The sequence below is a fragment of the Ambystoma mexicanum genome, chromosome 2p (genome assembly GCF_040938575.1).
Source record: "Ambystoma mexicanum isolate Mex_15411 chromosome 2p, UKY_AmexF1_1, whole genome shotgun sequence".
NCBI classification, from domain to species: domain Eukaryota; kingdom Metazoa; phylum Chordata; class Amphibia; order Caudata; family Ambystomatidae; genus Ambystoma; species Ambystoma mexicanum.
Window position 1 is genome coordinate 298,278,601 of NC_090923.1, and position 72,089 is coordinate 298,350,689.

Consider the following 72,089-nt stretch of genomic DNA (forward strand, 5'->3'; position numbering starts at 1 on the left):
CATAGAATCACAACACCAACTCACTCCAAAGGTCGAACGCTAGACTGGGTGTCGGATCTCAATTGTTCCATCACCATTCTCCAAAATGACCCAGTGGCCTAGTCAGATCACCACCTCATCCTATTCTCCTTCCTGGGAGCCTCCTCCTCCAAAGCTGCCATAGCCCCCCCCATCTTTTCCAGAAATTGCTGCAACATCACCATAGACAGCCCCACATTAGTAACATCCTCAATGATTCCAAGTCTAACAGCCTTGACCCTACCAAACTGGTCGACCTGTATAACGACACTCTTAAATCAGCACTAGATACCACGGCTCCTCTTAAACCAAGGAAAGCTAAACCCCTAGCACACCATAATAAGTGGTACACCCTCGAACTAAAAAAGCTTAGAAACACCAAAAGAACAGCAGAATCCACTTGGCGCAAATTACCCACCAATACCAATAAAACCGCATTTACGTCAGCCTCTACTGTCTACAAAGCAGCTATCCTCTCTTTTAAAAAAGAAGCCTACAACTCCAGAATACACAATGCCAAATCTAGTTCTAAGGAGCTCTTCAGCATTCTAAAAGAGCTTGAATCCCCAGGTCCCCCAGCACAAGACTGCATCAAAGACGCTGAATGGTGTAAAAAAATTCAGCAAGCCCTCGCAGACAAAATTACTCTACTCCAAAACAAAATTGAAGCCAAAAAGGCGAGCCTCACCAAGGGTTCCACACCAGACCCAGTGAAAATTCCACAATCCTGCACCCCCTTCACTTTCTCACAAGTAACTCCAAAGGAAGTAGAAGACATAAAAAGCCTTAAACCATCTCACTGTCAGGAGGACATTTGCACAGCCTCCATCATCAAGGATGGAGCCAAAAACCTTGCCCCTTTCATCACCACGCTGATAAATTCTTCCTTCTCGTCCAACCGGGTACCAAACAACAACCTAAAGAAAGCCTGGGTTATGACCCTTTAAAAGCTAAAACAACCTTGATCCAAACATCCCCACAAACTACCGGCCCATCACCACTGTCCCATTCCTCTTATAAATCCTGGATCGGGTGGCCTATCTGCAAATTCAAAAGCACCTAGAGGATAATGAACTCCTAAGCCTTAGACAATCGGGATTCTGTCAAGATTCCTACCCCTGACCCCCTCAGTTGCAACAGCCCCCTGGCAGCAGTCAGGTTACAGCCCCCCACAGTGACTCCAAGGGTCCAAAAGACCCATCAACAGCAGACATGGAGACATTCCTGGCGCCTTTGGCGCCAGTCTCACTAACCAGCATAAGGCAAGCCCATTCTGGGCCTAAATCCAACATGGAGGCACTTCCTGTAGCTCAGTTCCATGAACTGAAGCATGCAGACTAGTCTTTTGGGTCTGGTCGAATCTTCAGGTGTGGCTGGCTATAAAAGCCATGCCGAACTGGAATTCATGCTTCGCGTCATTCTGCACTCCTGCAGCGTAACACTCACCGTGTCCAGCTCCAGCTTGTCTGCTTCTCCCGGTGACCTGATTCTGCAGCATCACTCCTGGATTCCATCGGCACCTGCAAGAACAAGGACAACATTATTCAAGAACGCTTACCTGTGAGTAGCGGCTCCAACTTCCATCTGCTCATCAGTCCGCGTTCGGTGGTTCACCCATCTCTGGAGCACTCCGCAACCTGCAAGAACAAGAACAGCATTAGCGGGGAACTTACCTGTGAGTAACAGCCTCATCCTTTGTTAGCGCTCGGTGGCTTCGCCATCTCCGGAGTGCTCAGCGACCTGCAAGATAAAAGACAATATTAACAGCAGGTTTGACATCGCGCTACGCTAAACTGCAATGGCGACGGAAAGACACGTAAAACCCATTAAGCACTTACCCGCAGACCCGGCCACTGAACGACCTGCATTCCGTAAGGTCAGCGCACAAGCTACTGCATGAAGGAGAGAAAAAAATACAGGTTAGCAAACTGGCCTATGTTGCGCAGCGCCGCGGTACGCGCTAAAACCTTACCTCAGCCTTAATCATCCGGCGCTACGGCTCCACAACCGCAACAATTACTTGTGAAAGGCAGAAAGAGACATTAAGAGCCAAGAAAGGGAGAAAAAACACAGAAAAGCACAGGGGAACGAAAGACTAAAAGACACTTACCTGCGCACTCTAAACAAGTCGGTGTGTCACAAGTCTCTCCCCTCCTCACCTGCTTTAGTTGTTTGCTTGCGACCTTCTGTGATGTCTTCTTTCTCACGGTCTGGGATTTGTACAAAACCGGAACGCTGTGACCTGAGCGCGGAAGAAATTCCAGGAAGATCAGAGGTAAGGTAGAGGAATGGGAGGAAGGACGGGGGATTCAAGGAACAAGGAACCAGGAATCAAAAGAGAGCCCTGTGCGAACTCAGGCAACACACGTCCGTCTACGGCAAGCGGTAGCGTTGAGACGCGCGGAGCCGTGGGGGCATGTCTGTTTTGTAGAGCATGCAGCGTGCAGCGTAGAGAATGGCCAGGAGCATTTTGTTTCGAGCGGCCATGTTGGAAAATCACTGTATTCAATCCCCTATGGGTCAGGGACCAGGAAGTCCAGAAGGGATGCAGACTAGGCCTTCAGAACGCCCTCAACAAAACGCGTCCCTGCACTGAGACGCAGGACGGAGAGCTTCACGCACAAGAAAATAAGGTGAGGCATAACCCTAAGGGAAGAGACTTGGTCAGTGGGAGGTGGGAACCCCCATCACAGGCTCGGCATCTAAACCTCCACTCTCCTGTTATAGAACCTGCCCTCCAGTCAACACACAAACCAGCGGAGAGGGGTCCAGGTCAGTGCACAGCCTCCCATCCAGCATCGTGTGGCGCCCCCGTGGATATCAGGTGAGCGTAACAGTTTCAGACCCAGACATGGAACCGAGACAGCTCTCCTGGATCTCAAGATCCAAATGGACGAGGTGAAATACAAAGGCAAGTTAGCGATCCTCCTACTCCTCGACCTTTCTGCTGCCTTCGACCTTGTCGACCATGAAATCCTCACCAGACACCTCACCACAGCTGCAGCATTTTCCACTAACGCAGCTGATTGGGTTAAATCCTTCCTCTCTAATCAGACCACCAGAGTTTTCTCCCCCTCAGCCTCAGCAAACCCAACACCCACACTCTGTGGAGTCCCTCAAAGTTCATGCGTATCACCTACACTATACAATATATTTACAAAGCTGCTATTCGACCGTCTGGACAACTTGGGTGGCATCTGCACCACTATACAGATGACACCCAAGTCCTTATCCCCCTCACTGGCCACTATGACCAAGATTCTAAACTACTGAACGACATTTATCTTGAGATCCAAGCTTGGATGGTTATTAACAGTCTATGTCTTAACAACAACAAGACTGAGTTAATGATCGTGGGTACTCAGGCTCGATTGAATGAACTGGATACTAGGTACTCCTCTTTCGAAATTGACGGCCACACAATCAAAGTATCCAAAGAGAAACAAACATTGGGGGTCTACCTCGATTCAACACTATCGCTTAAAAAAACAAGTCAGCAGTGTGGCGTCTTCCACAGCATACACAAATAAATTGATTTATAACTGTAAATCGTTGCTATCTACTAGCAGCTGCCTAACACTGGCCAGAGCACTGAAACTGTCTAAAGTAGAATATTGCAACACACTATTCCTAGGTTTCTCTGAACACAACCTTAAGAGACTCCAAGTACTCACTAAGAGCAGCACTTAGTCTACCCAGATCTTGCCATATCTCCATTCACAGACACAATGCCAATTGGTTGCCTATCGGTGACAGAATCACACTATGCAACCTGGCCATCATGCACAAATGCCTCACCAAAGCAGCCCCTAAATATCTTTCCAATAAAATCTGCAAACACCAACCCCCACACACCACCAGATTATCTCACACCCACAACCTTGTGGTACCAAGGTTCAACTTAAAAACAGCTGGAGGAGTCAGTTTCCCAGTCCATGCTGCCAAACGTTGGAACTCTATTCCCATACCTCTCAGACAAGAACCCTCCTTCCTCACCTTCAAATCCAGAATAAAAAGTTGGCTGCTCACCAAGCCCTCACATTAGAATATTTAGGCCATGTTTCCCGATCACCGCTCATTTATGCTATTGTATATTGCATCCTGCTGTCTGACCCATCTGTAACCAGGGTCTCTTTCTCTGTATCTTTATTTGCCTCAATGTACAGTGTCTCACCATGCTTGTACCTCAGGGTTTGGTGCGTGATATAAATAATAAACAAATATAAAATACAAATCAACAATTTTCAGCAAGAAGGGTACATTGGTAATGGTACGATAGCTGTCCAAAATGAAAGGGTCCAAGGATTCCTTCTTTAATAGGGGGGTCACCCAAGCCTCCTTCAAAAATAAAGGAGTACTACCCTCTGCGAAAGAGCAGTTGACAAACTTGGTTAGCGAAGGACCGAGGATATCCCTACACTCTATAAACATGGTGGATGGACAGGTATCGCTTTGACTTGAAGTAGGTTTCATACTGGCAACGGTTTGAATAATAAATGTTTCAGAACAAGGGGTAAAGTCAAACACATGGGGAGCGGCCTCAAGTGGAGGCTCCCCTATGACATCAACAATACATCTACAGTATCCTTGATCAGTTGGATATTAGCCTGGTGAGACCCCACCTTGTCGGAGAAAAAATTGTGAATTGATTGACACCATTCCTTGTCCTTAACGGGCCCACTTGGGAGGGTGGTTTGCTTTTAAACTCATGTAGGATCGAGAACAATTCCTTGGAGCCAGATATCATGGATTGTTCCCTTGCCATCAATCCTTTCCCACTTTTGACACAATCCACGCAATCCTTGAGTTACCTCTCAACCTCCCTGTCAAAGCCCGGCCACCAGTAGTGACTCCTCAACATGGCCTTGGTCTTACCAACACCCATATGTCCTTTGTGGGCAACATCAAGAATCCTTGACCTAACAAAATAATGGACGACTACCCGCCCCCACCGGAATATGATTACATCTGCTATACTGAACTCAACGCGCTCTCTTTTTGTGAAATGTCCCCTTTCCCGGGCCAACCGTCATCAATATATGACTTTACCCTTGACAATACTTCATCATTAGCACTCACCATTCTTCTTTAGTTATCACACCACTCTGTGTCACTAATACCAGTTCCATGTCATCATTCTAATGACTTTCCTCTCGCTTACTACTAAGTCTAGATAAACAGTCGGATAATACATATCATTTTTAAAGGCTTGTGGTCCGTTTTAATTACAAAATCTGTGCCCCATACACAATTAAAAAAATTCTATACCGCCCAGAAACAACATAATGCCTCCTTTTATAATACGGAATATCTCAACTCTGCACCCTTCAACCCTCCAGATACATGGGTAATTATTACCGCCTATCCACATTCATTTATCTGAGACAATACATCTCCTATTCATATATCACTGGCATCCACTGTGATGATATTCTTCCTACCCGTATCAAATATCTTTAATGAAACTGCCAAGTTGATCTCTTCTTTAATTCGCTCAAACTCTTCATCACACTTCTCACTCCATACAAAATCCTTTTCTAAGTAATTTTCTCATCTCAACGAACCTTTCTGAGTAGTTCTTTATACATTTCTGATAACATTTCAATATTCCTAAAAAGGAACACAATTGCCCTTTGGATTTTGTTTCTGCCACATCTTTTATTGCCCTAACCATAGCATTTTTTGGTTTTATTCCTTGCGCTGATATCTCATGGCCTAAATATTCAACCCTATCTACACGGAAAACTCACTTCTCCTCTATTAGGGTTATTCCTCTCTACCCTAATATTCTTAAAACACTGTCCAATCTTTAATCATTCTCAGATACATTCTCTCTGCACACTAATATGTCATCCTGAAAACAAAATACTTGTTTAACACCATAGAACATCTTATCCATAATCTTTTGAAAAAACAGAGGAAGCAGAAACAAGTCCAAATGGCATTCTGCGAAACTGAAAAACCCCTTTGTGGGTAATGAATGCCGTTAGCTGATCAATTGTGCTATGCATCCTTGGGTTTGAATCCCATCCTCGTCGCCAATGTAAGAATGGACTTCCACGACTTGTAGATTCTGTAAGTTTATTAAAGTTCAGCTTCTAACAGACCCCCTGCCCTTCCATCATACAGGCCGTATAGGCACAACTGATCATAGAATCATATTTAAGTCTAAACATTCCTTATTACGTAACATAACAACATGAGACATCATCCAGCATCTCAAGCCAGAGTTCCATATGGAACCCCATCCACATCATATGTAACCTGGGCAACCTCTATGTACATAAGCTACAATATAACAGCACTTACACCAGATTTTCCATTGCTGCAATCCACGTCAGCTTTGTGAAATGCTCTGTCCAGATTTGCGCACCGAAAGTGCCCACTCGTGCTATCCTTTCCTTGCTATATGTTACCAGTCCCTTTGCCAGGCAAGGTAGTGTGATGTCCTGCCAGTTGTTATTGACATGTTTCTTCCCTTTCACCATCAGATAGGGTAGCTCCACACACTTGACGTTGTTCGGGTTGTCACTGCACTTTACAAAATCTGGACCCACCATTTGCAGTTGCACACTATGTGCTTGTAACGTTCCTTTTATTCTGCATAGTGCAAGATAAACTAGTCATTGTGGTACTAACACGTTGGGAGTCCCTGACTCATGTGGAATGAGAGAATATGCATAACAGCTCCCATTCACAGCGTTTCTCCCCACACCGCTCATATCAGAGTACCATGAGTTAGTGAACTCAGGATGATGAATATCCTCAATCACATCAAAACCCAACCCCTGATACGTGTCATACATTTGTTGTACTTCTCTTCTCATTTTTTCTATACACATTCTCAAGGATGGCTGTTTTAGTAGTACTATCGGAAATAACATTATAATGTTTCATAGTGGTAGACAATCCTCTACATATTGTGCATATTAGAGTCATTAAATTAATTTCCAGTATTATTGTTAGTGTTCACATTAGTGGTTATATATATATATAAACCCACTTGTATTATTAAAATGTATATATATCATTTCATTTGGCTAATATACAATCCAATTTCCTCCATCCCCCGCTACCCCTTTGTAGGACCTCCCCCCATAACACCCTCCTCCAAGACACTCCCAAAAGTACCAGCAATATCACACTGAGACCTACACCAATGACTGATCCACAATAATAAATATAGGTCCACATTCTCTCATTCATGCGTCTGTGCCTCGGGTCCCTACTTATCAAATATTTACATTGGTCAGGTTGATTTCTTCTTTCCTGAAATAGAAGCACAGACACACAAGACAATGAAAAGGGAGAAACATACAGAAGAGAAGAAGGAATAAGAGGGAGAGAGAGAGAGAGAGAGAGAGAGAGAGAGAGAGAGAGAGAGAGAAGAGAGAGAGAGAGAGAGAGAGAGAGAGAGAGACCATAATGGTCTCGGCTTCTGGATTCTGGCATCTCTGTCGTCACAATCCTGGGAGGCACAACCTGTAGGTAGGAGGCACAACAGCTAGAGGGGAAGAGGATGCCCTGGAGGAGGTAATATCAATAGGAGGAGGTAGTTCAGAGTTCATAACAACAGCCAGAGAGACCAGAGCAGACCAAACATTAACATCCTTGGAGGTGGAAGGAGAGATATGACAATCAGGAGGCGAAAGAGAGGGAACCAGCTCCTGGACAGAGGAGGAAAGTTATAGCAGGCCAGTTGGCCTGAGGCAGGACCAGATGGTGGGAGGAAGCAGGAGACGGGTTCAGAGAGGCTACTATGATACAAGAGAAAGGAGGATTGTCAGGGGCCAAGTCGACAAAGTCCCGCTCCAGTCAGCTTGAGCAATAACATGAACAGGACATTTAATGGGGATGCAAAGTGCCCCATATCAATTATGCACTGAAGGCCAAAAAGCAACCAAGAGTTACATTTCCTAGTCATGCCTTGCTTCAGTCACATGTGATTTTCTACAGCTACCACGAAAAGAGTGCACCCTTGCGATGCAGGTAGTTGCCTACTCACCTTAGAGACAGCATCCTACACATGAAGCAGATTTTGCTACACACTAGGAACATTTGTTTGAACTGCATAGGCAAAAATGTACTTTCAAGGCTCAAGGACTGGCTCATGATCAATTTTAAACTCACAGCAAGAAAGACCATTTTGAAAAATAAACATGCTCCACTTTCATTGTAGCACTGCATCTAATAAAGGAGTTTTTATTATTATTATTAGTGCATGTATTGAGCACGGACCTAGCTTCAGGTAGCAACAGAGCACTTTACAATTAAAGGGGGAGAACATAGTGAGGGGCATAGAGAAACAAGGGAGTGATGAGCTATTAGGGGAGGGAGAGGGTGCCCAGTTTATCAGCAGGGGATCTAGAAGCAACCAAGGGAGGAAACAGTGGGGATTAGATCACTGAGTTTAAAGTAGGGTTGGGAGTGGGAGGTGTGTGGACCTAGGTATTAGAGAAGAGAAGGGTCTTGAGTTCCTTCGTGAACTGTGTAAGCAAGAGGAAAGTCTTTTGTTGATGGGGAGGAGGTTCCAGAGTCTTGGGCCATAGTCAGAGAATGCCTGTCTTCTGGTTCTTTCATTCTTGCACTGGCATAGTTCAAATCTGCACATTCAAATCTATATTGCTTCCAAGGACAACCCTTTGGTTGTTGGGTTCAATAGTTTTCAAAAGCGACGAAATTCAAAAAGTCGCCAATATGGAAAATGGAAATTTAGTTTCCTTTACAGATGAGTATTATCAAAAACTCATGAGTCTACCCTCATTATTAGGAGACAACATTAAGAAAGTGGGAGCCATAGCCCAGTCTAATGATGCTGAATTACTTATTCAGAAAAAGAAAAAAATCATAAAAACTGAGTCACACGGCCAGCTCATGTTGGCATATTTAAAGGCCGGCACAATACCAGAAGGGCTCCAAATCAAAAATATCCCCAGAGTATTCACTAATAACATCAAATTTAAAGGGACATTTTGTGGAGTAAGCAATAAGTGTTCTAGAGATCTACTAATACTAATCATAGACACCTCAGAAGAAGAAGCCAGTCTACAAAAAATTGAACTTGATGAATTAGAGGCAAAAATCAAACAAGAAAATATTGTGAAAAACATCAAAGAAACCCTTGAAAAGATAGAAGAAGAAATGACTAAATTTAAGAAACTGACCTTAGAAAAAAGATTTGGAAATTAAAAAAAGACGTAGAACAGTACAAAGAAACAAAAACCTATCCCTACCTCAGAGTCGTACTATGATGATATGAATAAATTGCACCAGGGCAGTGGCTCCGATGCTGGTCAATCAGGAGCACCAGTATCACCTCCCCTATTCTTTTGGGGACAGGGCAAACGTGGACGTAACAAATACTAGGGACCACCTCGAATGCAGACCAGGAACTGGCAGCCCCATTCCCCCACAAAACTGGTAGCTCCCAGATTCAATCTGACACAGTATGAACTTTCAGAAGTAGAGATATCTGTACTATCTAAGGGTCTGTCTTTTGTTCCCACAGCAAAGGCAAGACATTTTGACACGGAAGTAGAATTACAAAAATTCTACAGACTAATCCGTCTTAAATACTTCTTTAGGAACCCTATTGCTTCCACTAAAGAACCAACCATCACGGGTTTAAAACCACCATCTAAGTTTACCCCCTCCAATGCTATGGTTAGCCCTGCTATTTTAGCCTTTGAACAACGAATTTCCCACGAAATCCAAGAAGTTCTAAAATCAAAGAATAATAGCAAAGACAGCCTTACCAAGCAAGAGAGAGAGGCATTGAAATCACTAGAATCTAACGACACTTTTATAATTAAGACCACGGATAAAGGTGGAGGCATTGTCCTATGGGAAAAAGGAGTTTATGAAATGGAAGTTATGCATCACCTTAATGATCAAACCGCATACATAAGATTGGAAAGAGATCCCACATCCAGGCTCCAAAAGGAGTTTGAGAGCCTCATGAAACATGCTGTAGAAGAGAGATGGATTGATTTGGACGAAAAAGCATTTCTAGTTAATGAACATCCAACAACACCAGCTTTTTATATCCTCCCCAAAATACATAAGAACCCACTAGTACCACCAGGAAGACCCATTGTGGCAGCCATAAACCCAATCTTAGAACCATTGTCTGTCTATTCTGACTGGTTCTGAAGGCCTTTTGTCTCAAAAAATGACATTATATGTTAAAGACACCACCAGCATGCTGTGGATACTCCAAACTATCAATTTAAATACCAATGACATCCTCGTGACCCTGGATGTGGTGAGTCTCTACACAAGTATCCCTCAACACGACTGCTTAAGGGTGATGACAAAACACCTGAACAATCGAACCCAAACCCTCACGGAAGTCCCCACTGCATTAATTCTAGAATGTATTAGGCTGGCCTTATCAGAAAACTTTTTTCTCTACGACGGTCATTTCTACAACCAGCTACAAGGCACTAGCATGGGAGCGACATTCGCACCGGATTTAGCTAACTTGTATATGGACGATTTGGAACAACAATCGATCTATGACATTAATAATCCTTTTGCCCAATTCATCAAGATATAGCTCCACTATATCGATGACATCTGTATGATCTGGAGCGGCACCTCTGAGCAATGAATTGCTTTCCATGTATGGCTCAACACACAAAATTCCTTTATCCAATTTACAATACACTCAGACTTAAAGAATATAGCCTTTCTGGATTTAGAAATACAGAAAACAGATGTGGGCCTTCTAGAAACAGTCCTGTATAGAAAGCCTACCGACAAGAACATGTCACTTGACTACCAAAGCTTTCATCCACGCAGTCTAAAAGAGGGGCTTCCATACGGTCAGTTTTTGCGAATTCGCAGAAACTGTACACAACTAGACATGTACAAAGAACATGGTAAGACCCTAAAATCGAGGCTCAAGAGGCTACCACAAGGCCACCGTTCAGCGAGCATACAAAAGGGCACTACATGTAAATAGATCCAGCTGTCGGTAACCATCACAGCGACATACTCTGGACAAAATGACTTGTGTAAGTACATACAGCCCAATCAGTAGCCACTTGAGGAAAATCAAATAAAAAAACTGGCACATGATAAACACTGAGGATTTTAATCCATCTACACCATGTTTTGCCTTTAAAAGGCAAAACAATCTCAAAGATACCCTTGTACATACATATCCCAATGTGATTAGGGATACACGATCGCAAACATCTCTCTGAAAATGAAAAACATCAAATTGAGAAACACAATAGTCAAATTAACATCCTTCACTAATTGCCTCACCCAATGGGCGGTTTATGCAATCAAATGCCCATGTGATCTGGTATATATTGGCAAAACTAAGCGTCAGATACGCCAGAGAATTTATGAGCACAAGTCGTGCATTAGAAACAAGATAGAGACTAAACCATTAGTCCCTCATTTCATAGCTAAACAGCATAAATGCCCGTTCAGCGAGCATACAAAAGGGCACTACATGTAAATAGATCCAGCTGTCTGTAACCATCACAGCGACATACTCTGGACAAAATGACTTGTGTAAGTACATACAGCCCAATCAGTAGCCACTTGAGGAAAATCAAATAAAAAAACTGGCACATGATAAACACTGAGGATTTTAATCCATCTACACCATGTTTTGCCTTTAAAAGGCAAAACAATCTCAAAGATACCCTTGTACATACATATCCCAATGTGATTAGGGATACACGATCGCAAACATCTCTCTGAAAATGAAAAACATCAAATTGAGAAACACAATAGTCAAATTAACATCCTTCACTAATTGCCTCACCCAATGGGCGGTTTATGCAATCAAATGCCCATGTGATCTGGTATATATTGGCAAAACTAAGCGTCAGATACGCCAGAGAATTTATGAGCACAAGTCGTGCATTAGAAACAAAATAGAGACTAAACCATTAGTCCCTCATTTCATAGCTAAACAGCATAAATGCACAGACATACTCTGGTGTGTCATCCAAGTTATCAAACAGTCTCCAAGAGGCGGAAACAGAGATCTAAATTTCACCAAGTGTGAACAAAGGTGGATTTACGATCTGGACACTGTAAAGCACGGCCTTAACATCGCCGTGGAATGGAGTGTATTTATTTAATAATGGCATTATGACCACAAGTTACACTACCTTCTTAAGCTGCCAGTATAACCTTGACTACTTGCTACACTATGGCATGAATAATATTGAGCTCGACTTTCGGAACTCTTACGCAGATTGTGCCAATATAATAAGTGCCGTACACCATACATGGGCGTCTGAGGGATTAAGGACTCCCAGTCCCAGAATGCAGTCCAAAACGGGCCACAACTGTTTCCAGTGTACTCGGCATAAAATGTAGCCACACTGCCTTAGTCTGAGTGAGTAATGAGTGACTAAGGATTTCCAGCCCCAGAAAGCACTCTAATACGGGCCACAACTGTTTCCAAAGCCATATCGCCTTCGTCTGAGTGACTAAGGACTTCCAGCCACAGAATGCCTTTCAACCCTGCATTCAGCATATAATAAAGACAGACTGCCTCTAGTCACAATACTAGGCAGTAATTGACACGGTTGCACATTGGACAGTATCATGTGGTTATGCTGCCCAAATGAGAAATTAACACATGATTCTTTCAAAATTCTATCAGGAATTCGGGACCTGATTGCATTACCTTATACTACTATATATACGGTAATGATGTGCAAAGCACTCTGTTTAACTGCTAAGATCGGATCAAGTCATATTACTTATTATGAACACATTTGGTAACACACTCGTTAATGGACTTTGACATAACATATTAAATAAACGTTTTTAATAAAAACAAAAAAAGAAAAACATACTGCCAGCACGTATTATGTCACGTGAAAATCATGCGATTCCAAACAAGTCAGACTAAAGCTGCAAGATCGCTTGGGCATCCGTTACAGCACACAATGGCCGGCAAGCAGAACTAATCACTGCAACTACCACAAGTAAGTGAAATAATGTAGAGAGCAGCGCTTTTAAATAGCTGCTGACCCAGCACAAGGCTGTAGGTCTTTCAGAATCAAACACACGAACGCTTTAATGTAACAGCAGATGTCAGTAAGAGAGTCTAACTGACCCTTGCTTTCAATGCTAAACAAACTCGGGCCACGATGAAAGGGGTAACTGAAATGTGTTTTTTCACCCTTTTCACTGACAGAAACCACGAAAAACAGGTTCGGAGTGCTGCTCCAATTTAGTGGATTTCTATACTGGATCACCGATGTATTTAAGTGCCAATAACAGGAGGCACAGAACTACACGTGAATCCATGTAAGTTCTTCATTTTTAATAAAGGATGCATTCATTATTTAAAATGCATGTTGGAACACTTATGAGTTCCTTTCTCCCTATTTTTAGGGAACACGACACTGGATGTCTAAATTATACTCACCAGTTCACGAGCTCAGAAGTCCCAAGTAGTATTATATGGACAACAGTTTGGTTAAGTGGTTGATTCTTCTAGTAGACAATATGAGTCATCACCTTCAAGACTAGTCGGGTAGCACATCCCTTTTTGAAATGTATTTATTTTTTAAAAATGTTTCTGTTTTATGTATTTGTGTAGATCATTAACCCTACCATTGGGGAACGAAACTGAACTTCCTGAAAAACAATCTATGTCCTGAAGATGGCCCAATATTTGAACCAGTGACAACCCAAGACAGGGTTTGGTACACATTTATGGGCCGAAACATATGTCGACTGCAAAGGGAATCTAATGTCTTTTTCCCATGTCTCATAGGCATAATCTAATGATTGTTATGCGTGAAGAAAAGCAAATTGAATTTACCCCATTATTGTAAAAGTATATGTCGGATGGAAGTGGTGAATGATGAGAAAGATCATATGTTTCAAATGTTTCTTACTTCTGGTGGGCCATAAGCCTCCAGAGCTACTGAGTTTCTCAGTGAGGTATCTTGGAGATGCCAAGAGTCTTCATGGATCTGCACTGTGCGGCTCACATGTTGTTTTGGATTAGGATTCCCCTGATCCCTCACCATTAACTATGTTGGCTAGGGCTGATGCATGTTGAAGTACAATACATGGACAAGGACCAGTGCTGTTTTCTGCATATTGTATCAGTAATGCAACCACGCATTAAAGAAAACCCATTGTCAGTTCCTACATCATGCAGAAATTATTGTTAAGCTTTTAACAAAGCTTAATGTATTCAACTGTAATTTTATAATTTAAGCAAATGTGTGGGAGCAAATACCCTGTTCTATGACATTTCTTTGACGTAGTAGGGTCTACAACCATGTTTTAGCTCGCTGCACCCTTCACAAAGATGAAATACCCATTTGAAGATCAGTCTGGTCCCATCCATAAAATGTGAGGAAACTGAGGGCATCCTCACTTATTTTCCCTAAAAATGCCTCTCCTTCGGTGGCCAGGGAAAGGCTACCGCTACTAGATCCTGATCATGTGGGTGGATATGCGCAGGACGATGCTAGTGAGGATCACCTGGGTGGAGTGAACTTGGGGAGTGGGGAGAGGACACCCATGGGTGAGACATGGTATTCCCCATTTCCTTTTCATAATGAACCCTCCATCCAACAAACCTTCATAGGTCATTTGTCAACCCTTGCCCTGTTCTTCCCCTAAAACATTCCCAAGAAACAACAATACTCCACTGGGGCGAGGAAGAGACCAACTAGAGTAACACACCCTCATTTTAATCATGCACACACATTTAGACGTCAACTGAGTACTGAGAGGAGGATGAACACAACAAGAGCAAGGCAAGACTAATGCTTCAGTAGTGAGCAGTCTAGTTCTTTTTGGTTCAATCAGGATGGCAGGAACCTTAACAGGCAGAATCATTACAGAAATGGGGGCAGAAGAAGCAGCAGCTGGGAAAACAACTCCTGATCAGTAGTTTGGTAGACGGAGCATTCAAGATCCCTGCAAAGAAGCATAGTTAGTGCAGCATGAAGCGAAGCTGATGAAGGCTGGAGGCCGGTAGCAGACCACGAGAGGGAGACTGGCATGACGGAGCGAATCAGTCGGAAGAATCCTGACCTTAAGCTGGAGCAACGCCGGGGGAGCAACGCCATGGAGAGCCGCTGGGAGAAGGAGCGAGGCATAGCACCAGAAAGTTAAAGCTTGTGGTGGCAGAGGACCTTGCAACGTTGTAAGCTCTAACTAGTGAGTGTGTAAGTAAGGGAAACCACTGGGCTGGCAGGAGAATATGCGAACGAGGCAATGAATATGGTTTTCAATAACGAACAAAGCACTTTTGAATACCAAATGAAATGAAAGCTATTACAAGTACTTTTGAATACTGAATGAAATGAGAGGCATTATAAGTATGTTTGAATACCGAAAAGAGTTAAAGCAAGTGTTGAGCACTCATGAATATAGAGTGGAGGAAAGTTAGTGAAATTGGCACATGCCACAAACTGTATTATTTGAGGCGCAAGTATTGTCAAAGTTAAGAGAATACCAAGAAGGGTATGGTATCAGAAACCAAGTATTGGCCAAAGCCAATAGATTTAAGGAATTGCACTGTATGAGAAAACAAGCATTGACAACAGCCAAAAGAGTTCAAGGAACTGCATGTTATGAGGAAACCCGTATTGACAAGTGCCAGGAGAATACAAGAAAGTGCAACAAATGCATGGTGGCCAAATGAGCCACGGTACAATGTCAGAAGAGTGTGACACAGGTGAATAAACCAAGCATCACTGTCAAATTAAAGCAGTGGCACATTGTTGATGGAAAGCAGCCAAGAAGGGGTATGGTTGCATGACCTGTAATGGATGGATCGTGTGGTCCAACAACTGCACCTAGACCGAGTGCCCCCTGTATGGTAAAGACACTGAAAATATTCATAAAGAAGCTTGTGTTTTACAACAATCTCTTATGTGATTTTGAAGTTATGAAATTGAGCTGAAGAAATGTTACTGCCTATGTGAACTAGTGAAAAGCACCAATATCAAAAGAGCTGGGAAGTGTCCCAAGGAACTGAGTTGTTTTTGAAAAGCTGGAAGATTTGAACCTTGGGGGAAGGGTACCCTGGTGTTTTGTGAATTGTTTTGAATTTGGGAAAGGCGGAGCAGATTACAAGCCAAGAGCTGGAAGAAGCTCTGAACTTTATTTTGAACAATACTCTGAACCCATAGACCTAGGGCCCTTTAAGACGAGGTAGCAATACTTAGAGATAGATGGGGATGCAGAAATGACTCAAACAGCAATAATCAGACCGACTCAGGAAGTTGGCAAAACTTGGTCTGTTTTATTTTCAATTGTCTAAAACAGGGAGTTACAACGGACATCAACAGCCGTTCGCTCGATTTCTCTCAGCGCATATCATAAAAAACAACTTTTATAGTAAAAACTTGTCATAAGTGACATACCACTATGTGGCAAACTACAAAAATCTACTCGGGGATGTGATAGGATTACAGGGAACATCTAAGTATATGTTCCATACTGACGGGAAGTGATTGTGTCTCTACTGTCAGGTGGGCAACTAAGCCCATCCCAAGTGCACATAATCTTTCGTGTCACACTAATACTCAACATTCTATTGGTTATACAAACTGTAGAGCTCTTTTATACATAGCCCTCTACCATTGGTTTGGCACCCTTGTACCTTTCTGAAATATTCCACATGCTAGCAGCATGCAGGCAACCATACCAGGTGCAGGGCAGGTCGGTGTGATCATGCCTCCCCACCAATCAGCCCAATATCTATCATCACTCTTGCAGTCTGCCAGTCAATTAAGGCTCTGAACTAGGCATTGTAGAAGCTCTCTGTGCTTGAGAATAAAGGGAGTATCTTCTTAGTTTCGGTGTAGCTAGACCCAATGTCTATTTTGATCTGACCATATTACTTGGAGACCACATTTTCAAGGTTTTTGCAGCATATAAATCTATTAAATGATGAACCTTTGACGCCTTCATGTTTTTCCATTCTACCTCAAACAGAAGTTTGTTTCTTTCTCACGTTCATGTAACTACTGGATGGTCAAACAGGCTAGCAGTGGCCTCAATTTCTTGGTGCTGGGCCAGCCAAGCCTTTCTTGTATTTCTCCACCGCTTTTAGTTATTGTCCAACTGCGCCACACTAAAAAACCCTTTGCAATCACGGGGGTTTTAAGCCTTGCTTAAAGTGCACTGTGGAATATTCAGGTTCTGTACATTCCAATGTATTATACATTGGCACATCGCTGCAACTATTCACTATGTAGCCAGCCTTAAGATAACTTTGTCTACTTGCGTTACTGCATCTGTACCAATGTATACTGATTTGTATTTTCTTCAGCATTTCTGTAGCATGAGCATCTTCATCTCAAGCCCGAAATGTTGCTCACCTGTTCCACCTTCTCTTCAGATTTTATAGAGCGTCTATGTTCTTATGCCTCGTGCATCTTTTCTAGGTGCGTCAGCTCTGCTCCGCATGACGTCACCAGTCTTCTCTTTTACTAATTCACACACTTCCTCTGGAACTTTGTCCAACAGGCCATTACTTCTTTGTGAATTAATATATGGTTTTCTCAATGGATACCTTGTTTCCAGGATTTTCTGCGGTACAGGCACCCTCACTGGTACTGCACGTGTCTCAATTTCAGGCTCCCAACCTATAGACAACATGGGGGTGATGCTTTTTGTGGGGTTACTTGACTCCACCTCTACACTCCCCCCTCTCGGCAATTCATTGACCACTCTCTCATCAATCTTCACATAAAGACATCCTAATCTGAAGAAGTGCTTCTTTGGGACCCATATCTTTACAACTCCTTTCAGGCATCCTGCTGATTTCACATGCTCATCAACACTCTAGGTCATATGCATGCATTGTCCATCAGGACTGCAATAGATCCATCTCACCACATACTTGTTATGGTTTTTGGGATACAGGAACTTCGTTCCCTCAGGTGAATGGAAACTGGCCTTCACGTAGTCTCTGATTTATTCATCTGTCAGATCCTTTGGTTCAAATCCTGATTCGACATCAATCACAATCTTCATTCCTACTGCTTTCTTTGCAGTTTTCTTGTATTGTGTGATTATTATCCTGCTGACACAGATTCCAAACATGATCATTACCAACAGGGCTCCAAATAACTTGAAAATGTTTGCCATCCATTGTGGAACACATGAGAAGATTAACCCAAACCAGCTGTCATCACCAATGTCTTCCACTTTGTCTTCCATCTTGGCGTGTAGGTTTGTCAGCAACGTTATGGCCTCTGTTAAGGTGCCATTCTCATCATCATGAGAAGGTGTGAATGTGCAACATGATTCTACAATTGTGGCACAAACACCTCCATCCATAGCTGTAATCCTGTCCAGGACATATCTATTCTGAAGGGTCATGGCTCTCAGCTCCTCCGTGATAGCATTGAAACCCTTTATGGTGGTGTTAATCGTCTGCAGAAGCTCCCATCTGGTTGTCTGTAACCATTTAATATTTGCTACCATCTGGATCAAGGCATGAAGATTGTTGTGAATATTTATGAAGTCTGACTGAACAATCTGTGCTAAAAAGCTTCTACCGACTCGGCTACGAATAATTCTCCCTCTTTATTCGATTCAGGAGCTCAGTAGATCTCTTCTTCCTCAGGTGAGTATCTGCTTTTGGAAATTCATCAATGTTCAGGTCGCTCTTCGGGATCACCAATGTTGGAAAATGGAGAATTACTATAGAACATAGTCCTCCCCAATCTCTGGGCAGCTTCGTGTAAGCTCTTGATCCACAGGCCTAGTAGTGATCCATTATTACTGCTGTCCCATCCTTCATTCCTGGCACATCAAAGATTCGTCCACATTGCTGATTTTCTCCAACTTTTCTCGTGCCATTGTTTCTGAAGCACAGTTATGCACTAGCCAAAGGCACTATCTGGAAGGGACCTCCTTTGTCTTCTACCCATGTCAGCAATTTTGAAAGCCTCGGCCAGAGAGGTTTGCATCCATTTTCCACTCGTTCGATAACTGGTTTATGATGACCAGTTACTGCTATAGCTCTGCATGTGACTATACCTTCTCCCCATCCGTCTGGAGAAAGCACTGCTCCCCAGATCTGCATCTGGCCTCTTTCCTTGCAGCTTCAAACCTCTTCATCGGTTTTCTCTTTACAATTGAGTCTTCTGTTGATTTGCCATCTGAATTCTCCTCCCTTCATACCAGGCTGTTTGTATATTATCACATGATTCTTCGTGTGCGGTCTCACTCTTGTCTTCAAATCTAGGACATAATCGTCTTCGTCTGGTGCTGACCATTCTGTTACCCATACCAAGGAATTGCCCTGGTAATTAATTCATGGGGTGTGAGGTGTTGGTCAGAGCCGGGCTGATTTCTTAATGCATATAATGCAAGGGGCAAGCAGTGTAGCCACCCCTTTTTCATTGTCAGTTTCAATTTAGCTATTCTCTCTTTGAGCAGACCGTTGAGTCTCTTACATATTCTGTTTGCTTGCTGGTGATAAGCAGAAGAAAACATGTGTTTTAAACCAAGCAATAAACTAATTTGCTCAAATACCTCATTCACAAAATGGGGGCCATTATCTGATCTCAGTACCTCACATACCCCCCCATCTGAGAAATACTGCTCAGACTAAAAACTTTACGGCGCAAGTGGTATCAGGGTGTGTACATGGACCGGCCACGATCCACCTTGAGAAGGGGCACACCACCACTATCATATACCTATATGCATTACAGATCTTCAGCATGTCAACATAGTCAATATGTACATGCTGGAAAGGACCATTTGGTCAAGGAATTACTCTTCTGACTGTTCGCAGCGTGTGCCCAGCAGTTAACTTTTAACATATGATGCAATTTACTACATAAACAGCAACGTGTTCTAGCAGGTTCGGCATGAAGTCCTCCGCAATTGTTACTGTAAGGCTCTCCCTATTGACTTGCACAGGGTAGTGTAGCTGTTCTAACACCACCCTTAATAAGGCTACAGGCATAAATGGTTTACCGGTGCTGTCGTGTTGCCACAGTGCCTCGGAAGGGGATAAAGAACACCTTCTCCGTGTCCACAGGTCTTTCTCTTCATGTGGGGCTGCACCCTGAATTTCCATCAATTGTGTTTGTGATAAGTGATTAAAATTTTCATCCACAATCATCATCACAACCATTTTCTCTTTCATAACAGGTGTATCAAAACTCTTTATGTCAGATGAATATGCAACCCTTTTTGCCTCTTCATCCGCAGCTTGGTTTCTGCATGAAATAAAGTCTGTTCTCTTAGTGTGCTCTGCGCACTTAATTATTGCAATGGCTACTGGGAGTTGTAGTGCCTTAATAAGCCTATCTAATAAAGGAGCGTGTTGCACCGGAGTGCCGTCTGCTCAGAGGTAGCCCCTCCTTATCCAACGTGCTAACCCTGCATGCTCGGTCAACGTGACATAGGCAGAGTCACTATACGCTGTTACTTCCTGGTCTGCGTGTGTTCTAAGCGCGACAATAAGCACCACTAATTCTGCAGCCTGTGCTGAAAAGTGAGACGGTAATATTGCACTCGTTATTACTTCAAATTCCCCATTAGCCTTGTGCTTCACTACAGCTGCACCTACAGCGGCCCCTGAATACCTCTCTCCATCAGTTTGATCGATCCTTGAAGAACCGTCATAAAGAGAATCTCCCCTGCTGCGACAGCATTTTCCTTCACTCTCGGATCTCGTCATAGAACTCCTCATAATTTAAGCAATCATGCACTTGTTCATCCTCTGCCAGTGGTTCGGCAATAAACGTGGCAGGGTTCACCATTTTACACTTGACTATTTTAATCGCTGGATTCTATATAACTACCTCATAAGCAGAAGCTCTTTGAGACATCAGTGTAACCTTGGGTTTCTCCGAAACAGCAAACAAAGCATGCTCAACAAATAAAGTGATGGAACACCCCATTAGTATGGTTGCAGATTTCTCAATAACGAACGTGGCTGCTGCCAACGATTGTTCACAAGCGAAGTGAACCCTTATTACTGGGTCTAAAATCCCACTGTAATATGCTAAAGGCTTGTACCCCAAGGTAGTTCTCTGTGTGAGCACTGCAGTCATTACTGTTCCATTGCATTGATATGCAAGAATAAAAACTCCTCAGAAAAATTGGGAATTCCTAAAACTGGAGCTGTGCATATTGCCTTTTTCAATTCATCAGACCCCTCCTCCATTTCTTCATTCCATTAAATCTTTTCATGATTCACCTGTGCCTTTTTCAGGGCCTGCAACAAGGGCCTTGTGTATGAACTATAATCAAATACCCATGCTCTAACATAATTACATAGCCCTAAAAACAGTTGCATTTGCTTTATCGTGTGCGTTTTTGATGTTTTCAAAATCGCCTCAGCTCTTTCAGGCATAACCTTCTTTCCTTCATGTGAAGTTAACTGCCCTATGTACAACACCTCTTCCAGGCAATACTGCAATTTCTCTGTGTCCACTTTATATCCTTTCTCAGCTAGAATAATCATTAGCTGAATCGAGTCTTGTCTACATTCTTCTTCTGAGGTGCTGCAGACCAAAATATCATCTACGTATTGCAGCACGACACGTGGCAAATCAATATTGCTCAGGTCCATCTGCAGGACCCTATTGAAAATCATTGGAGACTCGCATTCCCCTGGGGCAACCTTGTAATTTTTAGCTTAGTCTGATGAAATATAATTGACGAAAGATCTTGGGAATCTTTATGCAGCGGGATTGAGAAAAATACATGTTTAAGTCAATCACTGTGAAATATCGCACCTCAACTGGGATACTACATAGGATTGTTGCCGGATTTGTAACTAGAGGAAACTCTGCCTCTACAATGTGGTAAATCGGCCCTCATGCCTTGAATTAAACGCTGTGACCCACCTTTTGATTTCTTGATAGGATACACTGCAGTATTGCATGGTGACTCTGATGTCACTAAGATTCCTTGATCCATCATGGCTGATATAGTCTTTAAAATTCCCCCATCTACCTCTCGAGACATGGGATACTGTCTTGCTCGAGGTAAAATTGCTTGTGGTTTCAATTTAATCGTAACTTCTCCCACCCCCTTCAACAGGCTTCCTGCAATTCCAAGGGAAACCCCGACCCCCCTCTTTGTCCATGGGTATCTGTGGTCTGAAAAGAAATTCATCAGGTATTCTCATAATCCTGCCCACTATACCTACATTTAAATAGTATATTCCTGGAGTTGAACATACTATGCCTTCATCAGTGAAGGAGATTGTCATATTTAGCTTTTGTCATTAAATCTCGGCCCAGTATATTAACTGGTGTCTGCCTTGAATACAACAATGGAACAAACATGTCACATTCTCCTATAGATACTAGCAATTTCTCAGTACAAGGAACTATACTTGTAGATCCAGAGAACATTTGAGCATTCATGGCATTACCTGATAACGAAAATGTTCCCTCTTGTATACACGAGCAAGTCGCCTCTGTGTCTACTAAAAAAGATAACGGATTTGCCTCCTATGGTAACGTCAACCTCGGTTCTTCTTGAGGATTGGGCGTCGCCGATAGTACTGAACACATCAAGTCACCCTGTGAGCTGTTCTATTTTAGGTACTTACTTATTCCTGTACTTGTGAAAGGATTCCCTCCCATGACAGTAACACCCCCTACCCTAGGAGTCAATAACTGTCCTATGTTCGCGCTCTGCTTTATCTGCATGGGTGCATGCTGTGACTGCCCTTGCAGCGGATTCAATGATGCTTGCTGTGGTTGCAAAGCCTGCTGTGTTTTGCGGTGCCTGTGCTTGATACACTGTCTGATCTTGAGCAAACCCGTCTCTACTCTGTGGGGTATATTCTGGAGGTTGAGCTGCCCCCCCCCTCTTCAGAATTGTCCATTTTGCATATATCCTTGGCTCCCACATGTTCTCACGATGTGCTTTGTCATTCCACATGTCCAACATACAGGAGGGAATCTCCTTACTTGCCCCCCTGCATGCCTTGATTGTCATTCTGCGTATTCTGAAACCCACCTTGGTTATTCTGAAAGTTTCCCTGATTATTCTGAAAGCCGTCTCTTCTGCAGAAGCCTCCCCTGCCTCTCAGCATAAACCCATTACCTCCTTGATCTGACTGCCGTTGGTTATTCCCCTGCGGCATACCGAATGATTGCTGGTATCCTAGCCCTTCTCCACTTGTCAGCATTGCTCCTTCTATAGCTTATTTTGACAGCTTCGTCTGCACTAACTTAGCTTCTTCGATCTTCCTAGCATACTCTTTCTATCGATTTTTCTCTTGCAAAAATCAGCAACGGTGATCGATGGTCAACTGTATTTCTGGCCATGGTTTTTCCTCCATACCCACCAGCTTCTTTAGCTGTCTCTGTATTTGATCTGGCAATCCCTGACACAAAATATGACACAATACAGTTATAGATTTCTCCCACTGCTCTCGAATTTCCAGAGACGATTGCACTTGAAAATTCTGAATGTATGTAAGCGGATCCTCGCCTTCCTGCATCTCGCGTGCCATTTGTAAGTGATTTCAACCCGGCACTCCACCTAAGTCAATGCCTAGCGTGTGATGCACAGCTGAACCCTTAATTATATATTTTTGTCTATAAGTTCTTTTATTTCTGAATGATGTACCCTTATATCACGCCCCTCTCTTTGAATCCCCCCGGTCTCACTGAACCAGGAAGCAGGCTGTTCTGCAAAGTTAAAAGATTTATTTTATGAATTTGAACAATATATATATCACACTATTAATATTTGTACAATGTTCACCATTGTATGGATAAGAAAAATAATGCAGCATCGAGTAATACTTGATATGGGTTCAATCAAATGCAATGTCACTTTTTCCCCCTGCACACTACTCAATTCCCCCCAATATGCAGTATAAAGAGATGGAAGGAGAGAGCACAGGTTTCAGGAATAAACACTCAACAAATACAGTTTCAATCCCAATTCCCCCCAGCAAGCACAGAGAGAGAAACAGGAATGATTTCAAAACAGGTCAAATGCTTTTGAATGTGGCTTGAATGAATGGGAAAAACACAGAAAAATTGATTTAAATCACTAAATTGGATTCAAAACTAGTGGCAGCCGCTTTGGATAGTTTCAGGTAAACACTAGCCATGATGATTGAATAACTGGAAGATTGAAAACTGAATTCTGAGGTTGGATGCAAGGAATAGCTGTTTTACACGTGATGAAATTGAGCCAAACGAAAGATTCACGGCAAACGTTTCCGCACACGGGAAATGCAATTGCAGGAAAGCTGTAAGGAGTTGAAAGCTGAGGATGTTAGCTTCAATTTGACACTTAAATTTTGTTTCTAGCATATACGGTACAGAAGTTATGAAGGTTTTAGTAGAGGACGATTTTTCTCTGAAAGAGTCAAGATTTTCAAATGAAAGATGCGCTTTTGAATTACAAACAAGGTTTTTTTTTACACTAAGGAGGCTATGAAGATACAAGATACCCAACGGTACAGCCACCAGATCAGCGGCGCCTCTGCTCTGACTTTTGCCCACCGAGACACTTGACTTTCTTCAGCAAATATATTAGCGCAAAGATAATATTATCACTACAATTATCAAAGGACTATATGGATGAGGGAAAGATTCAGGAAAACAAAAGAGATTCTACAATGCAGTTCTGGATATGATAGAAGAGTTTGGATAGGATTACTTAAGGATAAGATACTAGCTATGGACAATTCTATGCTATAGATACTCACAACTGTGGTTTGGAATAGGCTTTGGACTGGAATTCTGCTAGCCCACCGGACAGGATTCAGGCGCTCGGTTCTGCAATCAGCATGGCACTCTGGACACTGCACGGCCTCTGGACTGGATCTGATGGGTTGGTTCTGGGTTGCAGCTATCTGGTTACAGCTCTGCTCTGCTGGTTTGGATCTCTGGGTTCTAGCAAGAGTTCTTGGCAAGAAAGCAGAAACAGCACAGCCAGGCTGTTCTATTTGGCGTTGTTCCCCTTGGAAGTCTGGGGGTAAAATCAGGTTTCAAGGTTTTAGGAGGCACTCCTGAGATGGGTTCATCTTTGGAATTGGGCCTCTCTTTCAGGGTTCTGGAGTCTTGGATATGGGTTTCTCCTGCAGAGCGCTTCTTCAGTAAATCAGTTGATGGGTGAATCTGTGTGTGTCTAGGGGCCTCATTACACGGACGGCGGTGGACCAAGGTGCTATTAGCACCTTGGTCCATGCCGGTAAAATACCTGCACCACCTTGGTGGAAAGGGGAATTACCGCCCTATTCCAAGGTTGGTGGGGCGGTAATTCCCCCTTCCCCCATTGCCCTTCCCCATTCCCATTTTTGCCCCATAGGGCATAATGGGAATGGGGAAGGTGCTAATTACGGCACCGCAAATTGCTGTACCGTAATTAGCTCCCTGGTCCCTTTGCGGGTTGGTTTTTAATGCCTGCAAAAAGCAGGTGTTAAATTCTCCAACCCGCAAAGGGACCTCGTAGTAAGGCGGTAAGGTTTTACCAGTATCGGTAAAATACCGGTACCGGTAAACCCTTACCACCATCCGTGTAATGAGGCCCTAGGTCCCAAGCTGTCCCTATTTATGTATTTCCCTAAGGGGTGGGTAGGCTAAATTATACTAAGCACACCCTCTAGGGAACCTATTGGTTAGGGTCTGTCCTCTCTCCTGATTTGAGAAGGAACACATGGTTTCATGATGATGCAGTATTTTACAATCCAGGGAGTACCCCCCCTTTGTTTCTGTACAGTAAATCTATTTTTCACATAAATCATATTTACAATATCACCCACTTGCTAACAATACTTATTTACATCACAGATTTAGTAGAGCAAGTATCCGTCCGAGTCCCATCTTAGTGAGAGCTTTGGTTCGGATTTGACGGTTTTTCGCGCTTTTGGTTGGGTACACAATGTCAGGTTGGTCCACATTTTTCTACATATATGCGCATGCCATCTGGGAATACTCCTGTGAAGTTTCATATTTCTAGCATTATCACAATCGTTACAAAATCAAAATTTCGGTAGTCCTGTCTCTGAACATCGCACAGAGTTCAAAGTAGTTTCAAACTGTGAGCAGAATTTTCATGTTAACAACCTAGAAGTTACAGATTTTTTCAAATTTTGCACAGTTCTCTATGAGTCTTTTTCAAAAAGATATTTCCTTGTGGTTTAAGATACACCTATCTGTCTGGTCCCGTCCCCATGGTTTGCTGGGCCCAGAGCAGTCCAGGGCTCTCTTCCTGCTGGCAGTTGTTTCTGTTGACACCTGAATTTGAATTCCCTTTTAGTCCAGGAAGCCTGTTGTCTCTCCTCCAAGAAGCAGAGCAAAATCCCCTCCTCCTTTCATTAGCATCTAACTGAGAGTTCATGGGCAGAGAGCAAAAGGGAAGGCACCTTTGTTTTGGGCAAACTGTGGAATGTGCTTTTGAAGTCCAGTGGCGGGCATCAGTTCACTTTAAAACACTTTGTTTAAAATTGCCTTTTCTAAATAAACTTTACATTTTCAACAAATATACACACAGATATCTTTTTCCAGTCTTTTTAAAACATAGAGATTGAATAGTAGCAACCTATATTGCTTTTGATGGCAAGTCTCTTCCTTTCCACAATTTGATCTTAATGTACAAGTTTAAACTAACAGGGTAAGTAAATGACAGCTTTGACACAGGCGAGCGGCGGTACTGCGCCCATATTCTGACATTTTTCCAGGCAAGCACCTTTTTGAATGTGGATATTTTTGTGATGAAATGTGTTTCTCCTGACATTGTGCTTATGGGGATTCCTTAGATAAGGTGCTGGTGAACACCCAACAAGGATGTTGGATCTTTTCTCATGTTTGGGGAACCATTATTTTGTAATTTCAACAGCCAAGGAAAAACGGATTTTAGAGCACTTCTGGGTTTTCCTGGCCATGAAGCACTGCCTTTTCAGGTAGTTCCATTTCACTCTGTGGGCAGCCCAATAACAGGTTTTGGCAGTGTGGTCTCCTGTTCTACCACTGACACAGGCAAAATAGATTGGCAGCCTATTTTTCCGGTTTCCCTGTGCTCTTCTCAGAAGTTTTTAGCGCGCATAGGGCTTTTTGGCGGCCATTCTGTTGTTTCTGGTGAAAGCAGCACACAGTGATGTCGCAGGGCAGAGAGGCTAGTGGGTCAATGCATCCCACACATTATAGCTCCCATGGGGGGCGTGGCCGGAGCGTGTGATGTGAGGATGTGCTGGGACTGAGCTCCTGTCTAGCTCCTCAGCTGATCCTTGGAAACTATGGCGAAAGGTTGACAAAAAGAGCTGATCTGTGGATGTTACTGCAGCGTAACCGATTCTGCACATTGTGGGAAAAGCACAAAATAAATCGGAGCCTGTAAACCGACATACCGGGCGGCTGAAACAGATCCCCGGAGGCAGCCAAGATGGCAGACGGTGCAGAGGCTCAATGCCAATGACAGTGGGAGGGCTGCACATGGTGTGCAGACCCCTGATGGCGTGAGAGAAGCGGGTGTTGCCACAGCGGAGTCCCGAACATGAGCGGTTTGGACCGATATCCCTGGGACTGACGGAGGCGGCCTGATAGTCCAGAGGAGCGGGGGCTGGGGACGAGACCTCCCGGCAGCAGTGAGGGAGGTGACACAACTGAGAGCAGCTGGAGCCACAAAGAGGACCACTGCAGAGGCGCTCTGGGAGCCGGCGCCCTGACGGAGGACAGCACCGGAGGACGAAGAGAGCCCGCGGGACCCTCAACTGGAACAAAGACGTGCCAAGCGAGAGGTGAGACACTGGGGCCCGGTATCACGGAGATGTGGGGAGGCTTGGTGGGGCTAAGGCGGCACGGCCCACGCAGGGTGAGGAGGGGGCAAACAGAGGCTGGGGGAAGGAGTGAAGCAGCAAGCCTTGAACCGGTGTCCAGTCAAAGGTTTGAATCCAAAAGGATCGAATGCCATACCGGCGAGGCAATAGGTTTTTACACCAAAAACGGGTGTTTGGTGGGGGATCCCCCCAAAAAAAATGTGAACCTTTGACCTATAACCCCTTGAACCCTTTCACCCCATGAACACATAAAAGACTTCCTGGGTGGTGCGGATCGCAGACATAATGCCAGCTGGCCGGACCACAGAAACAGACCCACTTCCCCCACCCGTGGGACATCAAATAGTGCAATCTGGCACGGGCTCACACGGTGGGGTGACACCGGAGGGAGCAACAGCCCCAAACAGTAGCTGCAACGGGACGCCACACTGCACCCGCCGACGGATGCCAGGCAAACACTGTGGGGCTTACACGCACAGCAGTTGGAGAGTACGGCGGGCACCGACTTTGCCTTGCGCAATTACCCACGGAGCAAGAGGCAATATTGAAGCAATGGGGTGGGGAAAAAAACACTGGGGCTGCCATATAATCCCCAAAAACTGGGTGCCCACAACAACTTGGCAGCCAGATAGCACCCAAAAAGTGTGTGCCCACACCAAATTGTGGATCAAACTACCCCACCAGGCCGAACAATGACCCAGCCACACCAAAGCACACGTATGAGGGAGACCCGCCGCACTAAGTGACACTGCACCATAAACTGGGCCAAGATGGGCACTGGAGGGAAGTGTACTCTAAGGGCACAACACTACGGAGAGTCAGCACCATCGGCCCCAGTGCAAAACACTGGACAGTACGGCGAGCAGAAGCAGCGGCCCCCTCCAGCTAATCCCACCACCAGGGGAGGTAATTCCCGCAAGGTAGCCAACAACAAACAATAAAGACCCGGATCAAAAGCCTACTGAGAGGAGTTCACAGAAGCATGCATACAAACAGGTCCCAAACATAGGTGGGGCAGTCCCGGTTGGCGACCCACCACTGCCCCAGCCCACGGTACATGGAAATGTCCCCTTCCAAAGAGAAAAACAAAACCAACATCATGGACTCCTTTGCCGCAGTCAGGCCAAAGGACCAAAGACAGGAGACGAAAGCGACTGAACCAACCCAACAGACTTCTGAGGAACACGCTAAAGGTAAGCAAATATTGGAGGCAATATCAGGGCTGCGCTCCTTCATCGACACTAAGATAGAGGAGCTGAAATCAGACATGCAACTAATGCGCCAAGACATGCGCAATCTTGCGGAACGAGTAACAACCACAGATTCAGAATAACGCAAAATGTCCACAACGCTGAAAAATGTACAGAACAGGGTAGGGGAATTGGAAAGACACAACAAGATACTGGAAGAAAGGGCCGAAGATGCAGAAGGCATATTCAGACGTAATAACGTCCGCCTACTTGGTGTTCCAGAAGGACTTGAAGGTCCCAACCCCATGAATTTCGTAGAAACCTTACTACAACAGGAAATAGGAGTTGGTCGACTCTCGCAAGGGTTTGCTGTTGAAAGAGCGCACAGGGCCCTCCAGAAAAAAACGCCACCTGGCTCGCACCCCCGCCCGATCATAGCCAGGAACCTCAACTTCCAAGACAGAGAAGTCATACTATGTTACTCACGCGAGGGGGGGTGCAATAAGCAGAGATAATGCCAAGATGAAAATATACCGGGACTACACCCCAGCGGTTCAGAGAGCAAGAAACTCCTTTGTCCCATTCAAAGCCAGGCTATGCCAGCTGAACCTCAAGTACATGTTGCTTTACCCGTTTAGGCTTAAGCTGATACACAAAGGGCGAGCCATTTTACTAGAGACACCAGCAGCAGCTAATATGTGGCTCGAGCACAATAATATGGCAAGCGGAGAAGAAGCGGCCGTGTGATCAGATGCCGACTGCAGTGTGGTCCACCCGAGCAAAGAAGGTTTCTAAAAGGAGACAAACTATGCCAATTTTCTTGTTAAAAAAGACGGTGGTCCTATCACACCGTCTGACCTGGGCAGGATGGCACGACCCCGCAAAAAGACTGGTGCCGCCTGTTGCTGTCTCACCACAACCTGCCAAAAATGTCCTGGAGAGATGGAGACATGGCGGGGGCACCTGAGCGTTGCCCACACAGCGCAACTGCTGGGTGCAGTTGGTTGAGTTTACTAAGTTGTTGTTTGAAATGTTTTTCAGTCTTCGCTATGACACGCACATGGGAACAATGGACATCGGAACTGCTAATATGGACACTACAACACAGGCATGGCGGCTGACATTAAGGTGTTGACATGGAATGTCAGGGGGATGGGCTCCTATATGCGCAGGAACAGGATCACACCGCATGGAGATTATTCACCACATGGCAGTGCTTTTTGCTTGTGTCTCTCTAGGTTTCGAGTGGTCTGACATATATGTTGGGACCCTCCCCTATGGTACCGTGGTTAATTGACACTTTTGGATTGACACGGTAAGCCTTAGTTTGATAAACCTAGGTATCAACTAGGAAGTACAACAGCTACTGAAATACTAATGACTGTTGTTTCTTGTTATTTTCTCCTGCTTTTTTCCCCAGGTCAAGAACTGTGTTTGAAGTATATTCTGATTTCTAATTTTTGAGTGTCACTGATGGCGAAATGTTGAAAAGTGATATAACAACCATATAGGCATTAAGAGAGCTAAAGGGTACAGATGGTCCCCCTGATGAAGTTCTTGAGCATTATATTGAGCTGAATTGTTGGACGAAACATGTTGGGCAATTGAGTAGTATTGTGAGCTTATGACAATACACAAACAACATTGTAAATTCAGTTGTGACTAAACCCTTGAGTAGCATTATGAAGGGTATTAATATACAGAGTAGAAAACACAAGGTATCCAGTATTTAAAAGGGAACCTGTGGGCTACCGACCATTGTGCTTTCTTTAGGAAAGGTAATGTTCTTGTAGGTACTATACACCATTCAGTTCTGTATAGGCAGGAGGTTACAAGGTTGAAATACAACACTGGGTTTTGTATGGCATTGTATGGTTTTGTAATTGTATTTTAGATTTGTATAAGGTTTTAGGAATTTTTTACAATTTTACATGTTTTAGATATTGCGTGATGTATATGTAATAAAATTATGAATCACTGTTTTTTGGTTTAGTTTTGTCAAAGTTTTTTTGATACATAGTACCTATTTTTTCAAAGTACTAAGATATAGCGACCTGGGTAGGACTGAGAAAGGTACAAGTAGACGTGATTGATCCTTTGTCAAGGGACTGTCCAGCATTTTTTGTTTAAAGAGTCAGGTCAACACGTCGTTAAATGGCTTAATGTCTCTGTTTGGTTGATATATGGTTAGCGCGGGTGAGCCCGTGAGACTAGAACAAGAGGGTTGTTTTATAAATGAGTTTGAGAGACAGAACAGAAAAACACAAGTGCTGAATGATTTTCAGTAGCGATACTCTGGTAGTAGTGAGAATCAGGATATACCCCTGAGGTCACTTGGTAACTATGGCTGCGGACAAAACTAAAAGTTATGACACTAAATACGTCGAAGAGTTATTAGCTCAAGCCTCCATTTTCTCTGAAGAAGGAGAAGGTCCACTGGCTGTGAATTTGAGCAACTGGGACGAACTAGTACAAATCAAAAAAAGGTTAATACGCACTGAGCTACATGGATCTATCATGATAGAGTATCTACGGTCGGGTACGCTACCTACGGGACTGATCGTACGGAACGAACCACGGTTGTTCTTGGATAATAAGGAGTTGATTATCCAGTGGAGCTACATAGCTAATAAATGCGGTAGAGATTGGGTGATTTTGATAATTGACACAGCGAGAGAAATGACACTGAAGATCACAGGCGATCTAGATAAAATGGGCGAAGCCATCAAGAAACTGGTACCATTAGATACATATAAAAAACGCCTAGAGGAAATTACACGAGAAATTAAGGACTTTAAAAGCTTCTGCACAAAAGATAGTCGCCCGGATGAAAAAGGACTTGATACAGTTCTCACACGAAGGAGCATATCAATATACCAAAGAAGGCTATGTGCCTCAAGGAGCACAACAACAAAGACAAAGAGGTTATGGCCAACAACAACAAAACAAGAGAGGTTATACGTCATATAGCTCGGGTAGTTCTAATGACAGCAGTTTTCAAAATGGTCAAGATCAGAGACCCTATAGAAATAGAGGTCGGCAGCAGAGAGGAAACTATCGTAACAGGCGTTCACAACGTAGAGGCGGTACTAGTAATCAATTTAATTCCAGACCACAACCACAACAACAACCACAACCTCCCAATTCTACGGTATCTTTTTTGGACGAGCGAGAGAAAATGAACAAATGGGAATCAGAAGAACGCAGGACTCGGGGCAATCATCCTTATTAGTCAATCTATCCACATATACTCCTAACGCTGTTGAGGAGAGAGTGTTAAATTATGGGCTAGGATTTGTCCCGACTACACATTACAATAAGTTTCAAACTAGAATTGAGATCGAACAGTTACTGCGGAAAATCCACTTGAAACAGTACTTTATGGATAAAGATTTAGAAAAAGCTGTGAATGAGAGTGGGCTAAAAAAAAACGTCCAATTTTGATCCTCAGGTAGCTAGCTATACACCTGAGGCCATAGTTTTTGCCAGACGGGTGTGGCATGATCTGCATGTAATGGAAAATACAAATGTTCCCTCGAAATTTCAAAATGTGAGTAATGAGGAGAGAAAAGCTATAAAATCACTAGCAGAAAATCACAGTATCATCATCCGCAAGGCAGATAAAGGTGGTGCTGTAGTGATTCTAGACAGGGAAGCTTATATAACAGAATGCGAACGACAATTGAGAGATGTGTCTTATTACCTTAAGGTTACAGAGGATCCTTCTGGTAGATTATCGAGTCTTATTCGAGAGAAGGTCGAGAAAGCACTTGGGAGAAGATGGATATGTCAACAGGAATACGAATATCTTATCGTCCACAGACCCTCCATCCCTAAATTTTACACCCTGCCCAAAATCCATAAATCACTACTGGCACCCCCTGGCCGTCCAATTGTTTCAGGCATGGGGTCGTTGCTAGAACCGCTTGCTAAATTTGCAGACAAATTTCTTAAACAATTTGTATTAGAGATGTTTTCATACATACAAGATACAACGGAGGTTATCAATTCCATAGTACATATGAGTTTCGATCCAGACATTCATTTGTTAGTTAGCCTAGATGTAGTAGCATTGTACACGTGTATTCCACAACATGACACATTAGAGGTGCTTGAAAATGTTTTACTAACCAAGAGGACTACAGGAGTAACACCTAATAGTTTTATTCTATGGTGCGCCGAGATGGCTCTGACAGAGAATTATTTTATGGTCAATAATGAATTATACCACCAGATCCATGGTACTGCCATGGGGTCGCCAGTTGCACCGACAGCTGCTAACCTATATGTGGAAAATTTTGAAATTCAACACATTTATCAAAACACCAATCCATATTTTTCTAAAATTGCACTATGGCGTAGATTCATCGACGACATCCTAATAGTATGGGAAGGTACTGAGAGTTCCTTTCTAGAGTTTTTTGAATGGATCAATCAACAGAATAGACATTTGAAGTTTACCTGTACCTACAGTGCGGAAAAAATTGACTTCCTGGATATTACAATTTGGGTGGATACAGTACAGAATATATTACAAGTGAAACCTTTTCACAAAAAAACAGACAAGAATGCCCTGTTAAGTTTTAACAGTTTCCACCCGAGACACACAAGAGAACATTTGCCATTTGGGCAATTCCTTCGGTTAAAAAGAAATAGCACATTGAACACAACGTTTCATGAGGAAGCAGAATCATTAAAAATGAATTTGCTGAGTAGAAAATATCTGAAGAAGATCGTAAAGAGAGCTTATAAAAGATCGACTAACAACCATTGGGACGCATTACTAGAGTACCATCCAAAAAATCTAGATAAGAGAGAGATTGTGTTTGTTAGTACGTTCAATGAAAGAAGCAATGAAGTTATTAAGATTGTCAAAAAAAACTGGCACATTCTCACAGGCGGTGAGAGCCCATTAAATAGGCCTTTAAGTGCCTATAAGAGAGCTTCTAATTTAAAAGAATTAGTTACGAAGAACAATGATTTTCTGAAATTGAAAGATCAAATTAGTGTTACACAAGCATGGGGGTTACCCTCACTAGTAGGACATGCGCAGTGTGGCAAATGTGTCAATTGCAAGTACACGCGGAGAACAAAAGAGGTTGACTTGAAATTACAAAAAATGTGGCAACAGACTAAATTCACAAATTGTAATTCAACGCATGTGATTTATGCAGTATGGTGCCCATGCCAGAAAATTTACATAGGCATGACTGAACGAAGAGTGACCACAAGAATAGGAGAACACAGAAGTTGTATCCGTAATAAGAATCTATTGGCTCCGATGGTTAGCCATTTTTTGGCAATGGACCATAATGTAGAGGAATTGAAGTGGACGGTACTGTGGCAAGTAGAAAGAACTAATAACTCAGAAGCAGATCTAAGGAAACTCCAATACAAAGAACAATGGTTTATCTTTTTGACTGACTCAGCGAATATAGGGCTTAACGAATTAAGCAATTGGAAAATGTAATTCCGGATGATCCAATGGCAGGGAAGAGCTATTTACAGACCGGGGATAGTGTAGATCCACACAGGACTGTAAGGAGAACTATTCCTATAGCGGTCCACTGCATCCTTATTTTACTATGGCATAAAAAGGTAACCCTTAGGGTGCTGTCAAAGTCAAAATTATTATAACTGGTAGAAACAAGATAAGACAGGCGGTAGGTATTAGTAATTATACCTGTAACGCTGAAATTCATGCAGGACTGTTCAGCGGGCATGTGGTCTGATGAGCGATGTGTCACGCATTACTCAGACAGAGGGTCTGATTTAGATTTGGTGTCCTTTGCACGGGCTACAACAAGTTAACTATCAGAGCCAGGCAAACACAATCAGTCACGTGAACATTCATGTGATGTAGATGTTCACATCGTGTGACTTAGAACAAATCGAGCGTTCGTGGTGCTAGAAACCCGGATGTAACCTACTGTCCTTCGCACGGGCTACAACGAGTTAAACTATCAGAGCCAGGCATTTACAATCAGTCACGTGAACTTTCATGTGATGCAGACGCTCACATCATGTGACGCAGAACAAATTGAACGTACGTGGTGCTAGAAACCCAGATATAACCCACTGTGTCTGAAAATCGTTAGCGCACAGCACGGCTGGAGAGGAGACAGATGAGGTCTTAGCAGTTCGTGGAAGAGGTAAGCACTTTACACATAGAATGGAGATCTAGGGGAGGATTCGCACCATGACGCTTGTGACGATTTTAAGAAGGTGGGGTGTTTTCCCATTTTTTGGTGTAGACAATTCACTCGGCAATACACTTGCCATGGATAAGAACGCATTGCAGCTTGATAAGTGGAAGCAATGTTAAACGATTAAACGAGCTGCGAATGCACGCAGTAAGACCGATCAACGTGAGGCTTAAGTTCCGTTGACAAAAGGTATGTGAGTGTGCCCCTTGCTGGCATTTTTTACATCAGAGTATTCAGCACGTAGAAGGTGTGGTGCACACGATGTAGAAGGTGGAAGATGGTGACCGACTCGCCACATAGAGGTGGTTCCAGTAGTTAATGGCACAAATACAGTAAGCACCCTCAAGTCGCAGTTCAAGCACTAGGAACAAACTTATGGCGTTTTTTTAATGGTAATTTTGGCTAGGAGGTGTTAAGAATAGCGAGCACACCGCGTTTTGATAAGTGATTGTAAGTAGTTTCGCATGGAGATTATTCACCACATGGCAGTGCTTTTTTGCTTGTGTCTCTCTAGGTTTCGAGTGGTCTGACATATATGTTGGGACCCTCCCCTATGGTACCGTGATTAATTGACACTTTTGGAGTGACACGGTAAGCCTTAGTTTGATAAACTTAGGTATCAACTAGGAAGTACAACAGCTACTGAAATACTAATGACTGTTGTTTCTTGTTATTTTCTCCTACTTTTTTCCCCAGGTCAAGAACTGTGTTTGAAGTATATTCTGATTTGTAATTTTTGAGTGTCACTGATGGTCCCCCTGATGAAGTTCTTGAGCACTATATTGAACTGAATTGTTGGACGAAACATGTTGGGCAATTGAGTAGTATTGTGAGCTTATGACAATACACAAACAACATTGTAAATTCAGTTGTGACTAAACCCTTGAGTAGCATTATGAAGGGTATTAATATACAGAGTAGAAAACACAAGGTATCCAGTATTTAAAAGGGAACCTGTGGGCTACCGACCATTGTGCTTTCTTTAGGAAAGGTAATGTTCTTGTAGGTACTATACACCATTCAGTTCTGTATAGGCAGGAGGTTACAAGGTTGAAATACAACACTGGGTTTTGTATGGCATTGTATGGTTTTGTAATTGTATTTTAGATTTGTATAAGGTTTTAGGAATTTTTTACAATTTTACATGTTTTAGATATTGCGTGATGTATATGTAATAAAATTATGAATCACTGTTTTTTGGTTTAGTTTTGTCAAAGTTTTTTTGATACTTAGTACCTATTTGTTCAAAGTACTAAGATATAGCGACCTGGGTAGGACTGAGAAAGGTACAAGTAGACGTGATTGATCCTTTGTCAAGGGACTGTCCAGCATTTTTTGTGTAAAGAGTCAGGTCAACACGTCGTTAAATGGCTAATGATCAGATCCTACCTGAAGAGAAAACATGTCTCAATTGCACACCTACAAGAGACTCATCTAAATGCTGAGGGCACTGCCAAGGTGACCGAGTGGTGGGGAGGACAGGGCTTTGGCGCAGCGTACTCTAAATACATGCACAAAGTATACACATGGATAGACCGCGCAATACCATTCAAGTTACTGTCGAAAGAGACGGACGCAGACGGGAGGTACTTGATACTGAGAGGCAGCATCGAACAACTGGACATATGCATCGTCAACTTCTACCTCCCCAACAACGGGACCTCAGCGTACCTGACTAAGCTAGGTGCTAAGCTAACATCCTACCAAGATTGCTTTTTTATATGGGGGATTTCAACAGCATACGAGACCACACACTGGACAGATCACTTCCCGACGCTACTGCCCACCTCATCCGACTCCTCATTAAATAAGGTAATAGAGAATTTGGACCTAGCAGAGGTTTGGAGGGAACTACACCCGAAAGGTAGACAATACTCTTACTTCTCATCTCCCCATGCACTCTACACCGGAATTGACTATCTACTAATAGACAAGCAACATCTACCCCAGGTAGAGTCGGTATCTTACCTGGGAAGATCGATATCGGACCACTACCACTCCTCATGGAGTGGAAAACACAGGGGCCTAAACCACCCATACCAATGTGGCGAATGCCAACGGAAGCCCTCACAGACTGCGCCTTTAGGGAGGGCCTCTGAGACAAAATACAAGAATATCTAGACATCAATGTGGGGAGCGTGAAGGGATGGGACTCAATCTAGGAAGCACTGAAAGTCGTAGTTAGGGAGGAAGTCATTGCCAGTGCCGGGGGTATCAGAAAAACAATGAGGAATGAACTAGAGGCAGGAGAGAGGCGGATTACACAGCTAGAAGCCACCGCACCTAGGACAAGGAAGAAAGAAGAGGAACTCTCTGTAGTCAGAAGTGACTGTCAAAATGGCTGGGCCAGATGAGCTAAGTTTGACTATGTAGCCAAGACTACAAGCGCACATGCAGAGGGCGATAAACCGAGTAGACTCTTGTCGTGACTGTGCAGGAGGGAATACCCGAAACTCCCGATCACTGTAATTAAAGACTCTACTGGCGGGGTTCATATATCGCAGTTAGATGTTAAGCAGTTCTACTCCCGGCTGTACAGCCACGCAATGGTGGTACCCCAGGGCGATGTCTTAGACACGCTGGATGAGATAGGTCTGCCAACACTGAATGAAGCTCAACGGGCTGCCCTAAATGGGGACCTGACAGCAGAGGACATAACTGAAGCAATTAAATCACTGTTCACGAGTAAGACCCCGGGCAGCAACGGATAACCCCCTGAGTTCTATAAGGTACACAATGCCAACGTGGCCCCCACCCTCCTGGAGGTGTTTAAAGAATTGTATGAGAAAGGGACGCTACCGAAAAGCATGAGGGAGACACTGGTCGTACCGATTTCCAAGCCAGGGAAACCAAGGGACGAATGCGGCTCGTACAGGCCATTGGCCATGCTCAATTACGACATTAAAATATTAACAACCATATTGGCCAAAAGGTTGACAGAGGTGATAGGGACACTAGTATATGAAGATCAAAATGGGTTCATACCGGGTCGGAACACTGCAGCGAACCTACGTAGACTACAATACATAGTGGCACAAACAAAAGACTCACACAAATCATATGAGGTTATATCCCTAGATGCCACAAAAGCTTTTGACTCCATATACTGGGAGTGGTTGCTAGAGGTTCTAAAGCAATTCGGTTTGGGGGAATCCTTCATCCAATGGATAAAAATACTATACAAATCACTGGTGGCCAGAGTAAAGACCGGGAGGACAGTGTCAGGATTGTGGGATATTCAAAGAGATACTAGACAGGGCTGCCGACTGTCCCCAATGCTCTATATTTTGGGCCTAGAACCATTAGCCATATATGTGAGGAAACAGTTTTTTGACGCTGGCATCAGAATAGGGGGCGAATACCACATTGTCTCATTATACGCGGAAATGTATTGCTATACCTGAAGAACCCTCATCTTAACTTACCAACAACGCTAGGGGTCCTAGAGAAGTCGAGTATATTCCCACTAGCGGGGCTGGTTGGGCACGAAGAGGCTGACCTTCCAGAAGTGGGAATTCAATGGAAGCCACACACATTCAGATACTTAGGGGTTAACATCTGGCACACATCCGAACAGATGCACGGAGGCAACACCCAGGTTGCGGTTCAAGGACTAAGAAAATCAACGAAGTTCTGGTCCAAATTGCCACTGTTGGTAATGGGCAGGGCTGCGGTGGTCAAAATGATAGTACTACCGAGGTTCCTGCATTTCTTCCACAACGTACACTGTCTTATCCCAGCCTCCTTCTTCCGATTACTAGAAAAGCTATTATGAGAGCTACTATGGGGCGACACCAGACACAAAATATCCCTTAGCACACTAACACTACCATATAAAGCGGGCGGAATACAACTGCCAGACCTCGAAAGATACTTCCTGGTGGCTCAATTGAGCCACGTGGCCAAGTGGCTAGCGGGCGAGACTACTTCCAAAACTAGACTGCTCAGGCAGCTCGTGGCACCAGCTAACCTGAAAGAAATACTATGGGTCCCAGTGGGCTGCCTAGGGAAGACTCCGATGAAAGTAGAACTGGGCAGGAACGTTTGGGATAGGACCCTGAAACTTGCATGGGGTGTACACCCCTACTCCTCAGACATTCCAATTGTAGTAGGGGTGTGCAGGTGGAAGGCAGACCTGGCCTGATGAAAAAATGGGAGGTACACGGTATTTACACCTGGGGGGACACATACGAAGACAGGGCCTTCAGAGACTTTGAGTCCATGGCAGTGAAAGAAGGCCTACCCAAAGGCCAGTTTCTGTGGTATAGGAGAGTCAGGAAGGGGGCCAAGGTGCAGTGGAAAGAGTGGCCAGGTGAATCCGAGCAAGACCCACTACTAACACAACTATACAACCTGGGGGACGGATGGAAACCAGTGTCCAGGCTCTATGCTCCATTAGCGGATAGATCCAATCTTAAAAGTGAGGCACTGAAATTGAAGTGGGAGTCGGACCTGGGAGATTATATAACTGAAAAGGAATGGGAGAGAATCCTAGTATACCCCCGAGAGGTGTCAAGGAACGCACGGTTCAGACAAAACCAATTACAGATCCTATATAGGACATACATGACACCAGACAGAATAGCCAAATTGAGTAAGAAGACTAACCCCCTGTTCCCCCGATGTAACTCAGAAAGGGCTTCAATGATGCACATGTTCTGGAGATACCCGAAGATTCAGAACTTCTGGTCCAAAATAGAACAGACCTGTAGAAGAGCAGGGGTGGTGAGGTATGAATGGTCTCCGAAAGAATGCTTTCTGGGGGCATACACAAGAATAAGTAAGTTGATGCACGTAGTGAAACTCATGGATATGGTGTGCGTGATAGCCAAAAGAGCAAGGGAGCAATTAGATTTGGCAGTTTTGGCCTGTTCATCTCCCAAGAGTTCCCGAAGCCTGAAATGTCAAACAGGCTGGGCTATGAACCCCAGCATGATCATGCGGCAAGTGAAGACATGTTGTTTAGTTTGTTTATTGTTTTCCTTTTTCTTCTTTTCATATTGGTTATTGTTATTTTGTTTTTCCTTACATACATGCTGACCGACGCTAATATGTGTACACCGAATTGGCGATGTACAATATAAATGTTAATAAAAACATTTAATAGCTCCCATATCTGACATATCAGGATATTGTACCAGACTGCCGCTCTACAATTATTAAACAGCGCCCCATCGTGCTATGTGTTTTGTGCTGTGACACTTGCATATCCTGCTCTCTTCCAAATGTCATCAGCCATTTCCCCAGGATAGGATAGCTGCTAGAAGACATTTAATGTCCCCTATAGCTAACATGTTTCGTCCTGTCCCTTTTTCTAAATAATAAATACATTTTTCGGCACCCAAAGTCAAAATCAGGGACTTACACCCTAGGTTATCCTTATCCATCTGGGGCTACGGTATATACTGCGGTCTGGTCCCTCCTTTTTCTAACAAGGAAAACTGCAAAATCCCAAAATCGCAATCGGTTTCCATTGTCTGCCTATCCATAGTAGGGATGTTTCGCGATCGCTGTCTTCCTGGCAATGACCTTAATCTGCTCAGGTATCATGGCGATTCCCCCCTTACACTATGGGATTGCTCTTTACATTGCTTTGTGCATGCCATAGGCTCTGGCATTCTTTCTTTTCATTGGTCCAAATCCGACCATCTAACCTCTTTGTCTGTTTGAAAACATCCCTCGGAACCGCATGCACCAGCTCCCTCCTCCCACAGAAGGTTTCCCTGTCTTAGTCTGACATGTCTTGTCCCCAACTCATGTGGCTATTCTCCTTCTCATCTCTGTTGAGAGTCAGCCCGTCCAAAGACAAAGCTCTGAACTCAGAACTAAACAAGCTACCCTCCTTACCTCGTTACTGGGAAATCTAAAATCGATCATCTTTCCTTTTATTTTTCAATTCACTTTTTGTCCTCATCTCTCTATTGTCAATTTTATCTCCTATATCTCAAAATCCTCCTCTAGGTTTACTCTGAGGGCCCTGGCATCGGCTCTTGTGATGTGAAGAACCCCTGTATGTCCTCCCATGCTTCTACTGGATTTGGTTCCATTAGCTCTTTTTCAATGCTATCAATGTTCTGTGCTCTCTGTCTTCTCTTTCGGTCCATCTCTTCATCAAATGCCTTTCAGTTCCTTGCCTCGTCTCTAACCCTCTCTTCCTCCTGTCTCTTCGCTTCTCTCCTCTCATTTGCCCTATGCATCTCTTCGTCTCTACGTCTTTGCATTCTTTTCTCTCTCAATGTATGTTCTTCCTCTTCCTTTCTCTTCTTTTCTAGCCTGTTGTGTTCTTTGATTGTTCTCTGCTTGTCATGTTTTATTTGTTCATCCTCTCTTTCTTCCTTTCTCAACTGCTCTTCCTGATACATTTGCTCTCGTCTTAGTCTACTCTTCTTTTTAGCCTCATATTCTCTCAATCATTTCTCTCATTATCCCGGTCTTTTGTATCCTGCTTGTCTTGCTCTTCCCCTTGCCGTACTTCCTCAATGCTCTTCCCATCAAGTTTGAGCAATATCTGACCACCCATCCATTCGTTCTGTATGAGGGCTATCTCATCAGCTTTATCCTTTTCTCTGTTCCATCTCTTAACTTCTCGTTCTATACCTAGAGTTATATTTGGTCGTTCACTTCTCTCTTTGTCCAGCGGGACATTAGAGATCACATCCCTTTCTGGATTTTTTTCTGGACTCTCGTCACTACTATACGCAGGCGGCTCATGCATCGGATTACTATATCCTGCTGCTGCTTTAAGCACCCTTAAAAGATACACTCCTTTGTCGTTCGTGCTTTTGTCAATTACTTCAAGCATGGTAGGGGAAGCAAAAGGCTCAACACCCTCGTCTTTACCCTGGTTAAGCATCCAGTCTTCAGGAGGCAGGTCTTCCAGTTCCTCCTGGTACATTTTCCAAAGCTCTAAGCTAGCTAGCCTTTTTTCTAACTTCTTTCCCATGTACGCTGCGTACAAGTATGTGGTCATGTGTTGTAAAACCACTTTTGCCAGTGATCCCCCATGTGGCCATGGCATGAACATTTTATCTGCCATCCCCTTAACCCATTCTGTACTATATTGTTTAAGGTTGGGTGCGTGTTTTGGCAGCTGTTTGCACAGGTGCATGAGTGGAGTAACATCTTCCATCATGACAAGTCACAATCGACTGTCAATACTTTCCGTCATTTTACACAGAAAAATACTTTTCAGAAAAATAACACAATATGAGCGTGCACCAATCATCGCAGCTCCAATCATCTATGTCTCAATTTATTTCAAACTACCCATTCAAACAATACCTTTAACAACTAAATAAATAATCTATTCTCAGCCTTTTACCACAATCTATTGGTTGTCGCTTTTCGACATTTCATTATTTCTTTATCACATATAACACATACAATATACATACAGACAGACTGGCCGGCCCATATATTCTTCTGCCAATGCCCCTCATGGTTACTCATGCCCCTAATAATGACTCCGATCAGAGTGTAAGTTGTTACCTTTAACAGATCTATCAGTTTGTCTCTTAAATATCCACTTGGATTCTAAAACAACTTCTTCTAGATGAATCTGGGCTTATCATATGGATCGCTCGTCATCCATATATCGTCACTTGACGTTCCTTGTCACCAACTCAAATAGCCCACCAACCCTCCGTTACTAACGTTCTCCCCATTATCACTTTCCCCATTTAATACACAGTTATGTTTGCCACCTCTCTCAATCTATTCACCATTCACTTTTCAGCTGCTGGCCCTCTGGATCGTCTCCTCCTCAACCAGCCACCTTAGCCTACAGTCCGCTCAGCTGCCTGTAGAAACTGGGAGGGGAATCCCATAAAAGAGGGACTTGTCCCACCTGCTTCGTATCCACAGGAAGCCTCGTGGTCCTCCAGATAAATGGCGGACGGCATCCGATTTTTCTGAGACCCTTAAAAGCCTACTGGGTTGACATATTATGAACCATCTTCTCTCTGCTACCACATGAACCCATAGACCTAGGGCTCTTTAAGACAAGGTAGCAATACTTACAGATAAATGTGGATGCAGAAGTTACTCAAACATCAATAATCAGACCGACTCGGGGGGCTTGGCCAGCGAGCCAACGATGAGTACGTGAATACTCCCGGGGCCATCAGCTGAATCCTGTCAAAATTCGGTATATTTTGAAGATAATTTCCTGAAATAGGCACCTATTAGCAGCGGGACACCACTGCAACGATACGCTGTGGTGTGGACCCTAACCGAGTGAACAAGGAGATGCTCAGTGTGAAACAAGGGGGCACTCTGTGGCATGTGCTAGCCAAAATGGCCGACAGCTCGGAGAAGCAGGGAAGAACGACGTGACGGGACCAGGGCCACTTGGCGGCTGTCACCCTGTGATGCAGATGGGCGAGACTGTGATCCTGCAAGAGTAGGGGATAGAACTTGTGTGAGTGGAAGCAACATCCCTCGACCTCTGGGGACACATAACCCACAGCAGCAGAAAGAAGCAGAGAAACTGCGGTCTCTAGAGGCACTGCGCAACGCTCATCGGAAGTGCCAACAGGGGCTGACACCGACTTTAGCCGGACTGAAACGAGGAGGGGGAGCCACCTGGAACTGCCTTCCGCACGTTGGCCAGATGGCAGCAAAACTTTGAGCCTGCTCAGTGGGATCCCTGGCAAGAGCAGTGAAGAAGCGGGTAACCCAATGCCCAAGGAAGTGGTCTGCCTGAGCCCAATGGCAACAGCAGAGAACACCGACAGAGCTGCACCACCCGGCGCCGTGCCACAGCACACAGTCCGAAACTACCGGTGGAGCGAAGGAGAAGCGTAACGGGGACATTCCAGGAAAGTCAGACCAGCCACACCATTCTTCCCGTTGCCCCCCCATACCCTCTGGGGACCCAATCGACGAGCAACAGGCACTGATGGGTTGACATAATAGGCCAAGAAGACATATCCCAGCAGCGAGCTACCGAGATCGGTTGCTCTTTGTAAACTGGCCCACCAGCTACCCCAAGAGGTGAACAAGCTTACAATATCGGAAACTCGCCAGTGACATCTACGTTGGAAAAGGCAGACAAAAACAGAACAAGATCGCAGAGACATCGGTCCCGGAGGACAGAAGGTGTTCCAACCATGCTGAACACAGATTAGACCCCAGTACCAGAGACCTGCAAGATTGGTGGAAATATGCAGAACACACGGTAACCTTAAGAGCAGACATAGCGGCGAGACCTGGAGGAAAGCAGTCAGCATAGACAAAACGCTTGGTGTGGCACCAGGGTGTTGAAACTATAAGCCCTAAAATGGCAATGTCATATCTGTGAGGCTGAGCTGCGACGGGGGGCTACATATAACTGTCATTGGATACGACCAACGGTACTCAAATATAACACTGGGAAAGCGCAATGTACTATGACACAAGCTGATTGCCTGACTGAACGGAATCCAGAATACGCCCGGGTTGTGTCCTGCTAACTACCACGTCTCCTCTGCCCTGATCAGGACAAATGGAAGCCCCCTGACCACTTGAACGACCAACTGTCTACACACAAGCAAAGTGCAAGTACACCACAAGCAGTTTCCTGTTTGCTGCACAGAAGACAGGGTGCATAGGTGTACATGAGTCTCCCAGGACTGCTTTCCATACAGAACTAACGGCAAATACAGATAGCCCCCACCTCGATAGATCCAAGCCTAAAACAACTTTGGGGCACAAGCTGAGCGCTTGACAGCAAGGGAAATCCACATGTGAGAGTGTGTGGATACACCCAACAGCCCGGCAGATTCATAGAAGTGCTCAATAACAGTTACAAGCTGTAGTTTGAGAGACTGTTCGGTCCACCTGCATATCAGCAAGATCTGACTGTGGCAAAATCCCACACAAGAATCAAGGCTGGTTGCAAAGCCCATATGTATCACAGCACAACGGTGCCTCACCCATAGTAAATGTAGCAGTACACTGCAAATACCACGCACATACAGTACTGACGTGTGGCGGGAAGATAAAAAAAGGTTAGTGCACAAGAAGCGGGACAGATACGCTACAACCACTGATTAGCCTAGCATGGGTAAAGACAGAATCAAAAAGGTTACCACACAGAGCAAAATGGAGCAATACACAACCCCCACCCCATTCCCTCCACCGGAACACGCTAACTCCAGTGATGCTCAAGGCGCAGAAGACCACATTTCCCTCAAAGATGTGATAAACGTCATAGCTGGCTCACGAACCTCCATGGAGAAAAAAATTGACGGCATAAGTGTGGAGGTGTCCCTCCTACGCCGGGAGAGGCTGAAACCCGCATATCAGAAACAGAGGATGGTCTACAAGCTGTGAGTCAACAAATGACCGGAGTACTGGAACACCTCAAAACACTAGAGGAGCAAGTGGAGGAAGGGGAAGGGAGATCGAGACGCAACAATATCCGGATCCTTGGACTGCCCAAAAAGACAGAAGGCCCGAGTATGGAACTATTCCTAGACCTGTTGGCCCCCAAGACATTCTCGAAATTCTTTTCAATTGAAAGAGCCCATCGAGTGCCAACTGGCAGACCAATTCCCGGAGCGGCCCCATGCACAGTGCTCACCAAACTACTGAGTTACAGGTATCGGGACGCTGTGCTTCAGATGGCCAGAACCAAGGGATCCATGACATATAATGGCTCCAGGATCATGTTCTTTCCGGACTTCACCAGAGAGGTCCAAAAGGCAAGGCAATCTTTTGATCCACTTAAAAAGCGCCTTCAGGCACTCAATATTAAGTATGGGCTCCTATTCCCTGTACAACTGAAAACATACCATAATGGTATGAGCATACACTTTACAGAGCCCAGGGAGGCGTGGAATTGGCCAGAGCGACACCTGGAAGGTGACTGGAGGCCGCAAAGAAGGAATGAGAATGGCACAGATAGACCACGACCAGATACAGCACCACCTGAGCGACCACCGCAAGAACCGCAAGAGATGACTCATTTGGACGATAACTAGAGGAAAGAAGTAACCTTATACAGCCAGATAACCACCACAAGGAGAATATGGATGTACTGACATTCTTATATTTACTATGCACTACTGACTTATCCTGTTTCCAAGAAGGCTGGTGGCCCACTGTAAGACGGCCCTGTTGATTACTTGAGAGACGTCTGAGTGAAATTACTTACTTGTCTCATAACAGTGTCTTGAATGTTGGGTTGACGGTGATTAACGAGTGTTTGATTGTTTGTTCAATAGTTTGTTCTTGGTTGGGCGACAGATGCTGCAGTTGGGGTTGGAGTGTAGGGAGGGGGGAAAGAGGAGTTTGCTTGTTCCTGTATGTACGGACCACTGATTACACCAAATACTTAGCGATTGATGAAGGTTCACAGCACGATTAATGAAATGCACGTTTCTTATGGGACACATCACTGCGAACAGCGATATATACATAGATAATGATACCCCCAGCTAGAGTCAATACAAAACATTTAAGATTTCTGACATGGAATATCAACTGTCTGGGTAACGGTATCAAAAGACGTTTGGTGACACAATTTATAAACAGACATACATCCGATATAGAGCTTTTTACTGAAACACAACCCGCAGGCACAACATGCAGCCTCTTTAAAAAATCCCACTACCACACGGTGGTTCATGCAGGATTTTCCATGGGATCTAGAGGTGTGTTAATTTTACTGCATAAGAAGCTCCCATTTTTAATTTCCAGTGTGACACAAGACACAGGGGGAAGATACATATGCATACCCGGCACGATATGGATCCAAACCCTTGCTATGATGGTGGTTTATTCACCGCCGGCGCTAATGTCTGCTTTAATAGAAGATATCACTCCTATCCTAACCACTACTGTAGCAGATACCTGGATAATAGGAGGAGCCTTCAATGAGGTAATGAATGTTGAAATAGACCGTACACACATAAGAGGAAGAAACCCTGCAGTCCACACCAAACTAGCTACCTTTGCCTCGGCACTGGGACTAAAGGATGTATGGCGGGATTTACACCCTAATGTGCGTGAGTACTCGTACCACTCGGGAGCATACGCCTCACTATCAAGATTAGATTATTTCTTCCTGCCCACAACAGATATTCACAAGGCCATTGCTGCACCACTGCTCGCCCAAGGTATCTCGGACCACTCCCCACTCCTGATGGATATTGAAACAGAAAGACCATGCCCCCCCCCCAACCTGGTGTCTTAACTACTGTTTAGGATTCCCTGACCTAGTAGAGAAAATATGTACTGCCACATCCTCATATTTTGAGCTGAACACGGGGTCGGTAGATTACCCCGGAGTACTCTGGGAAGCCTATAAACAGTCTTAAGAGGGGAGATTCTGGCTTGGACATCAGCACACAAAAAGTCACACAAAAAGCTGTGGAAGACGCTGAACACGAGGTACAACGAACTGAAGCACAATACGTAAACACCGAATCCCCGGAGACAAACAGGGCCCTGATTCTAGCACAGAAGAAATTACAAAACACAGCACTAGATTGTGCCAAGCAAGCGCATAGAGCAATAGGAGCGAGACTGAATGAGACCAGCGACAAAGCTGGCAAGCTGTTGGCATGGCTGGAGAAGCGGGATTAGGGACACCACCAGGTTATGAACATTGCAACAGAAAATGCAGGATTGGTAGCAACTGACCAAGGTATCGCAGAGAGCTTTGCACCCTTCTATGCAGAATTATATAGCGCCCCAATGCTCCCATAGACACTGCAGTGTTAGACGAAATTGCTCTCCCCTTACTAGACAGTAATCAGAAAGCACTATTAGAAAGGGATATTACGGAAGAGGAGCTATTAGCTGCCATTTCACTACTTCAAGCAGGGAAAACCCTGGGACCAAATGGCTTCCCGATAGAGGTACGGAAGAAAATAGGCGGGAACGAGATAACCCCACATATACTTCGTATGTACCTATACTCAAAGGAACAAGGTATTCTCTCGCCAGCCCTGCGATGAGCTAGCATAATAGTGATACCGAAGAAGGGAATGCCCCCAGATAAATGCAGTTCCTATAGACCGATTTCCCTTATAAATAGTGAAACAAAAATCTTAGCGAAAATACTTGCCAATAGGCTGTAAGGGGTAATAACTTCCCTGATCCATCCGGACCAATGTGGCTTTATGCCAAAGAGGTCCACACGGATGAAAATCCGTAGGCTACATCTGGTGCTTGAGAGAGCACTAACACTTTGTGATTCTTTAGCATTGCTAGCAATTCACTTTGAGAAAGCTTTTGATTCGGTCTATTGGGAGGCTCTGTGGGCAATAATGCGAAGAATGGGCTTTGGTGAACAAGTCATAGGATAGTTGCAGATACTATATAACTCCCCTGAGGCGGAAGTGAAAGTGAATGGATGGCCATCACAAAGCTTCAAGCTGGGCAAAGGGACAAGGCAGGGTTGCCCCTTGTCGACGATGTTATTTGCATTGGTGATCGAGCCTCTAGCGGTGATGCTAAGAAACGCGCAATCATGGTCAGGTTTCTGATATACTCACGATTGGGAGGACAGGGTCTCCCTATATGTTGAGGACCTATTAATATACCTAGGCAACCCAGCTGACTCCTGTCCCATAGTCACTCAAATACTGATGAGATACAGATTATTCAGCGGATTGAGAGTAAACTGGAGTAAGTCAATACTGTTTCCAATAAAAAGGGATAGAAGATATACCTCCCGAAAACTGCCCATAACGAATTGAATCGGAGCAGTTCTGATATCTGGGTATTCAAATTACAGCTAATCTCGAAGAAAATGTGACCAGAAACCTATACCCGATTATGAACAGGTTTGCAGAAGATGTATGTCATTGGGTTGCATTACCATTAACTTTACTGGGAAGGGCAGCGCTGTTCAAGATGCTAGCCCTTCCGCGCTTCTTATATGTCCTACAAAATGCACCGTTACAAATTCCCCCAGCTGAATTCTGTAAAATTGACAGGACACTTCATAAATTATTACGGAAAGGAGGACACCCGGGAATAGCGCTGCGCACCCTCCAACGTTCCGTATGAGAAGGATGTATTGAGCTCCCCCACATACAAACATACTACTGGGCCACCCAAATGGCGGTGATGAATGATAGACTGCATGGAAATACAGACTTACCACACATTCGAGCAGACAAAATTGTGAGACAGGGAATACCCCCATTGGAGAGTCTCTATCACACCATAGGCCATCCACCTCCTCGCATAATGGCAATCCACAGAACACAGATATGGGTGGAAACGCACAAGCACATAGGATGGGACGGGAAAATCACTCCAGTACAAACACTGTGGAAGAATAGATATCTCCCGGAGCTTAATAAACTCCTGAGGTGGCCGAACTGGGAAATAGTGCGTATATCAAAAATTGGTGATATAATAAAAGAAGGCAGACTCGTACCCTTTGAAGATCTAGTGAACCGCTTTAATCTCCCTGTAACTGAGCGCTACCATTACATGCAACTGTCTCACGCAATTCGTACACATATGCCAGATCTCTCTAGCCTGCCTGAATGTTCACCCGTAGAAAGAAATATTGTGCTGGACCGTGTGCATGTCAAAACCACATCGATCATGTATAATGCGATTTCCTCCTTTGCCACACCGGAGCTTTGCAGTTTGAAATCCAAATGGGAAAGAGATGTTGGCCCATTACTGCCTGAAGATTGGACCATGATCCAAATGTACACCCAGGAAACCGCTATATCCGCTAGGATCAGGCTTATACAACTTAAAGTGCTACACAAAGTGTACTATCCGCAAGTGGCACTCTACCGCTGGGGTAAAATCACAAACCCCAACTGCCTGCGGTGCCACCAAGATGACGGCACCTTCTTTCATATACTATAGGAATGCCCAAGTATCCAACAGTTCTGGCAGAACTGCTACGACATACTATCTGCGGTTCTGGGCCGATCCATCCCTAGAGATCCTAAATTGATAATATTGGGGGTTGAGGTGGAAGGAGAAATGACCCGCTTTGAGAAATTATTGCTTTCAACGGTCACTGGACTAGCCAAAAGAAATGTTGCACAATTGTGGGGCTCATCAATGGGTGGCAGACGTGGATGCATGCATAGCAATGGAACACCGAACATACACAGCCAGAGGATGCCCTGGGAAAGCCCATAAAATCTGGCAAAAATGGGAGCAATGTTAATGTCAATGTTAATGTTAAATAGAAATGTGTCTCGTTAGGGAAACTTGGTTGCGACTGGATCCAAAGGTAGTAAATCATGTGTAAGAACCCGTAAATTGTGTATGTATGTTACCATGTAATGTTTGTTGATGTTTGAACCAATGAGACAAAATCAGTAAATTGTGTTACAAAAAAAAAAAATCAGACCGACTCAGGAAGTTGGCAAAACTTGGTCTGTTTTATTTTCAATTGTCTAAAACAGGCAGTTACAACGGACATCAACGGAAGTTTGCTCGATTTCTCTCAGCACATATCATAAAAAACTACTTTTATAGTAAAAACTTGTCATAAGTGACATCACACTACGTGGCAAACTACAAAAACCTACTTGGGGATGTGATAGGGTTACAGGGAACATCTAAGTATATGTTCCATACTGACGGGGGAAGTGATTGTGTCTCTACTGTCAGGTGCGCAACTAAGCCCATCCCAAGTGCATGCCATCCTTCGTGTCACACTAATACTCGACTATAGGGCTCTTTGATACATGGCCCTCTACCATTGATTTGGCACCCTTTTACCCTTCTGGAATATTTCACACACTAGCAGCATGCAGGCTACCATACCAGGTACAGGGAGGGTCAGCGTGATCATGCCTCCCTCCAATTAGCTCAACATCTATCATCACTCTTGCAGTCTGCCAGCCAATTAAGGCTTTGAACTTGTCCTTGCAGAAGCTCTCTGTGCCTGAGAATAAAAGGGAGTATCTTCTTGGTTTCGGTGTAGCTCGAACCAATGTCTATTTTGATCTGAACATGTGACTAGGATACCACATTTTCAAGCTTTTTGCAACATTTAATTCTATTAAATGATGAACTTTTGACACATTCAGTGTTTTTCCATTCTACCATAAACAGAAGTTTGTTTCTTTCTCACGTTCATGTAACTACTGGATGGACAACCAGGCTCACAGTGGCCTCAACTTCTTGGTGCTGGCCATCCAAGCCTTTATTGTATTTCTCCATCGCTTTTAGTTATTTTCCAACATGTGCCACACAGGAAAACCCTTTCCAATCACAGGGTTTCAAGCCTTAAGTGCACTGTGGAATATCCAGGTTCTTTACATTCCTATGTATTATATATTGGCACATCGCCCCAACTATTCGCTACGTAGCCAGCCTTAAGATCACTTTGTCTACTTGCGTTACTGCATCTCTACAAGTGTAAACTGATTTGTATTTTCTTCAGCATTTCTGTAGCATGAGCATCTTCATCTCGAGCCCGAAATGTTGCTCACCTTTACCACCTACTCGTCAGATCTTATAGAACGTCTATGTTCTTTTGGCTCATGCATCTTGTCTAGGTGGGTCAGCACTGCTCTGCATGATGTCACAGTCTTCTCTTTCACTCATTTTCACATTACCTCTGGATCTTTGTCCAACAGGCCATTACTTCTTTGTGACTGCATATAGGGTTTTCTCAATGGGTACCTTGTTTCCAGGAAATCTGCAGTACAGGCACCCTCACTGGTACTGCACGTGTCTCAATTTCTGGCTCCCAACATATAGGCAACATGGGGGCAGAGCTTTTGGTGGGGTACTTAACTCCACCTCTTCAACTCATTTTGATGCCGACATCCCTACACATTGTTTACAGTTAGTTGTGAGGGCAAGTATAGGTTTTAGGCACAGACATTTATTTCATTTGGACTTCCTGACACAGACTATCCTTAGTTTTCTTTAGGTAGGGAAATCCCACCTTAGCATAGGGCAAGATAGGCCTTACTCCGTCTTTCCTTTTAAGTTAATCAAACATTTGTAAACCAAACCTGGACCTGTTGTCTATGTACTTCATGATGCCTTCACATAGGGCAGTCCAGTACTGAAATGCTAGGAAATTGTCTTCTGAACAAGAGTATCATCAGCAACCCCAGACATGTTTTGACCTGTTGTCCTACTCACTGAGGTGAAGCTGAGCCTCTCTAAGGCATGGTGAGCAAGGGGTCTACGTCTGTATTACACTTGCTTACCTAGGGTTAAAATCCAAGTTTTTACAAAATAAGCAAAAGTGTGGGAGAATCGGTACTGAGAACGGACATGGGTCAAATACCCTGTTCTATGGAATTTCTTCCACTCAGCAGGGTCTTCAACCCCATTTTGAGAATTATCCATTTGCACGTTGTAATAAGGAAGCTACACACTGCAGGTAAGTGAAGATCCTTTATTAGTAACCAGCCTGAGCCCAGCAGTGCTCAGCCTACTCATCAGCTCTCCACTTCAACTCATAACGGCTGCCCATAGAATGTAGAACCTTAAACAGATGTAAACATGTCATCAGAGCAAGAGTGGAATTTTACGACGTAGAATTCCACTCAAGAGCGAGCACATATTACAACACTTCTCCCCCTTTACCCAACCACAGACACAACCATCCACAAAAAACCCATACATACACACACGCACATAACCACACACAAACACGGACACGGACACACTCACACACACACATACACACATCTCCTCCCCACACTCACACCCCAACCCCAGATAGATCCAACCTGAAGAAAATGGAGAAGAATAAAAACAGAACAATGCTAATGAACTATAGCTCCCAAAACATAATCCTTGTACTTGGAGGGAACCTTCATCTCCCTGACAGAATGAGCATAACCCTGGACAGAGTCTGTCGCCCCAGAGGTAGACACCCCCTCATCACATTCACCCCCCTGACTATCGGTGGTAACGCGATCATGAACAGAAACAGGGATGGAATGTCCCTCACCCTCCTGGACATCCAAAGCTACTTCACTGCTCATGGGTTGCAAATCAACTTGCCCCTCACTGGCTTCCCCAGCAGAGAAGCTTTTTAACGGGCATCCAAACACCACCCCAGCCTCCTTTACGCCACACCCAGGCTCACCCGACACATCGCCGGCAGAAATCACCTTGTCCTTATCCACAACCACCACACACCTACGACTCCATGTAGACCCATCATTGAGTTTTACACAACCACACTTGACAACCATTCGTTGATGCATATACGTGCTGAGTCCCTTGGCCACAAACCTGGGATTCTTGACCTGAACCCAATCACCAATCATCACAGGAAGGGGCTTCCTACGGGCCAGTTGTTCACACAATAAACACTGCTGCTTACCCCGAACTCGATCCAAAACCCCTTGCATATCCACCTGCGACTGGACACCACCACCCAGATCTGGGACCCTCAACTTGGAGCCGGGTTTCCTTCCCCGCATCAGCTCAAAAGGAGAATGACCAGTGAAAATAGAAGGAGTCAGCCTGTAAGCCTTGAGGGACTCCGATACCACCTTTCCCCAGGGAAGACCATTGGCAAGGGCCAACTGAATTGCCCCTTTGACAAAACAATTCATTTTTTCCACCAGGCCGTTGGCTTGTGGGTTATACAGCGCAACCTTATGATGACGTATACCTAGATCATCCAGAAATGCCCATACATTTTGGACAAACCAGTACTAACAACACCACTCCTGAGTGCCATCCTTACTTCAACCAATTCAGGATCAGCTGCACATTCTGTGCTCCATTCTGGTTCCGATACCGCGGGCACTACACTAGCAACCAAGGAACAATCGTCCCCCACCAGACCCTGGTCCGTACTACAAGTACTCTGAAAGCACGACAGGCAATCTGCTACCGCATTCCTCACACCTGGGACATACTCAACCTTGAAATTGAACTCTGTCATATCGGCCATCCACCTCATGATCCTAGTAGACGCGTGAGACAACCCTTTCGTCGTCAATACATGTACCAAGGGCTTGTGGTCAGTACGAAGAGTGTACTCAATTCCCCACAGAAAGGTTCTAAAATATTTAGAAGCCCACACAGCCGCACGAGCTTCCCTCTCTATGGCGGCATACCTGCCCTCAGCCTCCCTGAGCACTCTAGATGCAAAAGCAATGGGCCGAAGTGCACCACCAACCCTTTGTTCCAACACAGCACCTATGCCATACTCACTCGCGTCTACCGTAAGAAAGGTTTTCCTGGCTGGTGAAAAGGAACTCAAAGATGGGGCCTGCTCAATCTCCTCTTTCAACCTGAGAAATTCCGCTTGACACTGATCCGACCAGGCGAAATGCACACCCTTTCTCAGTAATGACCTCATACCAACAGTTTTGTCGGCATAAGAAGGGACAAACTTGCTGTAATACTCTGCGAGACCCATGAACGATCTTAACTGGTCTTTATTTGCTGGGGACGATGCGTCATTCAATGCCTTCACCAACTCACTCTTAGGGTGAATACCCTTGGCATCCAGCGAATACCCCAGGTAGGTCACGCTGGGAACACCCACCTTGCACTTACTGAGTTTGACAGTGAGACCACTAGCCTTCAAGACATTCATCACCTCAAGAACTCTCGAATCATGCTTAACTCGAGACTCACCCCACACTAGGATGTCATCTTGGAAGCATTCCACCCCACGAATCCCTGCAAAAAGTTTCTGCATTATCCTCTGAAAAACTGCCGAAGCAGACGCCAAACCAAAGGGCATCCTACAAAAACGGAATGCACCAAAAGGGGTAACAAAGGATGTAAGGGGGCGGGAGTCAATATGCAGGTCTATCTGATGATAAGCAGATGACAGGTCAAACGTAGAAAAACAGGATGCACCACACACTAAGGAAAGCATCTCATTGATATTGGGCAGGGGGTGTCTGTCAACCCATATGCTTGAATTAAGATCCCTGAGATCTAGGCACATCCTCATGCCCCCATCACCTTTGCGTGCCAGAACCACTGGGGCCAACCATTCCGAACACTCCACTTCCTTTATGATCCCAGATTGTTTGAGTTTGTTAAGCTCTTCCTTTAAAGCATCACAAGCCATAATGGGTACCCTTCTGACTTTATGGACAACAGGCACAGAACCTTTCTTGAGAACTATTTTGTGTGCAAAACCTTTCAATTTGCCCAATTTAGGAGTAAAAACTGAGGGAAACTTGCTTTCCAGAACTTCCGCTGTGAGCCCCGTAGACAACACAGCACCCTCGTCCTCTTCACTCACACTCATCACTGGGACTGGCTTCCCTGGCCTTATTTCCAATTCCAGAGCTGCTTGTTCGTCCCACCCTAGAACAGGATCACCCTTGTGAGCCACATATAACTTTCCCTTGGCCACCCAGCCTTCAAACTCTATACTGGCCCACTCGAACGCAAGAACCATGATGGGTACTCGCCCATGAGCACACTGGTTTATGTCAGACGCAGACAAATCAGACACCTTTTTGTGAAACTTAGACACATACAGTTCAGGGGATATCATTGTATATGGAGACCCCGTGTCCACCATCATCTCCATGGGGACTCCATTGACCATGAGTGTTGCCCAAGCTCTCTTCTTGCAGCTTCCCACACTCAACAACGATCCTTCAGAGGTACCTCCATTATCCTTGTCGGAATAACCCATGCACCCCACTATTGTCACCTCCTCCTCATCATCATTAGCGTCCACCATTTTCACTGCCTCCTTAGTGGATGCAGCACTCCTGCACATGCGGGCATAATGTCCGTTGATTTTGCATCTCCTACATTCCACATCGGCAGCAGGGCATTCTTTAAGCCCGCCACATGTCCACGCCAACTGCATCTCTTGCACAGTTCCTTTGATGAAGGCATCGTCCTGCTGTCCTTGTTTCTCGCTCTGGCATCGACAGTCCTGCGGGAAATCACAGCATGCACAGCTTCCCCTTTATCGGCCATTTCTCTCACACTCTTCCTGGATTCTTCAATTGCGCAGGCTATCTCAATGACCTTTTCCAGGGGTGGGTCCTTTTCTATCCACAGTCTTTCCCTGACGTGCACATCACACGTACGCATCATCACTTGGTCACAGATATACTCATCAATGGTACCAGTGAATTTGCACGTTGCTATCAAAGTGCGCAGGGCAGTCACATAGGCATCTATACCCTCGCTGGAGCCCTGAGCCCTCGAGAAGAAATGGTACCTCTCAAGAACAACGTTGGTCGTCTTGCCAACACGCGCTTCCAACTTGCCCAAAGCTGTTTCATAAGCAAGCACCACTCCCTGTACAGCATCACCACCCTCATTGCCTTCTGCGGGAGCAGCAGGAGCAGCATGCACATTGGGACCGGGAAGATGCCTGAACAACCTGAAACCCTCAGTTCCCAAACAATTGAGTAAGGCCGCTTCCTTCTCATCATCCGTATATTTCGCGCCACCTGCAGCTCTGAGGTACACCTTGAAGGTGTCTACCCACAAGTCCCATACAATTGCCGGTTCACCAGGACTGGCCAGAAATGCAGGAGGCAGACATGCGTTGTTGTACTGGTTTGCTGCACTAGCCAACCTCCCTGCCGTGCTTGGCAAGAAGCAACCAATCTGTGAATGTCACTGTTAACGACCTAAACCTGCTTAGAACAGTTCAGTAAAAACGCTGCCGCACCTTGGAGCTCGGCACAGTGATAGAACCCCTCGAGTGTTCGTACGGGGTTAACTTTTCCACTCTTCCCTGGAGAGAACGCCCCCTTGATAGCACTGCGTGCTGATAGGGCTGAGCTGTCCATGCGTTCAAAGGCCTCCCCCTTCCGGCTGGCGTGGGCATCCAATGTCAAAACGGGGACCGGCAGGCACAAGAAGCTGATTGCAGCGCCTCCCCCGGGCTCACCCCCTCCCGCTCACCGTGGTGGATCCCCACGCAGGAGTAAGTAGAGAGCCCTCACCCTCCTCACCTTGAACCCTCTAGGAGCGGAGGCCCCGCACTCGACCCCGGCTGGGGAGCGCAGGCCGCAGGCATGCCGGCTTCCGTGCCGACGTGTGCAGAGGTATTCCTCTCTCATCGCCTCGAATGCCTCCAGCAGCGGAGGCCCCGCTTGACCCCGGCTGGGGAGTGCAGGCTTTAGACACGCCGGCTCCGGTGCCGACGTGCGCAGAGATACTTCTCACCTCGAATGCCTCCAGCAGCGGATACCCGCGCTCTACCCCGGCTGGGGAGCGCAGGCCTTAGACACGCTGGATCCGGCACCGACATGCGCGGAGAATCTCCTCTCCTGCGCAAAGGCGAAAGTCTGGCCTCTTCGACGCCGCAGCACATGGAATGGGGGAGCAGAATGGGCTGCTGGACACCGCTCCTCACCCACACCAAGAGCCACTCGCTCGACGCGGACAGCGTCCCCAGGAGGTCTCCCCTCCCCGCGAGCCCTGCACACCGCCTCGGCTGCAGGTGCTCTGCGAAGAGCAGGAACTGAACTGTCGGCAGCACGGGACGGCAGTCCCTGTCGAAGCAGGCCACGGAAGAGGAATGTAGGCAACTGCTGGGCGGCCAAGCGGCAACGTGGGTTGAAGGCTGGTTACTCTCGTCACCAGTGTAATAAGTGTTACACTGCAGGTAAGTGAAGATCCTTTATTAATAACCAGCCTGAGCCCATCAATGCTCAGCCTACTCATCAGCTCTCCACTTCAACTCATACCGGCTGCCCATAGAATGTAGAACCTTAAACAGATGTAAACATGTCATCAGAGCAAGAGTGGAATTCTAAAACGTAGAATTCCACTCAAGAGCAAGCACATATTACAACACACTTCAGTCTGGTCCAACCCACAAGGGAAGTGAAGCACCGAAATGCTAGGCAATTCTCCTCTGAACAAGAGTGCCATCAGCAACCCCAGAAAATTGTGCCAAAGTAAATTATATTATCTCAGTGCTCATAACAATGCACAGCGGGGTGAGGGCCCTGCAGAGTATGACCTGATCTGCAAAGTGAAGTGGAAGGTGTATTTATTACTTTATTCAAAAAGCCATACACCTATATTCCAATTTGAGTGAATGAACCCCTACAGTGTGTATTCTAAACTGATAGCACATTGTTGCTAATTGCGTGCCTAAAGTGTCTGATGCAACTCACCACAGCATGCATTCAACTTCCATGCATATTCAAGAAACCCATAGTGATGTATATACACAAAGAGGGGATTCATTTCAAATGTGTTTGCATTAATATCATTTTTCTATTCAACCCTTTTCTGATACCAATACTTGCTATTGATATTTAAGAGGATAAAGTGTTTTAATTTCCTATGTGAAGTAGTTGAATGCAATGGCTGATAAGCAGTGCTGTAATTATACACTTAGACTGTGTTGTTTAGAAATTACATTTTCCTATTGGAATTAGGAGCAGAAATATCATTTATTAATCTACTGTGGGCCTACATGTGTGCACACTTTCTTAGATGTTTAGAGGCAGGTCAATTTTTCTTTCTGTTTTCCAACTATTAATTGTTCCCCACTTAGCAAGCCCCGCCCAACTGGTGCCTTCCTGGTTGCCGCTCTTTTTCCCCACTTAGCAAGCCCTGTCCACCTTGTGCCTTCCTGGTTGCTGCTCTTTTTCCCTACTTAAGGAGCCCTTCAGCCTCTTTTCCTTTGCAGATGGGGAGCAGGTACAAGTGGGCCTCCGAAGCAAAGGGCAGAGAAAAAAAAGGGCAATTCCTGTTTGGACCTGTTCAGACTAGGTGGATCCAGGGACCAAACCCCTGCTCAGGCAGCAGGTAAGCATGCACCAACATGTGTTTACTCCCTCTGTCCCCACAGGCCATCCCCACTTCATTGATTCACGGTGCATCGCCCTTTCTCATGGTGGCCCTGAATCGGGGGGGGGGGGTGGGGGGGGGGGGGGGGGGGGTGTGTGTGTGTGTGTGTGTGTGTGTGTGTGTGTGTGTGTGTGTGTGTGTGTGTGTGTGTGTGTGTGTGTGTGTGTGTGTGTGTGTGTGTGTGTGTTTTTTTTGAAAAAATGGGCTTGTGGGGACCTGTGTTTATTTTGGTGTGTGGATTTTTTTTTCTCAGCTCTGCCCCCGTAGGCTGGATGTGGTATTGCAGTCATCAACACACGGACAGGAATTTAAACACACTTCATAAATCTGATGCCCTACATGCTTAGGCAACAGGCAGCAGATTCATGGGAACCATTTATAAACACTCAAAATTGTGTTTTAATGGCCTAAACTCTTTCCTCTGTGTGTTTAAATGGAAAATAAATGAAATAAAGCAGGGTGTTTTGCATTTTGTATGTTTACAGACTTTTATAAAAAATCAATACTTAACGGAAGTATTTCCTTATTGCACAACACATTTCCAGATTCAATTTAAGCACCGGCTTCTTTTGTAACAAACCAATCAAAATGTGACTTTACTTCCTTATGTTTCTGTAAATATGTTGAAGTCCCCACAGAGGTGGTGCGTGATTATATTGAATTCCACACTGTGAAGATCTTACACATATTGTGTGCAATGATGCCATCTTGCCTTTAGTATGATATGTGAATTAGTTGAATGTTAGCTTGACATTTATTTCACAGGGTTGATGTTTATTTGATACCAATTGGATCCCATTACAAGTTCAGTGGTAAGGGGAAAAAGTGGCAGTAACGGAATTCCTGACACTTTTCCTATCTGCTGTTATAATGGTTTTTGAAAATGGATGTTAATTCTTCTGGTGGAATTAACCCTGTAGATACTAGCACCAGAGGAATAAACATTGAAAACCAGAAATAATTCCACCAGGGCTAAATCCACTGGAGGAATTAGTGCCGGAAACAAAAATGCTAATTCCATTGTATGTTCAGGTTGAAATACTGGACTAAACACTACCAAAAATAGTAGCTAATTGAACCAAAAACAAAAGGTGAAGGTAAATGCATTCAGGTGATGGAAATGAAGCCACAGGCGCACCCAATTGGCCATGAAAGGGTATGTGAGGCCCATACCTCCTCCAGAGACATTTTCCAACACTATGCAGCCACTATATGCAGCCACTAGACATAGCAAACCCCAGGCTCTAAGAGTTCCTTCTGTACATTAAGCTGAAGAGGCATGCACAGCTGCATCACAGAGTACAACCATCACACATTTACAGGAAACACCTTGCAAGGATAGTAACCATTTCTTGGGTTAAGCAATCTCCCTGGGCACTACCTGATGAACAGCTGATAACAATTTAGTGCCTTAACAGAGAGACGTCAGCTGAGCTACTCTCCCTGATAAAGGCAAATCTGCAAAGAATGATCAACACAAGAACAGCCATCCTGCCATTGCTGAATCTTTTGTCAGTGCTGTACGTTTTCAGAACAAGCACCTTCCAGCACATTATGAGCATGATGCATGGCTTGTTGCAGCCCATGTTTTCAATTGTGCTTGCCCAGGTTCTGGACACTGTAGAGGAGCAGCTGAATGCCTCTGCAGGATGTCCCGCCCTCCTACTGCCTGTATTTTGGGAGGCTGAAACTGCACCATGTTTGACACCAATAGTTGTGACCATACCGCGTACAGTATTTGAGAAAAGATACCCATTAAGAAAGCCATACCTGATGTATCCCCATAGAGATGACAATCTCTTGGAAGAGATTCCTGAAGGAATATGAAGATGAAAGAAGGAGAAGCTGGTGACATCACAAGAAGTGAGATTGACGCACTGAGAAGAGTGGCTGAAGAAGAGGATGTATGGACCTTATAGAAACTGATGACGAAATATGGAATTGCATGAACATCATTATGCAGAAATTAAGATTGCACGCGTAAAGAGCACTGCAGAAAATGCAAGCCGTTTAATACTGTACAAATGCATAAACGCAAGTAGAACAAACAATCTTGGAAGCTATCTATACCTAGTGAATAGGCTGCAGGCAAAGCCATCTTTATATAGTGTATGGACATCAGTGTCACAATTTTAGTAAGTTCAAATCCACAGAGAAAGAAGGATTGAGAGATGTTTGTGTTGCAGCACAGAATTAGCTGGAGATCACAGACTTGAAGGGTGAAGCTGTTTGGCCTGGTGTCAAAGCTGAAGCAGCCAAGAACTGGTTATCTATCCATGAAGAACAGAAACCGTGACAGGTTGAATCATTTCGTGTTAAGGTGCAAAGAAGGAACACCATGAGTGCCAAGTTTATTAAAGACAATGAAATGCTTCAAAACAGGCTGCAATACGGGCTCTTGTCATGTAAACCAAAGATGTAAATAGGAGTTGGGCATGCAGACCAGAACTGTGATAAGCGTGTGTCTGTACTCCCTTTTATTCCCAAGATAAGAGAATCTCCTGCAAGGCCAAGTTCAAGGGCAGTCTGCATGGCTGAAGGCATGGGCGATGAGAGATGAGGGGCTAATTGGGTGGGAAGCAAAAGTCATGCCCACCTCCCGGCACCTGGGAATGAACTTATGTGCTGCTAAGGAGCCGAATGTTCCAGACATGGTACAAGCGTGCCAACTAGTTATAGGGGGCACTATAGCAAAGGGCTTAATAGGAGCCAATAGTATTATGTGTACTTAATAAGTGTTGAAGATGACTTGCACTAGGGGTGGGCATAAGTTGTCCACCTGACTATAGAGACCCAATCACAACCTGTTCCTATATAGAAAGTTTACTTAGATGTTCCCCTTGACCCAAACACAACACCGCCATAGGTTTCTTTTATTTGCTACATAGTATGACATCACTTATGATGGATTTTCAGTACTTAAGTGTATTTATACGTGATTTGCATTGAGAGCTCGAGCAAATGTCCGTTGATGTTCATTGTAACTCCCTATTTTAGACAATTGATATTAAAACAGTTGCATGAGACGTTTTGCCATCTACCTGAGTCGGTCTGATTATTTGGTGCAAGAGTTATTCTGCATCCCTTCCATGCATGACATGTTACTGATTGAGTTCAACACGCTCATGCAGTATGCAACCGAGTACATCTCCCTGCCCATCACCCATGCACAGGTAAAGGCAACAAAGGCACAGTTGTTTATGACATCCCACTTCCCCAACATCATTGCAGCACTGGTGACATTGGTGGTACCCAAAGCATTGGAAGAGGTGTACCGTAACGGGAAACAGCAACATTCTCTTAACACACAGGTCACCTGTGATGCGGAGCTCAATGTGACCCATTGCTATGCCTGGACTCCAGGTTCCACCCATGATGCCATGCCCTTGTGCAACAGTACACTACCAGTATATATGGTGACCCAACAAGGCCAACAGACCTGGATCCTGCGTAAATACAGTCAACATCAAACACACATTCAGGGTTCACAAGTGCAAAGGGTAGGACCGATGAGGGGGTGGAGTTTAACTTATGTGATTGTAATGTAATGCATGACCTATCACAGCCCTGTGCTAGGACCTGCCCTGTGACCAAGCACATAAGAAGCTCTAGCCCACTGGACAAAGCCCTGCAGGATTACATCTGGGCATGAAAGGAATGCAAAAAGCCAAATGAACAATGTCTGAACTACAAGTCTCCCAATGTATAAGAAAGCTATACCTAGATAGGAGACGGCACATTTCTCTGCTGTAAGATGACCGACGTAACACTGACAAGCAGAGATGGCAAAAAAAGTGCATCGTATGAAGGAGGATCACGGTCACAAAGTGCACAGGATTATCAGAAAGTATATCAAGGCACATGCATGAGTGCACAGTACTGAAGATTGAAAGATAACATGTGTTCTATATAAGGAGCCCGATCAACAGAAGCAGATCTCGAGAATTGCGGACAAGTAAAAATTAAGTTTTGAAATGGAGGATATTAATGACTTAATTGGCAAATCATCTGGTGCTTGGGCACCCAGATTGAATGGACTAAGCAATTGTCTTTAAGAATGCAACCAATCTTGGGCACACACACTGTTCTTATTGTTTAAGGATATTCTAATTGAAAAACGAATACACAATATTTTGAAATTATCTAACAATATCCCCATCAAAAAGTCCTGCTAATTACAGGTAAACAGCCTTAATAGATGCAGAGAGCAAAAGGTTTTAGGAAAATAATTGGCACAATGATTAATGATCGATTTGTAATCGATGCACTTGTACAAATATGACAAAAGATGCCCCCCTTATTTGGTGCATCTTTTGATCTGTCATTAGCATTTTACATGGTTGGCCATGGGGTGGGGTGCTTGATTTCACTGTGGGGACCTGAACCAGGTCCCCACACGGTAAAGTACTTCAAATTACTTAAAACAATTTAAAAAACAACTGTGCTAATTTTCGCATCTTTTAAAAAATGGACCTTGTGGGGACCTGTGTTTATTTTCGTGTCTGTATTCATTTTCTCAGCAAGGCCCCCGTAGACCGGAGGCTGTACTGCAGTCTTCAACACACACTTGGGATTTTAAACACTCTTCAGCATTATGATACTCAAACTATTGGCAGACAGGCGAGCATTTTCAAAAGAAAATGCGTTGCCACACATTATAGGTTTCAGACGAATACAAAGTTCTATTTAATGTAATTTTCTCCTTTTAATAAAATTAAGTGTAAATCAAATGTAGTCTTACATTTGTCCTTTATATATGTTCAAAATGTTTATTTTGAGCTATTTTAGGGCATAACTACACTATTTGATCTATTAGTCATTATTTTAGTGCTAGAATACTTCAACATGACAGTTGATTGATTGGCTGTGGGTAAAATAAACAAGTTTTTCTTGGCCATTTTTGAAGTCAGGAGTTGCTTTAGCTGCCTGCGTTTCCATACAGGTGATGTTATAATGAATTGTAGCATACATAACTGTTTTCTTTGCCTACTACCTTACAATGTAGAATGTTTCCCTGTAATACATTAATGGGCTGATTCTCAAAGAATCAGACATCATAAAATAGCTCTGGCGATGCTATGTCTTTTATAGAACTTATTGACAAAGGTGACTTGCACATTTCATAGGCACTGTACTCTATTGCAAATGGTGAACTGGTCAATTCTTTGAGTATATAGCGTTAGCACTGATATACTGAGACGTTCTGAGCACCAACGTGGCTTCTGGTTGTGCAGCTCACTATGACAGATGTTAAATTGCATAACATTGAAGATTCCCAAAAACAAAAAAACAAATTTCCATCGCTGTATGAGGCATAGAAACATCAGTGAGACAGCAACAGTTCACACTGCAAGTGCCTTGTTTAGAAGCATCAGATATGTGTACATTGCCCAGCCCTTTGAGCCTGGCTCAAACAAGCTATCGGTGGAGATGTGGATTTTCCTTGCGTTGAAAAGTGTGTACTGTTTGTGAATACAAATGTGCTTCCTTTGGCGAAGAAACAGCCCCACTAATCACCAAACATATGCAATTATGCAACATTCAGAAGGGACGAGACTGACATTGAAGTCCCTACAGAGATGGTGCCCTATGATATTCAAGTTATGTATGTATGATGTGTGATAATGTTGCAGTCCCCACAGTAGTGGTGTGTGTTGATGTTGAAGTCCCCTCTGGGATGGTGTGTGATGATACTGAAGTCCCCACTAGGATGGGGTATGATAACTCTGAAGTCCCAACTGGGATGGGTTGTTATGATACTGAACTTCCCACTGGGATGGTGTGTGATGATTTTGAAATCCCAAGAGGGATGGTGTGTAACAATAGTGAAGTCCCCACTGGGATGGTGCATGATGATACAGAAGTCCCCACTGGGGTGGTGCGTGATGATACTGAAGTCCCCACTGTGATGGTGCGTGATGATACTGAAGTTCCCACTGGGATGGTGCGTGATGATACTGTAGTCCCCACTGGGATAATGTGTGATGATACTGAAGTCCCCACTGTGATGGTGTGTGATGCTACTGAAGTCCCCACTGGGATAGTGTGTGATGCTACTGAAGTCCCCACTGTGATGGTGCGTGATGATACTGAAGTTCCCAGTGGGATGGTGCGTGATGATACTGAAGTCCCCACTGGGATAATGTGTGATGATACTGAAGTCCCCACTGTGATGGTGTGTGATGCTACTGAAGTCCCCACTGGGATAGTGTGTGATGCTACTGAAGTCCCCACTGTGATGGTGCGTGATGATACTGAAGTTCCCACTGGGATGGTGCGTGATGATACTGAAGTCCCCAGTGGGATAGTGTGTGATGATCTTAAACTCTTCCACAGATGGTGCATGGTAATATAGAAGTGTCCGCCGATATGGGTGTCATTATGTTGAAGCCGAAATAAAGATGAGGTGTCTAATATGGAGGATTCCACAAAGAGAACGTTGGATTACAATGGCCCAACGTTGATGTTGTCTGATGGTTCGGATAACTCCACAAGTCTGTTGTGTGAAGATATTGAATTCTCCACAGGGATGGTGCATGATGTGCAAATGGAAATTTCCCATCTGTGAAAGGTACAGTGAGTAAAAAGTTTGTGCCGCAAACTCTCATCTCACAACAGGTCATCAGCCATGTTCTTTCTGGAGAGGAGCGCCTACTACCTTTTTTGTAAATATGGTGCATGATGATATAAGTTCACAAAGATTCCGAATATCATTATATTGAATCCCCAGAAGGATGAGGAGTTATGTGGTAATGTCCACACAGATGGTGTATGATACACAGATGGTGGTTGATGATATTAATGTCCATACAGTGATAGTGTGTGATGATTAAGATGCCCCCATCAAGATGATATGTAGGGAGGTTCTGTTATTATATTGTATTTTTACAGATGATACAGATGTCTCCACAGGAATAGTTTGTGATAATGTTGAGATCCTGCCATGGATAGTCTGAGATTATTGCCCAAATGTGGATGTTTTTCAGTTGTGTTGAAGTCTGCATAGGGATGGTGTGCAATGACATTTAACTATTTACAGGAATTATGAATTTTGTCATTGATAATTCCACTTGGATGGTGATATTCGAGTGAGGAGGTTGAGGTTCCCATGCAATGTTATAGTATGACTTCGGATGTGTGATAAACTCTCCTCATGGATTTTCTATGCTGCTATTGATGACTCCAAAGTGATTTTTTATAATGGTGCTGAATTCCCTCCAGGGTGGTCTTTCGGTATACTGAAAATGCATACCTCAATTGTATGTATGATAATAATGTCTAGTGAAAGATCCAATTTAAGTAGACAAAGAATTCCATTTGGCTGCTATACATTGCCCAACTGGTGGGGGTGGGGCAGTCTGATGATATTCAAGACCAGGTCCCTAAAGGGATGGTCTGAGATGACATGTAGTCTGCAAGTGTGTATTATCACTTTGAAGCTACCTCTAGAATATCTTCAGAATGTTTATTTTTAGCTATTTTAGAGCATAGCTGTACACTGTTTGATGTATTATTCATTATTTTAGTGCACAGAATATTTCAAAAGTACAGTTTATTGTTTGGCTGTAGGTATAATAAACAATTCATAGGGCCTCATTATAACTCAGGCGGTCCGGAAATAACGGTGGTGGTAAACCCGCCGCCACCGTTGTTTCCGGACCGCCTGACCCCGACTCCTGCAGGCGGGAGGTGATGTTCCCGCCAGGTCTGACCTGGCGGGTTTAACACCGGCCGCCTGCAGGCAGACGAGGAAACACCGGCAGCATTACGAGATGCTGCCGGTGTTTCCATGATCCCCATTCCCATCGAGTCCTATAGGACTCGATGGGAATGGGGATTAACACCATTCCGCCTCCGTGATTCCCAGAAAACCGGGGTTGTAATGCCACGGTATTTCCGGGAATCACGGAGGCGGAATGGTAACACGAGTCCGGTGGTAACCAGGCGGTTTTACCGCCTCGGTTACCGCCGGACTCGTAAGGAGGCCCATAGTGACTTTCTTTCCTGGCAGTTTTTGAAATCAAGAGTTACTTTAGCTGCCTGATATTCAGTACTGGGGAGGTTATGATGAATTGTAGCATGTGTCACCTTTCTTTTTTGCCCGCTATCTTGCAATTTAGAATATTTCCCTATAATACATCAACGGGCCAATTCAGAAAATACCAGATATCACAAAATAGCTCTGGGGATGCAATATTTTTTACAGGCTTTATTCACAAAGGTGACTTGCCCATTTCATAGAGGCTGTGCTCCATTGCAAATGGTGCACTGGTCAGTTCTTTCAGTACATTATTATTATCACTAATGTACTGAGAAGTTCTGAGCACCAACATGGCTGCTGGTAGTGCATTTCACTATAATGGGTGTTAAATGGCATACCGTAGAGAATTCCCCAAAAACAAAAAAAACACATTTCCATCACTGTATGAGGGATAGAAACACTAGTGGGACAGCAAGAGTTCACACTGAAAATGCCTTGTTTAGAAGGGTCAGATATGTATGTTTTGCAGAGTCCTTTGAGCCTGTCCCAAACAAGCTATGGGCGGAGATGTGGATTTTCCTTGCATTGAAAAGTGTGTACTATGTGTGAATACAGATGTGCTTCCCTTGGTGGAGTAACCACCCCACTAATCACCAACCATATGCAATTCTGCTACATTATTCAGAGGGGATCAGACTGAAATTGAAATCTCCACACAGATGGTGCCCTATGATATTTAATTTATTTCCCACATGGATGATGTGTGATAAAGTTGACATGCATGGTGTGTGATAAAGTTGACATGGATGGTGTGTGATAAAGTTAAAGTCCCCACAGAAGTGGTGGTTCTTGATGTTGTAGTCCCCACTGGGATGGTGTGTGATGATACTGAACTGCCCACTGGGAGGGTGCATGATGATATTGAAGTCACCAGAGAGATAGTGTGTAATGATATTGAATTCCCCACTGGGATAGTGTGTGATGAACTTAAACTCTTCCAGAGATGGTGCATGACAATATAGAGATTTCTGCAAATATGGGTGTCATTCTTTATTTATTGGACATTTGTATGGCGCCTATACGTGCTTCCAGGTGCCACAAGACAATATGGGGACTGAGGGTACATGGGAATCATGAAAGTAGAACAACAAAAATTGTAATATTGGTCTTGTGATGATCCTACCGTTCAAGTGCTTGAAAAGGTGGTAAGTGCATGGGGGGAGGTGATAGAGGGAGAAATGTGATATGGGCCAAAACAGCAAGTGCCACAGGGAAAGGGAGGATGAATGCAGTGGACAGGGAGGGCTAGGTTGGGCTAGTCTGGGAAAGGGAGACCAATGGCAAGTACTGGCAAAGGATGCTGAGTGGACTGGAAGGGGAAGGGACCAGGCCCCAGTCAAAGCGGAAGAGGGAGACTTTGCACAGGACGGGCAGAGAGAAGGAAGAGGAGAAAAGGAAAGTCTTGAGAAGTTTCCAGAATTTAAGATGATCTGGCTCAAGTCTGAGGGCGGGAATGAGGGCGTTCCAGAGGAAGGAGCCAGCCTAAGTAAGGGATCTACCTCCCATTCTCTGCCTGTGAAACATTTGACCTGCAGAGAGTTGGAGCCATAGGATCAAAGGGCTCTGGGTGGGAGGTATTTAGGGATAGAAAGCTGGATGTAAAGAGGTCCCAGGCTCCAGATAGCCTTGTGTATGATGCAAAGAGTCTTGAATGTGATCCTTGCAGTCACCAGGAGCCAGTGAAGAGATTTTAGGGCTGGAGAGATGCGGTCCTTAACGCCAAGGATAAGTCTTACAGTCCGATTCAGGATTAGTTTAAGGGAGTAAATGGAGGAAAGAGGCAGAGGCTGTTGCTGTAGTCTAGCCTAGAGAGAACCAGGGCTCTGGAGATGTTGCGCTTCTAGGGGAAGGCAAGGAAAGGTAGAATGACCCTGAGAAGGTGGAGCTGAAAGTTGGCCTTCTTGGCAAGGCCCGTGATGTATAGAGAGAGAGAGAGAGAGAGAGAGATGAGTAAAAGATAATCCCAAGGTTTCTTGCCTCAAAGTTGGGTGAGGGGAGGGGACCCAAGGAGTCATGCCAGAGAGTGGGAGGGAAACAAGGAGCAGGAATCCCAATGAGAAGGATCTCTGTTTTGCTGGCGTTAAGGCAGAGGTCATTGGCTGAGCACCATGCCTGAATAGCAGTTGGGCAGTCAGGTATAAAGGAGGAGGAGGTAGAGGATTGCAGCTTGAAAGAGAGCTGTGTGTCATCTGTATTCCACTGGAAATGAGGGGAGAAAGAGGAGATTAGGTGGGCCATGGTGACAGGATAGAGCCCTGAGGGATTCCATAAGTAGAGAGTGTGGTGGATAAGAGAAAAGGACCCATTTGCACTTGGGAAGGTCTGGTTGAATGGAAGGAGGTAAGTCACGCCAGTGCCCTGTCCGTGATGCCAAGGGTATCATGGACAAGGTTTATGAGGATGGAGTGGTTGACTGTGTCAAAGGCAGAAGAAAGTTTAAGGAGGGTCAGAACAGAGGGGAGTGTTAGAGTCCAAGTTAGAGTTTAGGTCTTTATGTTGAAGCCGCAATAAAGATCAGGTATCATGATATGGAGGTTCCCACAAATATGGCATTGGATGACAATGTCCCAACGTTAATAGTGTCTGATGGTTTGGAAGGCTCCACTAGGCTGTTGTGAGAGGATTTTAAAGGCTCTATAGGGATGGTACATGATGATATTGAAGTTCACAAAGATTAGGAATGTCATTATATTGAAGCCTGTGAGGGTGTCCTCACTTCTTTCCCCAATATATCCTCCTCCCAGGTGGTCAAGGAAAGGCCATTGCTTTTGTATCATGACCTTGTGGGTTGGATATGTGAGTGAGAAACACCTGGGTGGAGGAGACCTGGGGAGTGGAGATGATGCGCCCATGGGTGAGACATGGTATCCCCCATTTCTCTTTCCAGTGAACTTAAAACCCCCCAGGTCTTTGTAGGTTAATGTCGGTCCCATCCCTATCTTTCCCATAGATAATTTCCCTGTAGACATCATTCAGGTACTGGGAAGGGGATGTGACACCACAGAGACATAAATCCTCTTTATAATGACTCTTGCATACAAAGACATCACTTTGGTTCTGAGAAGAGGAAGAGGCATCAAACACAGAAGAAAGACTTTGGTTGGACTTTTAAATCCAGGATTTGATGGCACGAGAGGGACTTCTGTCTCCCTGTGGGAACAGGGCGGGAAATGAGAGGAAAAGCGGAGACCCGGAGAGGCAGGAAATGGAGGAGCGGAAACCGGAGAGAAGCCAGGTCGAGACTCACGAGCAAGCCGGGAGAAGTGGAACTGTCGTTGTGGGAAGCTGCAGAGATGCCAGGAGCGGAGAGCAGCTGCCTGGGCATTTGTATCTGCAGGATCGCGAGGACAGTGCTTACCAGTGCTCCAGGCAAGGCAGCAGCGTGATGCGAGTTCTGTCGAGGAGGTGTCAAACACCAGATTCTAGACATCCACAACACAGAATGTGTATTTGTCACACACTGCATTCACCCAGGACCCACCCACAGGCGTATCCACAACATACGGTCGTAGGGGAAGGCTCCAGCCAGTCTGGTCGGCACTTCCCCACACTACCATATATGGAACTTCCACCCAACAGCCAGTCAGGGGGAAGGGACAGAGTCAGGGCTTCCCGGGACTTCAGGAAGATCAAGGTAACAGGTGATAGAGGGCAAGAGGCTACGGGGGCCATCTTGTCCATCAGGAATCTACCGATTCCAATGACAGGGCCTGGGCATCCCAAAATGGAGGACGCTCAGGGCACCAGTCAATTCAGTACAGAGCTGCCACCAGCCTGTAGCCTCCTCTGTGGGCCACACACAGGTGCCCAAAAACATACACTAGGGGCACAGGGTTGTACCCCCACCCATGGGTGCCATAAGGTGGGAGCTTCACCGACAGGAGTCCCACATTAACTCCTGCGTGGAAAACATGATAGAACACACGATAAAAAGCAGTAAAGGACAAGGATATGGAGGCCCTGTCCCTCTGACGCATTTCCAGCATCACAGTCCCCCCCCCCAGACGGAGGTTAGGGTGCCTAATCTCCCACGAGATAGACACCCTCATCCAGACGGTCAACATACCTTCTGGAAAGGCCATCTTCATTATCGTGACTTTTCCCTGGTCTATGCTCTATGGTGAAGTCTACCCCTTGCAGGCTAATGGACGACCTGAGCAGTTTCGGGTTCTCACCCTTCATCTGCATAAGCCACTTCAGGGGCATATGAGCTGTTTGGACCTTGAAGGTAGACCCCGTAAGGTAGGGCCTAAAATGCCTAAGGCTCCAAACTATACTAAAACATTCCTTTTCAACAGTAGCCCACCTAAGTTCTCTACCCTTGAGTTGTCTACTGATGAATATGATAGGATGTTCCCTTCCTTTGTCATCTAACTGGGACAAGACAGCTCCAATTCCAGTGTTGCAGGCGTCATTTTGAACGATAAAAGGCTTGCTGTAATCAGGCACACACAACACAGGTGCCCTACACAGACTTTCATTCAAGCCATCAAAGGCCCTCTGACAGTCTCCAGTCCAATTAACCTTCCTATGCTGTTTGGGTGAAGTCAGAGCTGTCAGGGCTGCAGCTATGGTTCCATAGTCTGCCATGAAATTGCAATAATACCCATTGAGGCCCAAAAAGGGGTTTGAGTAGTGGGAGTCTGCCAGTCATGTACATCCTGTACTTTACTGGGGAGTGGTTGGATTTGACCGCCTCCTACCTCATGACCAAGATACGTGACTTTCCCCTGAGCTGTCTGGCACTTGGTGGCCTTGATAGTGAGGTTAGCCCTTTTCAAGGCCTGCAACACCTTATCACCTTATCCTGATGTGTCAAATGCTCTTCCCAGGTAGAACTGTAGATGGCTATGTCGTCTAATTAGGCCACACAAAAGGCTTCCAGCCCACTGAGAGCATGATTGACCAATCTCTGGAAGGTGGCAGGGGCATTCTTCAAGCCAAAAGGCATGACCCTCAACTGGTAGAGTCCCTCGGGTGTTGAGAACACCATCTTTTCCTTGGCATGGTCCGTCAGAGCTATTTGCAAATAGCCTGAGGTAAGGTCAAAGGTGCTCACAAATTTGGCAGCACCTATGGTGTCCACAAGCTCATCAGTCCTGGGCAATAGGTGCGTGTCAGTTTTGTTGACGGCATTGACTCCTCAGTAGTCCACACAGAACCTCCAATCATTGGTACCT